Source organism: Brachypodium distachyon, chromosome 3 (genome assembly GCF_000005505.3).
Source record: "Brachypodium distachyon strain Bd21 chromosome 3, Brachypodium_distachyon_v3.0, whole genome shotgun sequence".
Taxonomy (NCBI): Eukaryota; Viridiplantae; Streptophyta; class Magnoliopsida; order Poales; family Poaceae; genus Brachypodium; species Brachypodium distachyon.
This window is the reverse complement of record NC_016133.3, coordinates 33,015,607-33,085,166: the sequence shown is the minus strand read 5'-3', so window position 1 is coordinate 33,085,166 and position 69,560 is coordinate 33,015,607. Positions and strand designations below refer to the sequence as shown.

Below are 69,560 nucleotides of genomic sequence, written 5' to 3'. Positions count from 1 at the left end.
TAGTTACATTGTTAGGATTATTATTGTATCTATGCTAGCTATGATCTGTCCTAGTAGTATAGGATACCTTTGCCATGACTTCACCACCAATTGCCATCATAGTAGTAAAATGCTATGTTATGAATAATATACGAGGGAGGTATTATCACAATGTGATACTATTGAATTACAATATGATTTTCCTAGTGTATGGCAAAACAAGTAATTCAATGAATCGTCCTGGGTGGGCTGCTTTGAGTATTCGGATGTCGTGACGTTAGGTCCATTTCTATGGGGCCCGCTGAGTCGTCTCTCCGTGTGATTCGGGAGCGTCCATGGTCGTCTCCCCGTGCGATTCAGGGAGCGCCTGCGTCACAATGTGGGATGCCACCCGGGGTAACCAGAGACTGGACTAGTTTCCTGTTTAGTAGCTTCCAGTACAACCACATGGTATTATGGGCTTCTGCCAGGATGGATGTAAGAAATATGAACCCGGATCCGAGGTGACATCGATATGTAGCAGTGTAGGTGGGGGCGCGTCCCTCAGGTGGTCCGGGGGATTATGTTCTAAAAATGCCTGTAGTCGATGCCGTTGCTACTCTACCCTGAGGACAGCAAGGGATTAACACGTCGATTTCTTGTGGGTAAAGTGTACCACCTCTCGAGAGTGTCAAACTAAGTACTTAGCCGTGTCCCCGGTTACGGACAATTATGAGCAACTAGATATTGGAGCTGTAAGGAAGGTCTCACTCATTCAAATTTCCTAATAAAACGAATGGATTGAACTGGGTAGGAGCATTGATGTTTCTACTCAATGTGCCTAGGTTAATAGGAGCATGGGTGTTTCTACCCCGTGTCCAATAGAACTCAAAACTATTTGTTTAAAAATGATAGGGTTAAACAATGAGGCTTGTATGCAAATAGCCAAACCCCACCTAGCCAAATACTACATATACTTGATAGGATCTGTTATAACTCTGGTGAACTTGCCAATACATTCAAATGTATTGACCACGTAGTGGCTGCAATTAACAATGCAGGTGGATCCGACGATGAGTGAGGTTCGTCGTTTTGTCGTGGGTCATGTGCTTACATTCCAACATGCTCTCACCTTGGAGTAGTGTGGCCCTTTTGTTCTACCCTTTTCCGCTGCAGTATTTTGAAACATGGTTTTACGATGTTGAAACAGTATTGGTTTTATGCTGGCTCGCAGAGGTCATGCGAGGTTGTAAGTACTATTTGAATTCTGGATGATACGATGTAATAAAGTACTTTTGACCTTTGTTTCTGTATACTTCATCATGAAATTGTGTGTGCTAGTGAGTCGATCCAGGGACTAGCATAGTAAGCACAGAGATCGGTCCCTAGTAAGGGGGAGGATCGCTTCACCTACTTGATCATATGACTAATTCCTTCCCTCCACCATAAATCTTGTAGATGAATGGTCCACCAAATTTTGGAGATGAGCCACCTTTCACACACGTCCATTACCCGACAGTTGACGACGACATCCCGTTTGGGAGACAGCTTGCTACTTTGTGCACGACACTGCACCTGGCAGCACCCTGTTTCTGAGGACGTGCTGAGCCGGTGGGATCCCAGGGAGGTGCACGCAGCTGGGAGATCGACACGGAGATCAAAGGACGGACTGTTGTTCCATTGACGCCCGACATCACCTACTCCGTGCGCTACCCCGACTTCATGCTGGGACTCCAGTTCGCCATGCAACATGCGATAGCTCATGTGTGCGAGGCGTACCACGATGAACTGCCTCCGGACTCTGTCTTCAGTAGCTTCGGAAGGCGAGTTGTTGGCGCGAATGCCGTGGGACCTGAGATCCTAGGCGAGGATCCGCACATGGAGGATGTTCAGTTTCAAGCTCTGGAGCAGAACATGGTGGACATAGGAAAGAGTCTCTACAACGAGATGACCCGAGCGAACATAGCTGAAGACCAGGTGGGGATACTCCAAGGTCAACTGGCGCTGAAGACAAACGAAGTGAACCGCAGGGGAGATGTTATCCTGAACATGCATGCGATCATGGAGCAGATTATGTACGAGAAGGATCTCCTGCAACTTCAGTATGATCAGCTCCAAGCCCAGGTCAACAACGCCAACCCTGCACCTGCACCAGCACAAGTACCACCACCCCCTCAGGACGAGGAGATGGAGCCACAGGAGGAGGAACCTCAGGAGGCGCAGGAGATGGACACACCTGCCACCCGCACCCGTTCCAGGGCGAAGAACTCCGGGAACACCAACTTCCTTTCACTCCTTAGTATCAGCTTAGAGCCGCCAGACTATTTATTATATTATATTCGTTATCGTGTTAGTCATTGACCATGCCGTCGTTGTGGTATGGCAATGTAGATCCGTGTTTTTACTTGTAGCTTTTCACTTGTGTTTTGGGCTGGTACGCCTTGTGAACTATTTGTCTTGGATGTTAAAAACCTAGTGAATGCTTTTGCTTGTTTTATAGATGACTTATTTTCATGATTGAATTGTCATGCTTGTGTTATGCTTGTTGTTTGAACTGTTGTATTGCCTGTGTTGTGGAGCTTAGTTTTCTCTTAGATCCTGTCTATCTATTTTCTCATCTATGCTGTCCCAAAACAGATGCCGCCGAGACGTGATACTCGCCGTGATGCCGACAACAATGAGGAGGGTCAGGACAGCAACACCGCCACTATGCAGCAACTGCTGGCCGCACAGACTCAAATCCTGCAAGCTTTGACTCAGCAGATGAACAACAACAACTACTACCACAACAACCAGAACCCCAACCCACCACCTCAAGTGGACATGTTAACTAGATTTTTGAGGCTGCGTCCACCAACATTCACCAGCTCCCCGGAACCGATTGTAGCTGATGATTGGCTCCGTTCCGTGAGCAAGTGTCTAGTGACAGTTGGCTGCACTAAAGCTGACAAGGTGAGGTTTGCTGCTCACCTACTTGAAGGACCTGCCGCAGCTTGGTGGGAGACTTATCAGATTATCACACCCATGGAAGAGGTAACATGGGAAATGTTCCAAGATGCCTTCCGCACCGCCCACATCTCTGCGGGCGTGCTGAGCTTGCAGAAGAGGGAATTTCACAAGTTAAGGCAAGGGAACAGGACCATATCAGAGTACATGGAAGCTTTCAACAAGTTGTCTCGCTATGCCCCGGATGACGTCAACACTGATGCAAAACGCCTGGAAAGGTTTTTGGATGGCTTGAACGACGAACTCGCCGTTCAACTGGCAGTCGTCTACATCCCTACATACCAGTCACTCATGGATAAAGCCATCATTCTGGAGAACAAGCAGAATCAGATGGAAAACAGGAGGAAGAGGCCTCACCATGGCAACAACCACGCTGGTTCACACCAGAAGCCGCGCACCTCTTACGAGGGTAGTGGCAGCTCTTCGATGGTTAAGTATGGTGGAAATCATCAAGAGTCACCATGGAGGGAGTGGACATCATCACTGCCATGGAAATCAAGGACACCACCACCACCACCACCAGAGAGGTAATGGCAGCCGGAACCACCAGCACCAGCACCAGCATCCAAGCATCAACAACAACAAAGGAAGTGGCCATAACAATGGTGGAAACCCAGGACAGAACCGCACCACTGGCAGGGATATGACCAAGTGCAATGCTTCAAGTGTCACAAGATGGAGCACTACTCCAATTATTGTCCAGAGAAGTTCAATGAGGCTAGAGAAAAGCCTAACCCATTTCATAAGGGCAATGTGAACCACGTCAACGTGGAAGAAATCACAGAGGAGCAAGGTATCGTAATCGGCACCTTCCGTCTAAATTCTTTTGAAGCACTAGTACTGTTTGATACCGGTGCATCGCATTCTTTTATCTCAAGGACTTTTGTGCATGAGAATGAATTAACCACTAATACCTTAGTGAACCCTATGAAGGTGAAGTCACCTGGGGGAGAGATGATAACGGCTCATGAATGCCGAATGCTGACATTAGAAGTTGGAAAACACATTTTCCCCACAGATCTGATAGTGTTAGGATCAAAAGGCTTGGATGTGATCCTAGGGATGGATTGGTTAGCCAAGTATGAAGGACTTATAGATTGTGTCAAGAGGACTATTACACTCACAACTCCAGAGAAGAAGCGAATCCGCTTCAAGTCAACCTATGAGCTTGAGTTACCCAAGGTAAATTCTCTTAAGGGGGTTAGCCTAGAGGATGTACCGATAGTGAAGGAATATCTGGATGTGTTTCCAAAGGAATTACCAGGCATGCCACCGGACCGTGATGTGGAATTTCTTATTGAGTTATTGCCCGGAAGTGGACCTATAGCCAAGAGACCGTATAAGATGGCTGTAGATGAATTGAAGGAACTGAAGAAGCAACTTGCAGAACAGTTGGCCAAAGGATTTATTCGTCCTAGCTCATCACCATGGGGAGCACCTGTTCTATTTGTGGAAAATAAAGACAAGAGCCAAAGGATGTGCATAGACTATCGCTCACTAAATGAGGTGACGATAAAGAACAAGTACCCACTACCCATAATCAATGATCTATTTGATCAATTGAAAGGAACCTGTGTTTTCTGAAAGATCGATCTTCGATCAGGTTATTTTCAGTTAAAGATCCGAGAAGTGGATATACCCAAGACAGCATTTACCACTAGGTATGGCCTGTATGAGTACACAGTGATGCCTGTATGGCCTGTAGGGGAAGCGTGATTCTCTCGTGGTTTAGGTAATTACCTCTGAAAATCTCGTAATCGATGCTGTTGCTACTCTACCCTGAGGACAGCAAGGGATTAACACGTCGGTTTCTTGTGGGGAATGTGTACAAACTCTCGAGAGCGTCAAAACTAAGTACTTAGCCGTGTCCCCGGCAACGGACAATTTGAGCGTCTAGATGTGGAGCTGTAAGGAAAGTCTCACTCATTCCAATTTCTTAATTAAAATGAATGGTTTGAACAGGGTAGGGGCACTTCATGAATCCACTTCAATGTGCTCTAGGTTAATAGGAGCATGGGTGTGTCTACCCCGTGTCCAATAGTTAACATTATTATAACATTCCTTTGTAGTAGGGTAATTTATGTTCTGCTTCCACGCAAACAGCCTGAACTCCACCTTGCCAAATACTGCATATACTTGGTAGGTTCTGTTATAACTCCCGGTGAATCTTGCCAATACATTCAATGTATTGACCCTAGTGGCTGCATCGTTTAATGATGCAGGAAGCTCCGACGACGAGTAAGTTGAACGTTCTGCTTATTTGGGTTACGGGCTTACATTCCAACACGCTCTCACCGTGGTGTTGATGTGCCCTTGTATCTTCCGCTTTTCGTTGCTACACAGTTGTTTTATTTCTAGCTAACCCGTGAGGTTAGGCGAGTTGTAAGTACCTTTTAATTTCTGGATGATTCGTTGTAATATTGAGACCTTTGTTCTATGATATTACATCTTGAAACTGTGTGTGCTACTGAGTCGATCCAGGGACTAGCACTAAAGCACAGAGATCGAACCCTTGTACGGGGGCGGTCGCTTCAAAGGTACGTTCATGAGGCTAGCTTTCCGCGGCGCCTTGATCTTCTCCACGATGGGGAGGAGGTCAGCGTCGCGGTGGTAACTGTCCTGCCAGCCGTTCTGGGGTACCGGCAACTCCCTCGGCGACTGGATGAACTCCTGGGGGTCATCCACCCGGACCCAGCACCAGTCGCCCCGCCACTCTTTTTCAATCTTCTTCCCCGACCGCACGATGAACTCGGACTTCATCTGGTCGCGGGCGCGGAAGACCACCCCTGATGACATAGCCTTCGCGTTGTCGATGCGCGGGGTAGAAGTAGTGGCGGACGAGCCCCACCGACGGCATCACCCCCACGAACGCCTCGCAGAGGAACTGGAAGTTGACGAGGAGGAACAATGAGGTGGGGTGGAGCTGCGCCACCCTTAACTGATAAGACTCCATCAGTGCGTGGAGGAACAGGGAGAAGGGCGGCACCATTCCGTAGAGGAGGAAGCGCGCGAACACAGAAATTATTGTCCTGGTGCTCGGCGCCCGCCGGGAAGATCTGCGTCTCCCCGTGATCGTTAAAGCTGGAGGCGACGGCATGCCGGAGCTTTCCCAGCGCCTTGCCGTTATAGCCAAGGCAGAAGAAGGCGATTGTGGCGCGCATCTCCCGCCTCTTCTGGTCCTTGGCGGCGGCCGCTTTGATTGCCGCCTCGGTCTTGCTTGTCGCGGTCTTCTTCGAGGTTTGGACCTCCTTCCCCTTCCTTGTGGTGGGGGGCGCCATGGAAAGCGAGGGCGGAAGCTGAGAGAGCGCAGGGATACGAGATGCGGAAGAGGATGGAGGCGAGGGGGCAAAGTGTTGTTCCCCTTTTGGCAACAGTAGAGGCTTTATGTCGCCCAGCCGTTTGGTAACAGCGGGTTCCGTACCCCACGGGTGCGCGGGGATAACTCCTAATCACTGGGAGTAATGCGCGAAGTGGCCTTAACTACCCTATTTAGGGGTGGGGAGTTAGGGCGGAGACCGCGCGTCCACTGCTCCGCTTGTAACGACGCCGTACACGGGGCAGCGAAGGGATGCGGGCCCACGACTGATCGGGGCCCACGCGTCGGTTAAGGGCGTAGCCTAGCAACCGGACAGGGGGAGACCCTTCCAGGAACAGGTGATGCCGGCCCACGCCCGGGGGCTACTGTCGCACCAGTGGCACCCGGGGTACCACCGCTGCGCGACGCACGGGCCCTGTTCCCGGGTTCCCGGGAAGGTCTCATCCCGGGGAGCGTCTATGAGCTCCTCGGCAAGCTACCAGCCCAAAAGGGGCTAGCGGGGCTTCGGGGAATATTCCCGCCTAGGCACCTCTCGGGAAGCTGCTTCCCGGGAGGGGGTTCCCGGGTGCGTTGGACCCGGGTGCTTCCCGGGGTCAACTTGCTGGGACTGGGGGTTCCCGGGCGTGTGCCCTCGCCTCGGGCGTGGGGCCCAGTGGACAGCGCCACGCGGGCGCGTGGCGGGCGCGGGACGCGCGGTGCCACCAAGGCAAGGAGTAAGGCGCATAGCTTAGTAAACGAGCCGACCGACGGGTAGTTACCCGTCCGATCCAAGGAACAGTGGTTGTCTAATCCTACCCTAGGGTATTAGGCCCCTAGCAGCGGAGGTGGCACCCATGCACGCCACCAGCTCACCGGGGGGAGTTGCATGCCTCCCCGTTGGACACTTGTAGCTCATGCACCGTGGCACATGTGGCATCCCCTCATGTATAAAAGGAGGACCCATGCCGACGGTCAAAGGGGTTAGTCAGTTAGTTGGTTCGGACGAAGCTCGCTCGACAGACGCTTAGTGGCTCCAGTAGGCAGCCAGCAGAGAGCGGTGAGGAGGGCCTAGCCACTGAGGGAAAGCCCGGGAGCTTGCCTGGCAACTTGTAAACATTTGATCCGTAATCAATATCAGCTCAGACAGGCAGGACGTAGGGTTTTACACCTCCAGGTGGCCCGAACCTGGATAAAAAACGTGCGTGCATCTGTTCTTGGACTAGCACGTACCCCTAGCACTTCGTCTCGCCGGCCCCGTAGGGCCTCATCGGCCGTGCCGGCAATCACCCGCAGGTCCCCCTCGGCCGTGCCGGCGATCACCGGGTCTCTGCCCCAGACGCCCTTACCGAACCTAAAAGGGGGACGTGGCCGCACGCCCCCGGTGTCGGAGCACCGAGCGACGACAGTTCGGATCATTCTAGCTATAGCTGCATATTTTGATTACGAGATATGGCAAATGGATGTCAAAGCGGCTTTCCTTAACGGAAATTTAACCGAGGACGTGTATATGATACAGCCCGAGGGTTTTGTCGATCCAAAGAATGCTGGAAAAATATGCAAACTTCAAAAATCCATCTATGGATTGAAGCAAGCATCTCGGAGCTGGAACATTCGTTTTGATGAAGTAGTCAAAGGGTTTGGCTTCATCAAAAATGAAGAAGAACCTTGTGTATACAAGAAGATTAGTGCAAACTCAGTCGTATTTCTAATCTTATATGTGGATGACATATTATTGATTCGAAATGACATTCCGATGCTAGTAGCCGCCAAGGACTCATTGAAGAACAGTTTTTCAATGAAGGACTTGGGAGAAGTGGCTTATATTTTGGGAATCAGGATCTATAGAGATAGATCAAGGAGGCTTATTGGTTTAAGCCAGAGTACATATGTTGACAAAGTGTTGAAGAGGTTCTGTAACATCCAAAAATTTCAAGCTTTTACATGTGCATTGCATCCATGAGCATCATGCCACAATTGCATATTTGAATTCAAATTTGAATCTCAAAAGGGCTTTAAAAGGCTTTGTTTACACCCATTTAAGCTTTGGATTTTCAAACCAATAGGGTTTATGTATAAAAGGGGTTTAATGCATATAGAAGCTATCCCATAATTTTTGGATAATTATTTGGAGTTGGAAAAGTATTTTATTTAAATAGATATATAGCCCTAGAGGCAATTCTAGAGAAAATGTATTTTTATATAATTTATTCTAAGGGGAAACTACCCCCAAAAGTTGTATCTTGGTAGAACATGATTTTGCAAATTTTTTGGAATTTATTTGGACCAATTTGGAGTTCAAACTCAAAAGATATCAAAGAAATGAGAAAAACAGAAGAAAAAAAAGGCCTAAAAGAAAAAAAAAAAAAGGGGTAAACCGGACCGGCCCGGCCACTTTGGGAAGAACTGGCCCAGTCCGACCGCGCCCGACCGGCCCAGCCCGCCCAGCCGGCCGTGCGCACGCGGAGACGCTAACAGGTGGGGCCCACCTGTCAGGCTCGTCGTCTCCGTTTGGAAGGCGCCTGCGCCGGACTCCCCGCGCCGCCGCAATCACCGGAATCCGGAGATTCCGGCCTTCCCGAAACCCACCGGCCGCGTCGCTTTAAAGCCCGAGCACCCCGCTTCTTTTCCCCCCCGTTTGCCCTCGCTCGCACGCCCCCAGGCCGCCGGAATCGCTTGGCGGAGAAGCTCCAAGCCCGCCGCCGTTTCGCGCCGCGCCGACGAGCTCGGTGAGCCCTCCTCCTCGCCACCTGCCTCTTCTTCTTCCTCACTCTCGTGCGCGCCTTTTGACGCGACTCGTTTGGTTTTTAGGGCACTGCAGCGCCGCCCGCACCACCGCCCGAAGCTTCGCCGGAGCCGCGACCGCGCCGCCACGTCTTCCTCGACCTAGGCGACGACCCCCGCCGCCCGAGCCCCCGCCGACCGCGCCCCCGTCTCCGCCGTGCCGCGCCGTGCTGTCCCCGGCCAACCCCGCGACGCCCGCGTCGCTGGAGCACCCCGCCCCGCCGTCCCCGTGCCCGGGCCGCCCTCCCCTCCGTCTCCGGTGACCGCCGCGCCGCCCGGTAAAACCCTAGAACTCCCCTCGTCGGTCCGATCCGGATCCGAGGGCTAAGATTAGATCCCGTTTTAATTTTTAACCAAACCAGTACGCACCAATTAGATGCTGACATGTGGCAGCCGGTTTTATAAAATAAAAATGTAATTTTAATCCCCCGGAATTAATAAAAGGCACTTTTGCATATAGGCCCCTGTAACTTCAAATGATCATAACTTTAAGTCTGTTTTGCCAAATTTAGTGATCCACACCTTTTTGGAATCCTTAGGAAATTTAGAATCTTTTGGCACTGTCCAATCTCAAATTTGAATACTTTAATTACATTCAAAACACAGATTAGGGTTTTATGCCATTTAAATCATAACTAATTATTTAGAAGTCCTTTTTGAATGAAACCGGTGCCCAAAATTTTGTTTGATTGTCCTCTGTCCAATGGGACAGATAAATAAATATTTGAATTAAATCGCTTTGCAGTTGCAAATAAGACCTCATTTTAGGGTTTAAACCCTAGCCATTGCAATTTGTTTAAAAACCGTAATTGCATGTGCTTAATTATCAATGCCTTGGATCAGTAGATCACCCAAATAAAATAAACCAAACTCATGTCACATATTTTGCATTGCATCATGACATGCATATTCTTTTGCTTTTATGGTGTGTTCATGGATGTGTATGTTTGCTTGATTGTATAGTTTTCTCGGAGAGCGAACAGTGTGATTGCGAAGAGTGTTTGAATACCAACTACTATCAAGACAAGTTCACTTTGATCATTTACCCATTATTCTATTATGCACTAGATTTTATCAGTTGCATTGTTAGGATTATTATTGTATCTATGCTAGCTATGATCTGTCCTAATAGTATCGGATACCTTTGTCATGACCGTCACCACCAATTGCCATCGTAGTAGTAAAATGCTATGATATGATAATATACGAGGGTGGTATTATTACAATGTGATACTATTGAATTACAAATATAGTTTTCCTAGTGTATGGCAAAACAAGTAATTCAATGAACCGTCCTGGGTGGGCTGCTTTGAGTATTCGGATGTCGTGACGTTAGGTCCATTTCTATGTGTCCCTCTGAGTCGAGTCTCCGTGGATTCGGAGATGGATCGTCCATGGACGTCTCTCCCGTGGATTCGGGGAGCGCCTTTGTCACAATGTGGGATGCCACCCGGGATAACCAGAGACTGGACTCGTTTCCTGTTTAGTAGCTTCCAGTACAACCACATGGTAATATGGGCTCTGCCTGGATGGAGTAAGAAATGTTTACCCAGATCCGAGGGATTGTACTGAGGTAGTTGTGTAGGTGGGAGCGCGGGTCCCTCAGCTGGTTTGGTGAACATGTTCTGAAAATTCTTGAAGTCGATGCCGTTGCTACTCCACCCGGAGGACAGCAAGGGATTAACACGTCGAATTCTTGTGGGGAATGTGTACAACCTCTCGAGAGTGTCAAACTAAGTACTTAGCCGTCTCCCCGGTTACGGACAATTATGAGCAACTAGATATTGGAGCTCTAAGGAAGGTCTCACTCATTCTAATTTCGTAATAAAATGAATGGTTTGAACTGGGTAGGAGCATTGATGTTTCTACTCAATGTGCCTAGGTTAATAGGAGCAGGGGTGTTTCTACCCCGTGCCCAATAGAATTCAAAACTAATTGTCTAAAAATGATAGTATTTGAATAATGATGCTTTTATGCAAAGTAGCCAAACCCCACTTAGCCAAACTATGCATGTACTTGGTAGGTCCTTTATAACTCTAGTGAGCTTGCCAATACATTCAAATGTATTGACCACGTAGTGGCTGCAATTAATAATGCAGGTGAAACTGACGAAGAGTGAGGTTCGTCGATATTTCTTTAGGTCATGTGCTTACATTCCAACATGCTCTCTCCTCCGGGAGTAGATGAGGCCCTTTTACTCTACCTTTCCGCTGCAGCTTCATTATACATTGTCATCATGGTTTTGAACATTATTTGTTTATGCTGGCCTAGGAGGTCATGCAAGTTTGTAAGTACAATTTAAGTTCTGGATGATACGATGTAATAAAGTACTTTTGACCTTTGTGTCTTGGTATTACATCTTGAACTGTGTCTGCTAGTGAGTCGATCCAGGGAGTAGCACAAGTAAGCACAGAGATCGAACCCTTTGTGAAGGGGGATCGCTTCAGGTTTAACATGAATGAGGCAAAGAAAGGGTTCTTGCCCATGTCGCATGGTATAAGTCTAAGCAAGACTCAAAGTCCTTCGACTTCTGATGAGCGAAGTCGGATGACTGCGATTCCGTATGCTTCGGCGGTCGGATCCATCATGTACGCCATGTTATGTACTCGACCGGATGTTTCCTTTGCTCTAAGTGTTACGAGTAGGTATCAGGCTGACCCCGGTGAGAGTCACTGGACAACGGTGAAGAATATCCTTAAGTACTTGAGAAGGACTAAGGATATTTTTTTGGTTTACGGTGGTGAGGATGAGCTCGTTGTAAAGGGTACACCGATGCTAGTTTCCAAACCGACAAGGACGATTATTGATCACAATCTGGATACGTGTTCGTCTTGAACGGAGGTGCGGTGACCTGGAAGAGCTCTAAGCAAGAAACGGTGGCCGACTCTACAACAGAAGCTGAGTATATCGTGGCTTCGGAAGCCGCGAAAGAAGGCATTTGGATCAGGGTGCGTCCAATCCCAAGGACCTCTACTGTGACAACAGTGGTGCTATTGCACAAGCCAAAGAACCACGACATCACCAAAAATCCAAACACATACTCAGGCGTTACCATCTCATACGGGAATTCGTGGAGAGAGGTGACGTTAAGATATGCAAGGTACACACGGATCTCAATATTGCCGATCCGTTGACAAAGTCTCTCCCACAGCCAAAGCATGAGGCGCACACACGAGCCATGGGTATGCGATACTTGGATGATTGACTCTAGTGCAAGTGGGAGACTGTTGGAGATATGCCCTAGAGGCAATCATGTGATGATCTTATTTCCTATGTATTCATGAGTTATTGTTATTGTCCTTGAACATCATCACTGATATGTATCAATAAATACGTGATTTGTTTGTGAGACTATGTATTCTATGATGTTGTTCTAATGGTCCCTGGTCATTGAGGTTATGCGGACACATAACCTAGACTAGCAATGTGAATCAGTATGATGACTATGTTTCACAAGTCATAGGGCAAGGTGTTGCCGACTGGTAGCATGGACTCGACAATGAGATTGTTGAGTCGGACAGACCCACACTGAGACACAACGAGATGATTGTCATTTGTTAGTCTCAAGTACGATGTATATGCCAGTCCTAGACCTGAGGTCATCGCATGAGCTTGGGATGTGAATCGGCCTACTTACGGGTTGCCAAACGCTACTCCGTAACTGGGTGGTTATAAAGGTAGCTTTCGGGTTCGCTGAGAAGCATGCTGCGAGTTATGGTTGATCAAGATGGGATTTGCCCCTCCTATTCGGAGAGATATCTCTGGGCCCTCTCGAGTGATCAGATTCGGAAAGCATGGCCATGCGACTTGGGTTAAGTGTTAACCCATTCGGGAATCTGTATCATAGGAACGAGAATAGAGTCGAGCTATCCACAAGGATGACAAGCACTCGCCTTGACCTCGACACACATATCGTGAGGCAAAAGGAATGTTGCATATGACACGTTGTATGGATCATCAATATACCTTGTGGTTACTCGGGAGTTGGCATGTGCTGCTAGGCGCCGCTACCAACTATCGACTTGAGTCGGTGCCAGTGGACGAGAAAGGTGTTACTCGGGCCCGCAGTCCGAGCTCGTAGTCGTGTCCGACTGACCGCGAACCGAAGGGTCACACGCTTAAGGGGTGGGAGTTGGATCGGATCCAACTCGTATCGGGCTTAGCCTCCTAACGGGCCTCAAGTGTTGAGCCCACTAGGGACGTCTATATAAGTGGAGGAGACCAACCCGTCTAGGGTTACACCAGTACAGGTGCGAGTTAGACTCGGGCGTCACACCTCCACGCCCAAAGCCTTGCGATCGGATCTAGTAGTCCGCCGCACGGAGTTCCTCCTTGTATGTGTGGATACCTCGGAGACGCTGCACCTGCGGCGATTGGACGAACTGTTCGTGAGATCGCCGAGGAGGAGCAAGCTGTTCGACTACTCGGCATCGACGCGCTACATCGACTCTACTTCCGCTACGGATCTGCACGTCTAGTGGTAATCTCGTGATCCATTATCTACAGTATTGATCCGGGTGGAAGCGGTAGAAATTTTTATTTTGGGCTAGCGTAGCATACGGCATTCCCCAACGCACGCGTCGTGCAGCGGTGGCACCTCGGGTGCCACTGGTGCGACAGTAGCCCCCGGGCGTGGGCCGGCAACACCTGTTCCCGGACGAACCCTTCCCTGGTCAGTTGCCGGGCTACGCCCCAACCGACGCGTGGGTCCCGACTCGCCTCGGGCCCGCGTCTCTTCGCCGTCCCAAGGACCCCGTCGTTTCGGACGGAGTAGTGGGTCCAAGATTTCCGCCGTAACCTCCCCCTTAAACAGGGAAGTTAAGGCAACTCTTCGCATTATCCCTCTGATTAGTAATTATCCCAGCACACCCGCTAGGTGCAGAAACAGCCATTACCGAACGGCGTAGTGTTATAAAGCTTTTACTGCTGTGCTGACGGGGAAACACTTAGCCCCCCCAGCCTTCTTCCTCCAACTTTTCGCATCTTGCACCCAAGAGCCTTGCTAGCTTCCGCCCTCGCTCCCCATGGAGCCCCCCACCACCAGGAAGGGAAAGGAAGGGAAGGCCCCAAAGAAACCGGCGGCCAGCAAGAGCGAGGACCCGGAAGCCGCACGGGGAGCGCACTCCCCCCGCAAGCGTCCTTCTAACACCCCGGCCACACACAGGTTTCGGGGCCACACTTAGCGAGGCAGCGTTCAGTTACGCTTAGTTCTCAGAGAGTCTATCCTTCAGGTTCAAGCACTTAGCTTTTCGTTTGGTCTCATGCTCGGTACGCTTGCCGGAGGTGTGTGCCTAGTACCTCGCCCTTGAGAGACCCTGTTTGAGGGATGCGGCAGGAACGCCGTGGCAGGATCGCCGCCGGCGACAAGGGCCGATGACGATGCTCCCCCCGCGTCTCCGTAGCAACCCTCACCTTTGGAAGAGCCCTTGCTTTCGGAGGAACCTGTTCTGAGGGGTGCAGTAGGGATGCCGTGACATCCTTGCCACCACCAGCAGACGTGGGTGGCGAAGACATCGCGGCGTCCCCGCAGCAGCCCTCGCTGCTTGGGGAAAGTGTACCTGAGGGACGCAGCAGGGACGCTGTGGTGGGTCGGAGCGAACGGCGAATGCCGGCACCGGCGCCATCACAGCGTCCTCGCGACGACCCTCGCCTCTAGGGGCGCCCTCTGGAGGGGTGCGGCAGGGACACTACGACAGTGCACCCGTCGGTGCTAAGCGCTGATGGCATGCACCACCATAGTGTCTCCGCGGCAACCCTCGCTCCTTGCGGAGATACCCTCTCGAGGGATGCGGTAGGGGCACTACGGCAACGCACCTGTCAGCGCTGAGCACTGATGGAATGCACTGCCACAGTATCTCCGCGGCAACCCTCGCCCCGGAGCCTCTTGCTAGAGGAGGTGTGGCAAGGACACAGCGGCAGTGCACCCGCCGGCGCCGAGCGCTCGTGGGATGCACCACCACCGTGTCTCTGCGGCACCCCTCGGAGTGGGCTCAGTGGAGGGATGCGGCAAGGGCGCGACGGCAGTGCACCCGTCGGCGCTGGGCGGGTCCTGCAGCCTGGGCGGGAGCGCGCGGCTTGCACAGCAGCCCGGCATCGAAGCTCTTCGATGAAGTTCAGATCTTCAACCCTTTGCTCGTGTTGGCTGGAGTTGTCGTACGCGCGTACTCGGGGAGATCTGTGCTTGAGCTCGAGGGGCAGCACCGCTTCTGCCCCGTAGACAAGGGCGAAAGGAGTTTCGCCCGTTGCCCGACTAGGTGTAGTCCTGATTGACCACAACACTGGCTGGAGTTCTTCGATCCAGTGTTTCCCGTGGCCTTGGAGCTTGTCAAAGGTTCGCGTCTTGAGCCCCCGCAGCACTTCCGCGTTGGCTCACTCCGCCTGCCCGTTACTCCTTGGGTGAGCAACACGCGCGAAGTGTATCTTGGTGCCCATGCCCTCACAGTAGGCCTGGAACACCACGCTCGTGAATTGCGTGCCATTGTCAGTAATGATGCCGTTAGGCACACCAAACTGGCACACAATGCTCTTGGAGAACTTGATGGCCGCCTGGGCGGTCACCTTCCGCACTGGTTCCACTTCCACCCACTTGGAGAACTTGTCGATGGCCACGAGCAAGTACTCGTAGCCGCCAACCGCTCTCGGCAGCTTGCCGACGATATCCAGTCCCCAGACCGCGAATGGCCACGAGGACGGGATGACCAGCAAGGCCTGCGCCGGCTGGTTGCTCTTCTTCGCGTGGAACTGGCATGCCTCACACGTCTTCACCAACTGCTCTGCGTCGGCCAGGGCCGTGGGCCATTAGTAACCGTGCCGAAATGCCTTGCCGGCCAGCACCCAGGAGGCCACATGGTGGGAGCATGTGCCTCGATGTATCTCCTCCAACAGTGCGCGCCCTTCATCTTGGGGCACGCAGAGGAGCTTGACTCAATTTGCACACCTGCGGTAGAGGTTCCCATCCACCACGGCATACATTTTGGCTTGCCGGACAACTCGTTCCGCGGCGACGTCGTCTTCCGGGAGAACCTCTCCCTTTAGGTAACGGGCAATTTCCACCGCCCAGGGAGGGGTCTCCCTGCCAACACAAGCCGCTACGTCAGCGGCATGGACCTCCGCTGTTGTGGGGTTTCCTTCAGTTGCCGGAGGGGCTTCCCCAGCAACCGGCTTGGGGGCGACTGAAGGCACCGCCTCCTTCTGGCAGAACACCCCCGCCGGAGGCTTTCGACGTTCTGTTGCCATCTTGGACAGCTCGTCAGCCGCGAAGTTGTCCTTCCGCTTGACGTGCTCGAATCGCAAACCCTTGACTTGCGTTCTAGCTTGCGGACTTCCTCCACGTACGGTGCCATCTGCGAGCAGTCGTGTTCCTTGTTGACCTGGTTGATCACGAGCTGGGAGTCCCCGCGAACGACAAGGCGCTTGATGTCCAGGGCGATTGCTGCCAGCAACCCGGCAAGCAAACCCTCGTACTCTGCCGTGTTGTTAGTGGAGTTCCGGAAATCGAGTTGGATAGCAAACCTCAACTGATCCCCCGTCGGTGACTCGATGACAACCCCAGCGCCAGCTCCCTGGAGGCTGAACGCACCGTCGAAGTACAGGATCCAGTGGCCTTCGTCCAGCCTGCCCGGCAGGCTGGTCTCCGGCTCCTCTTCTACACCCGTCGACGTCCACTCCGCGACAAAGTCCGCCAGGGCCGCACTCTTGATGCTCTTGGAGTTGGTGAAGTGCAGATCGAACTCTGACAGCTCCATCCTCCACTCGGCCACCCTCCCGGTGGCTTCACGGTTGGTGAGGGCTCGCTCAAGGAAGAACCCCGACACCACCGTGACGTGGTGCACCTGGAAGTAGTGGCGCAGCTTGCGGGACGTGAGCAGAATCCCCAGGAGGAGGTTCTGCACCTGCGGGTACCTCGTACGGGCATCGCGCAGCACCGTGCTGACGAAGTACACCGGGTGCTGCACGAGCCGCTTGCGCGGAGCCGATGCTGCCGGCTCAAGGGTGGCCCCTGGGTCTGAGGCGGTTGCCGGGGGCCGTTCAGCCCCCTGCCCCGCCGTCTCAGTCCCCGGAACGTCTTCCTCCCTCTCGGCAACCAGCACCGAGCTGACCACCTGGTCAGTCGCTGCTAGGTAGAGTAGCAATGGCTCGCCCGGCTTGGGGGCGACGAGGACGGGTGGCGACTTCAGGTATTGCTTGAGATCCTGGAATGCCGCCTCGGCCTCGGGGGTCCGCCCTATCGGGCCCTTCTTCATCACCTTGAAGAAAGGTAGGGCGCGTTCGCCCAACCTTGAGATGAAGCGGCCCAGTGCGGCAACGCAGCCGTTGAGGCGCTAGACATCCTTCACCTTGTGGGGAGCCTCCATTTTCTCGATAGCTTCTATCTTCCGTGGGTTGGCTTGTATCCCCCTGTGCAAAACCAAGAAACCCAGAAGCTGGCCCGAGTCTACACCGAAGGTGCACTTCTCAGGGTTCAGCTTGAATTTGATCCTGCAGAGGTTATCAAATGTCTCCCGCAGGTCATCAATCAGCGAGTCCCCGCGCTTCGACTTGATGACGATATCGTCCATGTAGGCCTTCATGTTGCGGCCTAGCTGGGGTCCCAAACACTCGCGCAACGCGTGCTGGAATGTTGAGCCCGCGTTCTTCAACCCGAAAGGCATGCACATGTAGGAGTAGCAGCCAACCGGGGTGATGAACGCTGTTTTCTCCTCATCTTCAACCGCCATCTTAATTTGATGGTAGCCGGAAAATGCATCCAAAAAGCTCAGCAAGTCACAACCAGCAGTGGAATCAACTATTTGATCGATACGGGGTACAGGGAAAGGATCCTTGGGACATGCACGGTTAAGATCAGTAAAATCTACACACATGCGAAGCTTATTCCCCACCTTGGGTACTACCACAGGGTTAGCTAACCAAGTGGGGTACAGAACTTCCCTGATAGCCCCGCAGCCTTGAGCTTGTCCACCTCTTGCTTGACGAAATCTTTGCGCTCCTGCGCTTGACAGCAAATCTTCTGCTTGACGGGGTGGGCATTCGGGCGCACCGCGAGTCGATGCTCAGTCACCTCCCTAGGAACTCCGGGAAGGTCCAATGGCACCCAAGCGAACACGTCGGCATTCTCCTGGAGGAAAGTGATGAGGGCGCTTTCCTATTCGGCAGTAAGGTTCGCAGCTTCTTCATCTTGGCGGCATTCCATTTAATTCACCCGAAATTCCATTTAAATCATTTAAAATATCAAATGGCTTCAGAAAAATTCCCAAAAATTCTGTAAAATAATATATTTCATTTAGAGTCCAGGAAAATTATTCCCACTCAAAAATAAATTTGTAAAAAATAGTTTTAATGTTTCTAAACTTTAAATAAACCCAAATGAAATCATAAAATGCGTTTTTAGACTCTAGAAAATTCTCAATTCAATTTCTATCAACCTATCACATTCCAAAACAACATTTCAAACACTTTCAATAATGCATCATAATGAACACCAATATTTTAAGATATGATCAAGGTGATATGCATAAGAAATGTAAAGGTTCGAACATCCGAATTTGAAAAATTTGGGATGTTACATCGAGTCCTCAAGTTTGAAGGATAAGTTCAATGAATTGATCAAGTCAAAAGAGATCGCTTCGACCACCAAATTGGAGCTCAAAAAGATCAATGCCGAGAATAAGCATGAACAAAAAAATGCAAAAGTGAAGAACAAGTTGATGGTCATGGATCCGAGTGACCTTGATCCACTTGCAAGGGAGTGGTGGGAGATGAAAAGACAGGAGATATGTGCAGCATCAACGTAAAGCTCTTGCGGAGAAGAAGGCAGCCGCCGCAGAAGCAGCGACAGCAGCAGCCGCAAAAGCAAATTGAGACACAGTGGTGAATAGTGATGGCTAAGAAGACAAATTTCATGTTTGATTGATCATGCCTTTATATTTTGTTGCGCAAATTGGATGACCATAGAACTGTCGATTTGTATCTATAGAACTGCCATTTTTCGTTTGGTACAGTTTTGCGCGGACTCGGGCAGAACAAAAACCGATACTACATATTTGGGCCAGTTTTCGGATTTTGTTCTGGCCTGGTCAAAATGGATCCGAAAAACACGAGTTCGGTCGACCGAAGACGTGTGTTTTCGTTTCGAAAAATTGGGTAACTGCTAGAGTTGATGCTGCTTGTACGTATCGGTGCTACTTGATTCTAAAGGGAAGATCCAAGCACACACGTTTGCTTGTTAAGTTGTACGTTTGATTGTTCTCATACCATCCCATGTACGGTTGTACTACTATCACATATACTTTCCTATCCAAACAAGTGAAAAAAATACCCCGTATCCTTTGGGACATGTAAAACACCCCTGCAACCAAGCTCCCAAGCGGGGGCCTTAAGGCCATTTGGTGGGCAAGGGGTGTTCAATACATGAGATTAAATTTCAGAGCCTTTTTTCAACAAAAATTTTTAGGCCCCTTTATCAACATTTGGCTCCACACAAAGTAACATTGCTCAACTGGATTGACAAAACTTTAAGGTGGATGAAACCTCGACTAGATCAGAACTTCATGAGAAACCCTTTCCCCTCCCCTCTCTAATGTTCCACAGGGAAAACCTAAAAAGCGCCTGGAGCCCGGCCCGAGCCCGGATCCTTGCCGCCGGCGACGCCGGATGGGAAGGAGATGGGGGAGGCGTTCGGAGCTCCATAGTAGCTAGTAGTTCCTTAGAGGTGTTCGGCTTAATGCCGCGGCGTGGCGCTATGCCGTTAGTGAGTTGGGCGTGGTCATGGTCGAGCAATGACCGGAGGCGTTTGGCGGCGGAGATCTTCATGGTGGCCGGAGGTCGGTTGCTGCAGAGATGGTCGCCGGCGACTCCTCGAATAAGTTTCTGATCTGCAGGGGATCCTGTGGCTCTCTCCTTGCTGTCGGATCCACCATGGTGGTGGACCTTCAGCAAGGAGATGGCGGTGGGATGGAGCACTCAATTCGTGGTCGAGCACATCCACAGTGGTCAACGTGGCGGAGTTACGGCGCTGGAGGACAGCTGCCGACTCCCACCTTGCCGCTGTATCTTCAGGCCGAAGGGTGGCCAACCCTCTTCCTCCTGGGCGTGTCGCCGAATAGGAGGCAATTCGACATCCAACTCGTGGCCATGGCGTTCTGTGGCATCCTCGTCTTCCCAAGTGGTGACGTCCCCGGCGACGGCGAGGTGATCTCCGGCAGGATGTTGAGGACCCCATTGCACTTCTTCTTCCTTATTTTGGGTTCTTTCTGCAAAGTTCAGGGACTTGTGTGTATTTCTAGATCTTTATGGTGTCTGGCTGTAAGTTGTGCTAAGTTACTAGTACTAATGAATAAACCTAAATCTTAACGAACTGACGTTCTTTATTTCGTATCCTAGCGCGACCGTTTCTTTTTCGTCCGATTTCATCGTTCCTGTCCCTCCGATCGGCCAACGTGGTAACGTTCATTGACATGTGGGCCCTCCGAAATCAGGAGCCATGCCTGTTTCATTTCTCTCGCCCGAAATCGCTACCGTTCCGTCTCTTTCGTCTCGACGCGCTCTAGAACCTTCTCCATCAGAAGCTCTTCCTAGCTCCTTTCCCACTCCGGCGACCGGCGAAACCGAGCCCGGGCATCCCCATGCTCCTCCCTACCGACCGGAGTTGCCAGGTACCTCTCTTCCCCCCTGATTTCTGTGCTGTGGTTGGGGGCGATTTGACAATTCGAATTTGGGGGATTATCAGGGGGAAGGGGGCGGGGGTGGTGAAGCGACTACGAGATGAGGAATATAGGCCAGTTGAGTCTCGTTGATTCCTTCGGAGAGCAGTAGGGAGTGGGGTGGTCATGCCTTCCTCCATTCGTCGCCGGAGAAGGATGCTGCTTGTGTCGTGGTGTCAGTTTGTTCGAAGTGGATGTGTGTGATGGGTTTCCTTTTGCGTCGATTCGCTGAGTGCATGTGTTGCTGCTGTGTGGTGGTGCTCTGGAAGCACACGTGAGTCTCGTGACCCGCTCGAGATGGTTCCCTTTGCTGCAAATCTCCAGGCAGCGTTGCAGTTCAGCGGCGCGCGCCCGCGCCTGCTCCGACACCGGCAGTACGCACGCCACGACCATACTCGCGAGCGCGTCCGCTGCAGCTCGGCCCACACTGGTTAGGTCGCCTCGGTCAAGTCCGCCATAGCTCCTGAGTCCTGAATTCTCGTCGGGCAGCCTGTCAGGCTCCACGACTAAGACCATTCCATGTTTCCAGTGGCTCTAGTTGCATGGCCGGCTGTAGGTCGCGACCTGCAGAAGCTAGTGGCTTAGCAATACTTGCATACGTGAGTCTCAGATGCAAATCAGCTTAGCATGATTGGTTGATTTTTTTCCCTTCACTATTTCGTTCGTTGATTGTTGATTGGGTGAGAAAATTAGTAGATGCAGGCTCTAGGTTGGATGCTGGATGCGTTAATTTTTCTCTGCAGTATGAAAGTAGAATCTATTTGTTTTGGGCCGTTAGTTGTTGTGAATGATGTTGATAGGATCCATGTAGCGATTCAGTCCGAAGACCTATGAATCGCCCGTGACCGGTTCGGTATTTTGCCGTCTATCCATGCTGTCACATGTTTGATACTTTCTCTTTTTTTTTGTCGATTTCGGAATCCTTTGTGTATCCATGCAAGCGTGATTGGGTAAATCAAGAGGTTTGATTCATGCGATTCGCGTTGTGCTGAGTTCGGTGGTGATTCCTATTGGTTTCGTGTGCAACTGCTATTGAATTTGGGTGGCATATTGTTCGCTGTTCGGGTTAGGTGATTTTTCTATGGTGGATTGGTATACTTTTTTTTTGGGCAAACCCACCGGAGGGCTTCGAAAAGAAGGGCTCCTGGAAGCGCGGCGGGAATCAGGTACTCGCCGCGGAGCCGGGGGCTCCCCAAAGGCCCACCAAGAAGGCGGCGTCGGCATGAGCATCGGGCAGCAAGCCAGCAGCAGCCGCACGCTGCCCCATCCACACCAACGCCACCCACGACGCGCAAAACTGCCGCACTCACCAGACCATCAAGGAGAAGCGCGAGTAGCGTCACGAGGAGCGTCGCGCTGCCGGGGCCTGCTTCAACTGCAGGGATATCGGGCACCTCTCCCAAGACTGCCCAAACAACCCTCGCGGCGGAGCAGGCCTGGGTGCAGCCAGCGGCGACAAGGGAGAACCCGCGGGGGGCCGTAGCCAGGCCTGCGGCGGCAAGGACCGGCCACCCCGGGGACGCGACAAGACTCGTGCTAAACGGCACGGGGATATCTACAGCGACGACGACGCCGACGAGCCTGGCTTCCAGGAACCTCGCGATGTCGCATGCATCCACGGGGGAGCCTCTGCTCTCACGTCTCACGCTGCCGTAAAACGGCTTACGCATGAGGTCTGCGCCCTCCTCCCCAGCGTGGAGGCGCGCAGCCGTTGAGGTGGTCGCACGTGCCGATCACCTTCAACTCGGACGATCACCCGATCCGTCCCTTGGGTTCAGGGGTTCTCCCCCTAGTAGTGTCGTCGATCATAAACAACGTGACGGTGACCAAGGTACTGGTGGACAGCGGGGCAAGCCTCAACCTGTTGTCCGCCAAGCTGGTGGAAAAGCTTCAGCTGCCCTTGGAGCAGATGAAGTTCACCGACCCGTTCCGGGGGATTAACCCCGGAGTGGTGCAGCTCATGGGGCGAATCACGCTCCCGGTGACCTTCGGCTCCCGGGAAGCGTTCCGGACTGAGCACATCATTTTCGATGTGGCTCACACCGTTGCCGTACAACGGGATATTTGGTCGGCCAGCGCTGATCAAGTTCATGGCGGCAACATATTGCGCCTATGGCGTGATGAAGATGCCGTCAACATACGACGTTCTTTCCATCAAGTGCGACCTGAAGGACGCGGCTTGGTGCGTGGGCGAGGTCGTGAAGACCTCCGCAGTGGCGGATCCCGTCGACTACGACATTGCTGGGAGCGAGGATCCACTTGTGGGTGAACAACCCGCACTGAAGAAGGCGCGAGCCACTCCCGGATAGGACGCCGGGGGCAGCTCCGGCCCACGCATCAGCAAGGGCACAAAGCTGAAGGAGGAGGGCACCAAGACCAAAAAGGTGCCCCTGCTTGCCGGCAACGAGGCACGCACCGTCTCCATCGGTGTGAGCCTCAGCGAGAAATAGGAAAGCGCACTCGTCGCCTTCCTCCGGGAGAACTCTGATGTGTTCGCTTGGGAGCTGTCAGACCTTCCTGGAGTTCGTAGGGAGGTGATCGAGCATCGACTGGCGGTGCGCCCAGACGCGCGGCCCGTCAAGCAGAAGGTTCGTTCGTCGGCAAGCGCAAGAACGCAAAGACTTCATCCAGCAGGAAGTAGAGAAGCTCAAGAATGGGAAGCGTTGTACCCTACTTGGTTGGCAAACCCTATTGTAATCCCAAAAGCTTGAAATAAATTGCGCATGTGTGTTGATTTTACCGATCTTAACCGTGCATGTCCTAAGGACCCCTTCCCTGCACCCCGTATAGATCAAATAGTAGATTCTACAGCGGGTTGCGAGTCTTTGTGCTTCCTGGATGCCTTCTCCGGCTACCATCAGATCAAGATGGCAGTCGAGGATGAGAAGAAAACAGCGTTTATCACCCCGGTTGGCTGCTACTGTTATACGTGCATGCCTTTCGGGTTGAAGAACGCGGGTTCGACATTTCAGTGTGCCCTGCGCGAATGTCTGGGACCCCAGCTAGGCCGAAACATCGAGGCCTATATGGACGATATCGTCGTCAAGTCGCGGCGTAGGGACTTGCTCATTGGCAACCTGCAGGAGACATTTGACAACCTCCGCGGGATCAAGCTCAAGCTTAACCCCGAGAAGTGCACGTTTGGCGTGGACTCGGGGCACTCGCTGGGCTTCTTGGTCTCCCACCGGGGAATTGAAGACAACCCACAGAAGATCGAAGAGATCGAGAAAATGGAGGCGCCCCGCAAGATTAGGGACGTCCAACGCCTCAACGGTTGCGTGGCGGCGCTTGGCCGTTTCATCTCAAGGCTGGGTGAGCGAGCCCTACCTTTCTTCAAAGTAATGAAGAAGAAGGGTCCAATCAAATGGACCCCCGAGGCGGAAGCGGCGTTCCGGGACCTGAAAAGATACCTGAAGTCACCGCCGGTCCTCGTCGCCCCTTAACCGGGCGAGCCGTTGCTGCTGTACCTCACGGCAACGGATCAGGTGGTGAGCTCTGTGCTCGTCGCCGAGAGGGAAGACCAAATCCCGGGGGCTGAGACAGAAGGCTTGGGGGCGCCCGAACCCCCGGCTACCTCCTCTGCCCCTGGATCTGGGGGACAGCCCATGCAGGCTGCTTCCCGCAAGCGGCTAGTGCAGCATCCAGTGTACTTCGTTAGCACGGTGGTGTGCGACGCCCGGGTACCGTACCCACGGGTCCAGAAGATTCTGCTTGGGATCCTGCTCGCTTCGAGGAAGCTGCGCCATTACTTCCAGGCACACAGCATCACGGTGGTGTCGGGGTTCTGTTTGGAAAGGGCCCTCGCCAACCGTGAAGCCACCGGAAGGGTGGCCGAGTGGAGAATGGAGCTGGCAGAGTTCGAGCTGCGTTTCGCGAACACCAAGAGTATCAAGAGCACCGCTCTCGCTGAGTTTGTCGCGGAGTGGACATCGACGGGCGTAGACGAAGAAGAGCCGGGAGCGAGCCTCCCTGGTGCATTAGACGAAGGGTGCTGGGTCATGTACTTCGACGGCGCTTTCTGCTTGCAGGGTACCGGTGCCGGAGTAGTGATCGAGTCGCCCACCGGAGATCAACTCAAGTTTGTAATCCAGCTTGACTTCGCCAACTCCACCAACAATACAACAGAGTACGAGGGATTGCTTGCCGGCCTGCGTGCGGCGATCGCCCTCGACATCAAGCGCCTGTTGTTCGCGGGGACTCCCAACTCGTGATCAACCAGGTGAACAAGGACTACGACTGCCCCAGATGGCAGCGTACGTGGAAGAGGTGCGGAAATTGGAGTCCAAGTTCAAATGACTTCGATTTGAGCACGTAAAGCACAAGGACAACTTTGTTGCGGATGAACTGTCCAAGTGGGCAGCGGAACGCAGCAAAGTGCCTCCTGGGGTGTTCGTGCAGAGGTAGTCGAAGCCCTCTGTCGACCCCAAGACAGTTGACGGGGAAGCCCCTCCGACGACTCAAGGTGACCCTGCAACCATGGGGGACCATGCCACCAGATTGGTGGCATACACTAGCCGGGAGCCACCACCTTGGAGGACAGATATTATTCGCTACCTCAGTGACGGGACCCTCCCGGAGGAAGACCTTGCCGCAGAGCGAGTAGCCCGGCAAGCAGCCATCAAGTTCTTCAAAAGCATTGTGTGCCGGTTTGGTGTGCCCAACGGCATCATCACCGACAACGGCACGCAATTCACTAGTGCGGGGTTCCAAGCTTACTGCAAGGACATGGGCACTAAGATTCACTTTGCCTCCGTTGCCTATCCAAGGAGCAATGGGCAAGTTGAACGAGCCAACGCAGAGGTGCTGCGGGGGATCAAAACGAGAACCTTTGACAAGCTCAAAGGCCACGGGAAGCACTGGGTTGAAGAACTCCAGCCCGTGATGTGGTCGTTGCGGACCACACCGAGTCGGGCGACGGGTCAAACTCCGTTTGCCCTCGTCTACGGGGCAGAAGGTGTGCTGCCCCTCGAGTTCAAGTATAGGTCACCTCGGGTACGCACGTACGGCGACAAGAGCCAACACGAGCAGAGGATTGATGACCTTACCTTCATCGAGGAGATTCGATGTCGGGCTGCTGTACGAGCTGCATGCTACCGGTAGGGACTCCGTCGTTATCACGACAGAAGAGTCCATCCCGGGAGCTCGAGGTTGGAGACCTCGTCCTGCACCGGATACAAGGAACGAAGGCCGGGAACAAGTTGTCTCCAATCTAGGAAGGGCCTTTCCGGTTAGTGCAGGGGCCAGACCGGGGGCTGTCCGGCTGGAAACCGAAGAAGGCTTGCCGGTGCCCAATAGTTGGAACATTTCGCACCTGCACAAGTTCTACCCGTGAAACGGTGGCGCCTTACCCATGGGTGACGCTGCGGCAGCGTACCTTTTTAAGCTAGTGTAGCCGGGCAAGGCCCGATTGTAAACCGCTAGCACAAGGTTGAATAAAGATAAGAGTTACATTGATAAATATTGTGTTTTGCTGCTTATAAATGTTTCTGTCTCCTGCTCTAGGTGCACAGAATTGTCTCATCATCCTTGGCTGTGAGCAGGGGGCTGTCGGAACCCCGAAAACAAAATCTCGTTGCCAGGACGCCCCGGAACGAGGCCCAGCAGTTGCCGGACCCGTCCGCAACGTGCTACGTGCCCGCGAGGCACCGTGGAAATGTAAAGATGCTCAAAGCCAGGATTGAGGTCGACTCTTTTGTGCCCGGGGGCTGGGAGGCAGGAGGTTATCCAGTTTATACTGTTTTTCGTAAATTTCGAAAAAAAATTGTTATGTACCTTGGGCAATGCAGGAATCTGACATGCAGGATGAGGATAGGGATCAGACACACTGTGATACTCGTGGAGTACTCACGGGCTCTGTCGTCTAGCGGGTAGCCACCGGTGCATGGCGACCGCTTCAAGGCTCTTGCCACAGGAGGGTGTTGCTACGTGTGCCACGGTAGCTCGGCGCGCGCGGCGGCAAGATTCTTCACCCTGCCTATAAAAGGGCATGGTGGCCACGGAGCAACTCAAAGCAAAGCTAAGAAGATGGCGAGTGATGCCATAGAGAAGTGGTGGTGGTGCATTTCTCCGCGCACTAGCGCCGAGGGTGTCGTAGCCCGGGGCGTAGACACCGGGAGTGGGCGGCACCCCCTTTAGGTTCGGCAGAGGGCGTCGGGGATCGCTCCGGCGATCGCTGGCGAGGCCAATGTCAAGCGTAACGGAACACAAGATCGCTTTTACCCAGGTTCGGGCCACCCTGAGGTGTAAAACCCTACGTCCTGCTTCTGTGCTTTTATTAACCGATGAACAAGGGTTTACAGGTTGTCAGGGGAGTCCCCAGGTGCTCTCTCCTTTCTTGCTAAGGGCTACTTGCTATTTTCGGCTAAAACTAGTAAGGAACCGAACCCTTCGACCGTTGGCAACGATCCTCCTTTTATACTCAAGGGGATACCACAGGTGCCTTGGTGCATGGGTGACAAATGGCGAGCAAAGAACTCGAGCAGCTTGACAAATGGCGAGCAAAGAACTCGAGCCGCTTCTGGTGCCCATTTATGCGTTACTCCAGGGACTCCGCCGTTACGGGCAGAGTAGTGGGGGCGAGATTTCTGCCTTAACCTCCCCTTAATCACGGGTGGTTAAGGCCACGCCCCGCATTCCCCCACTTTAAGCGTACTTATCCCCAGCACACCCGTAGGGTGCGGATGCGACCGTTACCCAGCGCTGGGGTACTATAAGACCCCACCGCTGCGCTGAGGAGCTAACACTTAGCCCCCCAGCCCTTCTACCTCATCCCCATTCTTCCTTGCGATCCTGATTTTTGCCAATCTCCATCTGCATTCCCCATGGCGCCCACAGCCCCCAAGAGAGGGAAAGGCTCCAAGAGTTCCGCGGCCGACAAAGCCGAGAAGGCTCCCAAGAAGCCTCTCTCGGAGAAGGACCAGAAGAAGCGGGAGTTGACGGCCACGCAGGCCTTCTTCAGGCCCGGCTACAACGGCGAGGGGCTTGACAAGATCCGGCATGCCGTCGCCTCTCGGTTCAACGAGTACGGCGAGACGCTCATCTTCCCCGCCGGCGCTGATCACCAGGACAACAACTTCCGGGTGTTCGCCCGCTTCATCCTCGCCGGGCTGGTACCTCCGTTCTCCCTCTTCCTCCACGCGCTCATGGCGGCGTACCAGCTCCGGGTCGCGCAGGTCCACCCCACCTCCCTCTTCCTTCTCGCCGTCTTCCAACTCCTGCGAGGGGTTCGTTGGGGTGATGCCGTCAGTGGCGTTGTTCTGCCACTACTTTTACCCGCGCGTCGAGCAACCGGAGGCGATGTCGTCAGGGGTGGTGTTCCGTGCCCGCGACAAGATGAAGTCGGAGTTCATCGTGCGGACAGAGAAGAAGATCGAGAAGGAGTGGCGCGCGGATTGGTGTTGGGTTCGCGTGAGGATCCCAATGAGCTCATCTACGCACCCACCAAGCTGCCCGCAAGCAACAACGGTTGGCGGGACCGCTACAGTTGCGACGCGGAGCTCCTCCCCATCGTCGAGAGGATCAAGGCCCTACGGCTAGCGGGCCTCACTGATCTCGACGTGGCGCGCACCTACATCAGCCGGCGCATCGCGCCGCTGCAGCTGCGGTCTCGCCCCGCGTGGCTGTACACGAGGCCCGGGGACAACACGCGCCTACAGAACAAGGGCGTGACCCTGGACGCGATCCGGGCGTGGGTGAAGGGGATCACCGGCGAGGATGCCCCCTTTACGGATTTGCCCCCGGAGGCTCCTTCCTTCCATGCCGGCATCGCGGGGCTGCACGACATCGTCAGCAGCTACCCGCCTGCAACGAGTGGGGGCTGATGTCCGATTCCCCCGCTCGAGCCCCACAACCTCCGCCCGCCGCAGCGCGCGGGAAGCGAGTGGCCGAGGAGAGCGGGGGGGGGGGAATCGGAGCTCAGCTGGCCCGACGTCGAGTCCCTCCGGCGACGAGGCTGGCCACGTTGCCAGGGCCCAGACAGCCCTTCCTGTGGCAGACGAGACGGACGAGGACGACGCACCTCTGGTGCGGAGGACGAGGGCGCCCGCGGAAGCGGCCGCCTCTGCCGCGGCCACAATCGCCGTGACGGCTTCCACGGCGACCGGGGCTGTGGCTATCCCACGAGGGCCTGTGGCTCTGCCCAAGCGGGGAATCTTCGGGGGCTACACGTTCAAGCTCAACCCCCCAAGGTAAGCCGGCGTTTCTCCCCTTCTTCCTACAAGGTTTGCGCCATCTCTAGTTTCCTTACTCCTTGGTTGACGCCTTGCAGGGACAGCACCCCGGCAGGGGCCGGCAAGAGGGGGAGGATTGACACTGCGCCCGCTGCTCCGAGCAAGAAGCCGCGCACCCGGGCCAGTGTCAGTGCCAGCCAACCCGGCACGGGGGCCAGCGGCACAACCACCACACTTGCCGCCGGCTCGATCCTGGTGGAGGAGGAGCCCGCAGCGGACCGCCCGACTACAGGAGCCGGGACAGAGGGGGACAAGGCTCCTCCTGCTAGCACGGCGGCCCCACAAGGTACTCGTCCAGAGCCTCCTTGCGTTCGTCGCCGGGTACCCCAGCTTAACCCGGAGCACTAATTTTGTTCTTTGTCTTTGGCACTGTTTGCGCCCTCAACGAGGGCAGGCGACGCGGTGTCGACCTCACCTCCGACGTCGAGGACGTTGGGGCGGGGGACAAGCCAGAGGCGGCCTCCGCGCCAAGCCCCGCCACCCCAGACACAACGGTGGCGGCCCCCACAGTCTCTACCCGAGCGGGGACCGGCAGCGCGGCCCTGGCCTCGCAAACCGGAGGCACGGATCCCGCGGCAGCCCAGCAGGAGGCGACTCCTGCCGGGGGCGCGGTTCCTCCACCAGCCCCGCCACCTTCGGACGCGGGGGTGGAGGAGGAAGTGGTGGGGGAGCAGCAGGCGGCTCCCCTGCAAGGAGACGATGCTCCTCCCGGGCAGACCGTCGTGGCGGGGGTCTCGTCGTCGTCCGCCACTACCTCCAGCCCAGACCCCGGCATCCTTGCCGGGGCGACTTGGGACTCAATCACGTGGGCCCCGAGCATCTATGATCAGGGGCATTAGTTCCTTGATGCCATCAAGGCGCGGCAGCTGGCGTTCGTCACCTCCTTCAACAAGGTGAGGGAGTACCACGAGCTCGCGAAGGGCCAGCTCGGCGAGGTGCGGCGAGACGTCGAGAGGGAGCGACAGGATCTCTCCCGGCTACGGGAGGAGACGCGTCTGGCTCGGCTGGCCAGGGACGAGGCCGCAATGCCGGTCGTCCCCGAGGCTGAGCTCCATCGGCAACTGGAGGCCCAACGCGCCGAGCACCAGCAAGCACTGGACTCGCTGGCCGCGGCGCGGGAGAAGGCCAACAAGGAGCACGGGGAGGTGCTCGCGACAACCCAGCCTCGCCTCAACGAGAAGAGCGAGCTGGTCAGCAGCTACTCCTCCCAGCTCCAGGCGCTACGCACGAAGCTGGAGGAGCAGGCCAAGGTTGCGGAGGACGCGGCCGTGGCATCGGCGCGGCAGGAGAAGGAGCTCAACTCCGCCAAGGAGAGGAGTGCCCACCTCGAGTCGGAATTGTCCACCGCCCGGGGCGAGCTCGTCAAGCTGGGCGAGGACAATGTGGCCAAGGCCAAGGAGATCGCGCGACTCGCGGAACTCCTCCGCAAGGCCAAGCACGCGGTGGCGCTGGCGCGCGGTAACCACGAAAAGCTGGCGGGCAGCGGCGGGAGGAGAACGAGAAGCTCCGCGAGATCGCCTAGGCCGTGCACGAGCTGCTGCCGAGGTTTGAGCTGCAGGCCGCGAAGGTGGACGGTACAGACGTCAGCACCCTGATCCCCTTCTTCTCCGACATGGTGGGGAAGCTCGGGGCGCTGGATGTATGGATCTCCAAGTTCTGCGACGGGGAGACAGCGTCGTGCGCCAGGGAGATCGCCGACACGATCCTCTCCCGGGTGCACAACCACCACCCCGACTTCCCCTTCGAGACGCTGCTGGACGCGTGGTCGGACAGCGAGGACGGCCCCTCCCACACCAGGGCGGTAAGCCATTTTGTCGATGAAGTGGTGGACTGGATGCAGAGGAAGCCGGAGCCCCCAGCGGAAGCCCCCGGCAACCAGCCGTCTTAGTTCCCTGCTAGTTTTTGTCTTTCCTTTTGTTTCCTGCAAGTGTCGCGCACGGCGCCGTTGAACAATTATGGTTTTTATTAGTCCATGTAAACGTTCGCTACTTTTATGAATTTCGTTTTCTGGTTCTACTTGGTACTTGGTTCTTGTTCCCGGAATTGACTCGCGGGGTGGATCTTCTGGCCTCCGCGTGCTATGCCTTGTGTTGCCGGGGACTCGCGCGCTACCCACTTAACCAGACCAGGGACCCGGGACGGACCCGCAGTGCCAACCTGCGGTCAAGTTGCAGCGGCAAGCCACTCCGCTTGCGGGATAGCTACTCCCAAGCATGTGCCCATGGGACGGACCCGCAAGCCGCATGGGGAGCGCACTCCCCCCGCAAGTGTCCTTCTAACAACCCAGCCACACGCAACCACACCAACGAGCCAATCGTTAAGTATCAGAAAGCTAGGTGGCTAGGATCATGTACTTAGCTGTCCGTTCTCTTGTCGAACGCATCGGTTCTGCACTTGGAAAGCCTACTGGAGGGGTGCGGCAAGGGCGCGATGGCAATGCACCCATCGGCGTTGAGCACTGATGGCATGCACCGCCATCGCGTCTCTGCGGCAACCCTCGCCTTCGTAGCCATCTCCTCAGCTTTGCTCTGAGTTGCTCCGTGGCCACAATGCCCTTTTATAGACGCGGTGGAGAACGCTACCGCCGCGCGCGCCGATCTATCGCAGCACACGTGGCAATACCCTCATGTGGTAAGAATCTTGAAGTGGTCGACACGCTACAGTGGCTACCCACTAGATGATACGGTCCGTGAGCACTGCACGAGCATCATAGTATGTCCGACCCCCATCTTTATCCTGCATGCGAGATTCTTACCGATTCCGAGATGCTACAAAAAAATTTGAAACGCACGAAAAAGGACGCAGCACAGATAGAAACAGACAGAGCACAGGTTGCTCTCCTGCCTCCCAGCCTCCGGGCACAGAAGAGTCGATACCAAACTTGAGTGTGAGCACTCTTCCAATCCCAAGACACATACATTGCGTGGTGCACGTTGAGGGGAACCCAGCAATGGCACGACCCCGTGCCGGAGTGACCCGGCAACGGGATTTTTGTTTTCGAGGCTCCGGCAGCCCCCTGCTCACAGCCAAGGATGGAAAGAGACTTCTGTGCACTCAGAGCAGGAGACAGAAGGAAGAACATGCAAATAACGAGACAATTTGAAATTCAGGAGAAACCACTTATCTTTATTCATAGGAACTAGCGGATTACAATCAGGGGTTGCCCGGCTACACTAGTCCGAGAGGCATGCTGCCGGAGCACCACCTGTGGATCGGGCTCCGCCGCTTCACGGGTAGAACTTGCGCAAGTCCTCAATATTCCAACTGTTTTGCACCGGCAAGCCTTCTTCGGTTTCCAGCCAGACAGCCCTCGGCCTGGTCACCTGCACTACCCGGAAGGGGCCCTCCCATTTCGGAGCCAGCTTGTTCCCGGCCTTCGTTCCTTGTATCCGGCGCAGGACAAGATCCCCGATCTCGAGCACCCGGGGACTGACCCGCCTGTCATGATAACGGCGGAGCTCCTGCTGATAGCGCGCAGCTCTGACAGCAGCCCGGCACCGAAGCTCTTCGATGAAGTTAAGATCGTCAACCCTCTGCTCGTGTTGGCTATGCTTGTCGTATGAGCGTACCTGAGGGGATCCATGCTTGAGCTCGAGGGGCAGCACCGCTTCTGCCCCGTAGACAGGTGCGAAAGGAGTTTCGCATGTTGCCCGGCTAGGTGTGGTCCTGATTGACCACAGCATGGGCTGGAGTTCTTCGACCCAGTGCTTCCCGTGGCCTTTGAGCTTGTCAAAGGTTCTTATCTTGAGCCCCCGCAGCACCTCTGCGTTGGCTCGCTCCGCCTGTCTGTTGCTCCTCGGGTGAGCGACAGAGGCGAAGTGGATCTTGGTGCCCATGCCCTCGCAGTAGTCTTGGAACACAGCGCTCGTGAATTGCGTGCCGTTGTCGGTGATGATGCCATTGGGCACGCCGAACCGGCACACGATGCCCTTGAAGAATTTGATGGCCGCCTGAGCGGTCACCTTCCGCACTGGTTCCACTTCCACCCACTTGGAGAACTTGTCGATGGCCACAAGCAAATACTCGTAGCCACCAACCGCTCTCGGCAATTTGCTGACGATGTCCAGCCCCCAGACCACGAACGGCCAGGAGGATAGAATGACTTGCAGGGCCTACGCCGGCTGGTTACTCTTCTTCACGTGGAACTAGCACGCCTCGCATGTCTTGACTAGCTGCTCAGCATCGGCTAGCGCTGTAGGCCAGTAGAAGCTGTGTCTGAAGGCCTTGCCGGCTCAAGCCCAGGAGGCCACATGGTGTGAGCACGTGCCTCGGTGTATGTCTTCCAGAAATCCGCGCCCTTCGTCTTGGGGCACGTAGAGGAGCTTCACTCTGTTTGCACCAGCACCTTGGTCACCTTCATGTTGTTGATGATGGGTGAGACCACGAACGGCAGAACCCCTGAACCCAGCTGGCGGGCTGGGTGATCGTCGGTGCTGAAGGTGATCGGCACGTGCGACCACTTCAGCGGTTGCTGCGCCTCCATGTCCGGCAACAGTGCACACACCTCCCGGGTGAGGCGCTTCACCGCGCTATGGGATGAGAGAGCGTAAGCTCCCCCATGGATGCAGGCGACGCCACGGGGCTCTTCGAAGCCGGGCTCGTCGCCCTCGCTATAGTCGGACTCACGCTGCTCCTCAGCACGAGCCTTGTCTCGTCCCCGGGGAGGCCGCTCCCTGCCGGCACGAGCTTGGCCGCGTCCCCCTGGGCTTCTTCTCTGCCGGCGCCCCCGCCGGGAGGCTTCGGCCCCGCTCTGCGGTCGTTCGGGTAATCCCGGAAAAGATGCCTGATATCCCCGCAGTTGAAGCAGGCACCGGCCGCTCGGCGCTCCTCGTAGCGCTGCTCGCGCCTCTGCTTGATACCCTGCAGGATGCGGCAATCCTGCGCGTCGTGGGTGGTGTTGGCATGGATGGGGCAGCGAGGCGCGTCACCCGGCTTGCCGCCAGACCCGACAGCGGGCGAGGCCTTTTTCGCAGGCCTCAAGGTAGCCCCCGACTCCGCGGTGAGGACTTGCTTCCCGTTGCGCTTCCGGGAACCCTTATTCTGCGAGCCCTCAGCAGGTCTTGCGGCAGCCTTAGCTGCAAGTTCAGGCGCCAGGCGCCCTTCCTCGGCCATGGCACACTTCTGCGCCAAGGCGTAGAGCTCCTGCGTCGTCCGGATCCGGTGCGTGCTCAGCTTCTCCCACATCTTGGGGTCACGGACGTTGATGGTGAAGGTGTTGATGATGGCGGCAGCCTCCGCCTCTGGAATGGAGTAGGAGAGACTGGAGAAGCGGTTGACGAAACTCCGAACCGTCTCTCCCGGCTTCTGCACCATGGTGTGCAGCTCCGCCACGGTTCCCGGGCGCTTGTAGCCGCCCTGGAACGCGCTCCTTAACTGCTCGCGCAGGTCAGCCCATGAGGCTATGGATCCCGGCAGGCAGGTTGAACAACCACGTTCTCGCCGATCCTTTGAGGACCATCGGGAAACCAGTTGGCCCTGACCTTGTCGCCAGCGCAGATGGCGTTCATCCCCAACGTGTAGGTCAGAAGGAAATTCTTTGGGTTCACGGTCCCGTCATACGTCCCAAGCAATGGCGCTTGGAACTTGCGGGGCCATGTTACCCGGCGAAGCTCGCGGGTGAACGCGGTGCAGCCGTCCTCGGCGCCCATAGGAGCATCCTCCTGCTCCGCTGGACACTGGCGCTCTGCCTCACGCCGGCGCCGGCGCTCCAGGCGCTGGCTGAGGTCTTCCTGCTAGCGGGCGTTCAGGACGCCCTGCGCATCACCCCGCGTGATCATAGGTGACGAATCCGAGGACCCCAAGGGATTTTCTCCCTGCCCGGAGACGCGTGGCGCGTCTTCGCGTCCCGGGTTCTGCCCCCGGCCCGAACCGGCCGGGGCGCCCTCGCCTTGCGGCTGTTGGGCGGCGAGCGCGAGGAGCGCGTCCAGCTCTGCACCCCACGCCTCGTGCGCCGCGTGCCTTGCTACGGCTCATGGCGCACCATGACCCGCACGGCGATGATGGCTTCTGCCGGTGTTTGGGATGGAGGCAGCCGATTCACCGACCGGCTGCCCTCCGCCCTGTCCCCCGGCGCTCCCGGGTAGGTAGGCTGCGATCCCGACAGTGTCGCTCGCGACGCGGTGTGTTCGTTGCGCAGCTGCCGCTGCGCATCTTTGGCTCGCGAGTGAACTCGCTGGCCGGCACGGGCGGCGTCGTGGCCGCTCGTGCGACTGGCTCCGGCGCTGGGAGCCGGCAGCCTCCTCAGCCGGTTGTCCGCCGACGGCCGAGGAGGCAGGGGTGGCAGCTGCGACTGCTGCACCCGAGAGGGCTCAGGGTTCTCCTGACCCTGCGACGTGGGTTGTGCGTCGTGTGACCGCGTGTGCGCCATTGGGGCACCACGCGAATCGATTCGAGAGTCACCAGCCCGCTTAGGAGGCATGATGGTTGGTCCTGTCGGCGAAGAAGACGATGCCGATGTAGCTGCAGACGACAGCGTCGGCGGTCTCTGGCGAGCTATCCACACGCGCCCCCTACCTGGCGCGCCAGATGTCGTAGCCCGGGAAGTAGATACCGGGGGTGGGCGGCACCCCCTTTAGGTTCGGCAGAGGGCGTCGGGGATCGCTCCGGGATCGCTGGCGAGGCCAATGTCAAGCGTAACGGAACACAAGATCGCTTTTACCCAGGTTCGGGCCACCCTGAGGTGTAAAACCCTACGTCCTGCTTCTGTGTTTTTATTAACTGAGGAACAAGGGTTTACAGGTTGCCGGGGGAGTCCCCGGGTGCTCTCTCCTTTCTTGCTAAGGGCTACTTGCTATTTTCGGCTAAAACTAGTAAGGAACCGAACCCTTCGACCGTTGGCAACGGTCCTCTTTTTATACTCAAGGGGATACCACAGGTGCCTAGGTGCATGGGTGACAAATGGCGAGCAAAGAACTCGGGCAGCTTGACATCGCTGCGCTGGCTTGCATGCATGATGGGTAGCCCTGCAGCTAGGGCGCTACGTGCCTAGATTTATAGCGGGCCAGTCACTATGGGCTGACTAGATGGGGAATCCCCTTTCTGTCGGAGCATTAAATGCTTGCTTGCGCTTCACTCCTTGCCCTGACGAGCCCTGCGCACAGGGAACCCGCCGGGCGGCCACGTGGCGTCGATGCTCTGTTCGTTTGGTACCGTCCTTGTAGCAAGCCCCCGCGCCCAGGGACACCCTCCCCGGCAAGTGACCTTCCCGGGGAGCACCCAGACGGGAATTCTCTTGTTGCTTTCCAGGGCAACCCCCGCAGCCTGGCTAGCCCTGCCGGGCTGGTGGCTTGCCGGGCAGCTTGTGCGGTGCTGCCCGGGGCGCTATCCTTCCGGGGAGCGGGTCAGGCGATCCACGCGTCATGCGACGGTGGTACCCTGGGTGCCACTGGTGCGACAGAGGGTGTTCCCGCCATCGCCTCCCTGCCACATCACTCCACCAGGCGTCTCCAAGGCGGGGGTTGTCGCAGAGACGCGATGGTGGTGCATGCCATCAGTGCTCAGCGTCGATGGGTGCACTGCCATCGCGGCCATGCCGCATCCCTCCAACAGGCGTTTCCAAGGCAAGGGTTGCCGCGGAGACGCTGTGGTGGTGCATGCCATCAGTGCTCAGCGCCGATGGGTGCACTACCACAGCGCCCTTGCCGCATCCCTCCAGCAGGCGTGCCAAGTGCAAAATCGTAACGTTCGACAAGAGAACGGGAAGCTAAGTATCTCACTTTGGGTCCTTAGTTTTTCCCTTCAATAACGCTGGCTTGCTGGGGTAGGTTCGGTCCCCCGTGTTGCCGGAGCGTAGAAAGGACGCTTGCGGGGTGTCGTAGCCCGGGGCTTAGACACCGGGGATGCTACGCACCCCCTTTTAGGTTCGGCAGTGGGCGTTGGGGATCGCTCCGGCGATCGCCGGCGAGGCCAATGTCAAGCGCAAAGAGGCACAAGTCCGTTTACCCAGGTTCGGGCCACCCTGAGGTGTAAAACTCTACGTCCTACTTCTGAGTTTGTATTAGCCAATGAACAAGTGCTTTACAGATTGTCGAGGGAGTTCCCGGGCGCTCTCTCCTTTTCTGCTAAGTGGCTACTTGCTATTTCTGGGCTAAAACTAGTAAGAACCGAACCGAATCCCTTGACCGTTAGCGTTGGTCCTCCTTTTATACTCAAGGGGATACCACAGGTGCCTCGGTGCATGGGGGACAAGTGTCGAGCAAAGACCCTAGGCAGCTTCCCCTCGCTGCGCTGGCATGCATGCATGGCAGAAAAGCACTGTACCTGGGGCGGTACGTGCCTTGGATTCACTGAGAGACACTCACTGTGGGCTGACTTGACAGGGAACCACCCTCCTGTCGGAGCATTTAATGCTTGCTTGTGCCATGCTCCACGCCCTGACCAGCCTTGCTCGAGGGGAGCCTGCCGGGCGGCCACGTGGGGTCAATGCCCTGTCTGCTGGGTACCGACCCTGTGGTAAGTGCCTGCGCCAGGGAGCACTCTCCCGGCAAGTGACCTTCCCGGGGGGCGCCCTGACGGAGATTCCCTTGTTGCCTTACAGGGTGACCCCCGCAGCCCGGCTATCCTGCCGGGCCGATTACTTCCCGGGCAGCTCGGGCAGTGCTGCCCAGGGTGCTGCCCTTGCCGGGGGCAAGTGAGGCAACCCACGCGTTAAGCAACTGTGGTACCCCGGGTGCCACTGGTGCGACATGGTGTGAGGACGCCCCCCACACGTGGCTCGCGGGTCCGTCCCGGAGGCATGCGCGCTGGGGTAGATAACCCATGGGCGGAGTGACTGGCCGCTACTGTTTGGCCCTAGGTCGGCACTGCGGGTCCGTCCCGGGTCCCTAGTCTGGTCAGGCATGTGGTTGGCGAGTCCCCGGGTACGCAAGGCTAAAAACACGAGAAGGACAGAGCCCTTCCCCGGCAAACTAGTCTTAGGCAGAAAAGCAAGTAAAAATAACATTGGATATATTTATATTGAAGCTTAGTCAAAACAAGTTGATAGATAACACTGGCGATAACAAGGGAAGCTAACATAAAAAGTACTAAGGCGCCTCGCGCCGTTTGCAGGAAAACACAAAGAAAAAGAAAAGGAAAAGGAAAAGGAAAAGGAACTACGCGGGAGGAGCTCCCGGGGCGGCTGCATTGGTGTCAGGGGCGTCCTTGGCATCGGGGGCTTCTCCGGCAACCTCCTCAGCAGCGGCTTCGTCGCCGTCGACCTTGCCCTGCATTCGAGCCACCATCTCATCCACGACGCTCTGCACCGCCTCCCGATGAGTCTTGGCCTCTTCCTCGTCCGACCAGGCGTCGAAGACCGACTCGAACGGGAAGTCAGGGTGGGCGGAGTGGACCTGGGCAAGGATCTGCCCGGCAACCTGCTCGGCCGCAAGGCCGACTTGCCGGTCGCCGAAGGCTGTGACGCAAGTTTGGAGGCCGCCCAGCCGGCCGACGAAATCCGCGAAGAACGAAGTGTAGCTCCCCAGATCCGCCCCACCAAAGGTAGCCACAGGGATGTCGAATCCCCGCAGCGCTTCCACCGCTGAGTCGGCCAGCTTCTTCAGCTTGGCCACCTCCCCCGCCCTGCGGGCCCGCAGCTTGGTTCACGTGCCACGAGCCTCTTGGGCCTGCAGCTTATGCTCGCGGCACTCGGACTTCAGCCAACCGATCTCTGACGCTTTCTTTTTGTTGTCGTCGTCGATCAGTCGGAGCTCCTGTCGCACCGCGTCGAGTTTGCCCTCAAGGGACGAGCTGGCGTCTTGGGCGGCCTTGAGCTGCCCTGCAAGATCGCGCTCCCGGGAGCGGGCCTGCTCCTACAGCTCCTTCTCCAGGCACGCTGAAGCCTCGGCTGCTGCTGCTGCCGTCGCCTCCAGCTCTCTGACCTCGTGGCGGAGGCGCTGGATCTCCAGGGAGTAGCCGGACAACAGGTCCGTCTTCTCCCAGAGGCGCCCCGGAACGAGTCCAGAGCCGCCTGGTGCTCCTCCTCCCTCTTGGCATGTGAGGCCTTCACCTGCTCGAGCTCCCGCTGGTGCTCTTGCTGGAGGTCCCACAGCTGCTGGAGGACCTGCGCCTCCGGCACACCTTGCACGGCAGGCGCTGACCTGGCTTGCCATGCCTGCTGGACCTCCTCCTGGAGCCGCCATAGCTCGGTTCGCTGCTCCTCCACCTCCCGTCGCGCCACGCCCAGCTCCGCCACCATGCGGGCATGGTGCCGTTGCGCGTCATTCAGGAAATCGACAAACATCCGATGTTGCAGCTGGATGTTGTCGATCTCCTGGTGCCCCTGCTGGAACACGCTGGGGTCGAAGGTGATCCGACCCCAGGTCCGCCCGAGGCTCCCCTGCCCCCAGGCTGAAGGTTGGTCCAGCGGAGGAGGACCCCGCCGCGACCGTTTGCAATCCCGAGGGCGCATCGGGATTTAGAGGCGCGCCCCCGGCATGGCCGAGCCCCGCTACTCCCTGCTCATCCGAAGGGGCGAGCTGGCGGCTCGAGGGCTTCTCCAAAGTGTCGCCACCCGCCCCGGCTGGCGGGGGCTGCTCTGCACCGCCTGCCTCAGATGGCGCCCCCTGCGAGGCGTCACCTGCGGCAGCGGCCACGTCCTCGGTTGACGCCGTGGCCAGTTGCTGAAGGGCTCCGGCGGGAGCAGTCTCCGTCGGAGCATCTTCATCGACCTCGCCCATGAGGTCGATGACCCGCACCTCGATAGGTGCGGGCGCAGCGGGCACCCCTCCGGCAGCTGCACAAGTGAAGCTTGCATCAAACATAAAGATTGACACAAATTGCAAGGGAAAAACTCGAACCTGCGCGTATGTGCCGCCGGGTCGGTGCCCTGCGAGCTCGAGTCGGGGACCCTTGGGTCCCCTGCAGCAGCTGCCGCCGCCACAACCGCCGCGTCAGAGGCGTCTTGGTCGTCGCCGCCCGAAGCCAGGCGAGGCTTCTTGGTTGGGGTAGCCGGCGACACGCTGGTCTGCCCCCTCTTCCTTGACGAACTGGAAAACGAAGAAACAAGTTAGCAAGGCACAGAATAGTTAAGCGGAGTTGAAGATGTTCGGGGTGGGATCAAACTTACCCCGACGGCCTGAGCTTGAGCACCCTGTCCGCCAGGATGCTCCTTGCCGGAGGGCCGCTCCGCACAGAGGGAGCTGCCGGAGTTGTCGGGGTGGTCGGGGCGGCTACCGCAGCTGCACCACTGCCGCCGGAGACCCCAGCCCTAGCGTCGCCGCGAGGCTCCTTGTGCTGCGGGCTGGCTCCCGCCTGCTCGCCCGCTCCACCACGGACAACCTCGCTAGGGGGACATCGTCTTCTTCGTCCTCCTCCTCCTCCGGCACGACCCCGCCGGCTGCCGGGGGAGCGTCGTCGTCGCCGTCGTCGCTCAGGTCTCCTCCGACCCGCAGTGAAGAGTCGTCGGAGTCCGAGCCCTCCGCCTCGGCGGGCGCCTGGCCTTGGCCCCCTTTCCCTGAGCCGGCGGCCGGCCCCTTGCCCTTATGGGGCCTGGGCTGCGGGGGGGAAGGTTGCGCCGAGGGATCCTCCATGATCCCCCACTCATCGCAGAGTGGGAGATCCTGGGCTCCCAGGTTCGGGATCCCGGCGTGAAGTGCGTGCGCTCTGGGCCGGAGCAACCGGCAAGGTTCGTCCTCGCCGGTGATGCCCTTCACCTAGAACTGCACCTCCTCCGGGAGCATATCTGTGCGCTGCAGTCGGGTCCGGTCGCCGGGCCCAATGTACAGCCAAGCTGGATGCGAGCGCCGCTGCAGGGGAGCCATGCGCCTCCCGATGAAGTGGCGCGCCACATCTGTGTCCGTGAGCCCGGCATCACGGAGCGCCCTGATCTTGGCGCAGATCGGGGCCAACTCCGCGTCCTTCCGGTCGCGGTGTGTCCAGTCGTTAGAGCCCTTCGGAGGCCCGAGGGGCTCCTCGTGGAACTCCTGGAGCTCGTCGGCGCGCACCCAGCACCAGTCGCTGCACCATTCGAACTCGATCTTCTTCTTCCCCAGCTCGATGAATTCTGACTTGAGCCGGTCGCGGAAGCGGAACACCACGCCCGAGGACAGAGATGTCTTCTTCTCCACCCTCGGGTAGAAGTAGTGGCGGAACAGCGCCACCGACGGCATCACCCCCACGAACGCTTCACAAAGGTGTTGAAAAACAGCCAATGTGAAGAACGAGGTGGGGTGGAGCTGCGCCATGAGGAGCCCGTAGGACTCCATGATGGCGGAGAGAAAGTATGAGTGCGGCGGCACGAACCCGGCGAGCACGAACCTCCCGAAGATCCGGAAGTAGTGCCCGTTGCGCTCCGCGCTGACGGGGAGAACCCGCGTTGGCCCATGCTCGTTGTGCTTGGTGGCCAACGCCAGGACCAGCTTTTCGACTCCCTCGTCGTTGTAGCCGGGGGAGAAGAAGGCGAACATGGCTCACATCTCATCATCTTTCCGGGCTCTGTCCGAGAGCTCCTTCTTCCCGGCCTTGTCGTGCTTGTCCCCTTTGCTGGTGCTCCACTTGGGACAGTTCTGCCCCTTGGAAGACATCAGCGGAGGAGGAGAAGGGAGTTTAGTCGGAGTGGGAGTGCGGGGAGCTTGGAGAGAGGCAATGGCAAAAGCGGAAGGCAATGGGGAGTACCCGCCGCCAGCCTTGGGTATTTATCGGGGCTGGTGGATTGCAACGGACACCCCCACAATGGGCAGCGAAGAGCCCTAAAGAACCGGAGCTTAAGAGGGGAGTGCGCGACGTGGCCTTAACTCTCTGGTGATTAAGGGAGATAAGGCACGAGATCGTGCGCCCGACCGTTTCGCTCGAAGGAGTGGGACGATAAAAGTGGCCCACGGGGCCGGGTGCCCAGGGGCTTTCCCCTTGGGGACCCACGCGTCGGATAGGGCGTAGCCCGGCAACCGACCGGGGATAGCACTTGAAGAGGCGTCAAGGTTGCCGGCCCACACCCGGGGGCTATTGTTGTACCAGCGGCCCACGGGGTCCCACTAATACTGGACGCGTGGGTCGCCTTTGACGGGGTCACACTAGGAAGGATTCCCGGGAAATAACGAGCCCGGGAAGCCTGCCTCAAGGGGACGGCCCCCAGTGAAGACAAAACTAGAGCCAAGTACGGAGCGCTCCCGGGGACCCCGACCCCGGGAATTCATAGGAACGCCACCCGGCAACTAGCAGATGCGCTATCCGGGAGGGTGCACCCCGGCAACCCGCGCTCGGGCATGCAGGCGGGACCCGCAGAACAGTGAAGACAGGACAAGACTGCGGGCGCGGTGCATTTAATGCACCGACAGGAGTCTTATCAGCAGGCCTAGTCTTGTTTAGTAAGGCTAGAACGGTCGCCCTAAGAGCTACTTTTTCTACCGTATACAGTAGGACGGGCGCTGCATGGCGTCCAGCGCGGATGAACAAATTTGTATTTCATGTGGGCATGACACGCGTCTAGCTAACGTGTCACGCTGCACACCGTGGCACCTGTGGTATCCCCTTGCATATAAAAGGAGGACCAATGCCACCAAAAAAAGGGTTCCGACTCAAGTAATTAGAGCACATCGTAGTATTCACCCAAGTAGCCAACCCAGGAACCCCTCGGGCGATCTGTACACTCTTAAACTTGTGAATATAACAAAAAGCAGCACGTAGGGTGTTACACCTCTGGGTGGCCCGAACCTGGGCAAAACTCTCGCGTTTACTCTTCGTGTCTATCGCCACGCCGGCGATCGCCGAAGCGATCACCTCGCCCTCCACCGGTGCCGGAGACCGTGCTCCGACACACTGGTAGTTTTAGAATAGTAAGCCCGGTAATTCTAATATATTTAGCAAGGCAACTTCAATCTTGCAGGGATAAATGTCTCACTGGTAGTCTTAAAACAGTAGGTCTGGTAATTCCAGTCAATTTAGCATGGTGACTTCAAGTTTCAGAATAATAGGCCTGGTAATTTAACTCTATGTTTTAGCATGTCAACTTCAACCTACAAGATGAGTTCCACACTGCGTAGTTCATGTCTACAAGGATTGTAATTTCAGAATTTTTAGCCTGACAACTTTCATCTAAAAGGATCAGTTTCATATAGGGTAGTTTCATTGCTATAGGTATGGTATTTTCAGAAGCTTTATCACGGCAACTTCAACCTGGGAAAAGTAGTTCCATACCGTTTTCTCTTGCAGCACCATTTTTTGAACCTCTCAGTCAGATCTGAAGTTTACCAGAGGTGCTTGTGTGCTTTTTTTTTCTAACTTGCAAATGTTTGCTTATGTGTGGATTTGTGTTTGATTTTACGGGGATTTGTGATGGGATTTTTTGTTTGGTCGTCATGGATGCTGCCCTTTTTTGGAGGTAAATTTTTTAAACTGGTTTCTGTAAGGGGGAGGTAACTTGGAGAAGAAGAGTGTGAGGGGATGCAGCCGATCTGGACGATCGAGGTGGAGATAATTTGGAGAAGGTGGCTTGGATCTAACGTGAAGGTCGAGCCTTCGTCTACTTTCTTTTCTCTAGATCGTTTGGGCTAGATTTTAGATCGTTTGGGCCAGCCTTTCCTGTGCCCGGCCCAACGTTTTGCTCGTGTGCTTCTGCAGGTCTAACACACGGTCGCGCGCTGGCCTTTTCAGCGCGTACGGTCGAGCTGGCACCGATCGCGCGCACGGTCGCACCGTAGTCGCGTCCATGAATAAATTCGGGATCTTCTGGATCCTACTTTTTAAAAAAAAAAAAGATCAGAACTTCAGAAGAGATCGGTGCCGTTGGTTCGGAAAATATCACGAAGTCCCCACTCCGCCACTCGAGTGTTCCAGATACGATGACAGAAAACATCAGCAAATATCAGACACTGGAGGGACCTCCTCGCAAATGGCGTCTACTAAAGCGGCAAAGCTAGCTCATTTCCTCCCATTTCCTCTGCTCCGCGCGTCTCGCCGCCGACCACACGGCAAACCCTAGCCCTACCGCCGCCGCCATGGCTGACCCGCGTATGTTCCCATCGGGATCAAACGGCCCGGACGACAGCGCCCCCGGTCGCCGGAAGTACAACCCCTACCAGGACCTCAACGTCCCCTACAGCTACAAGAGCCTCTACGACCTCCCGACGTCGCCGGAGTTCCTCTTCCAGGAGGAGTCCGCCGTGCAGCGCCGCTCCTGGGGTGAGAACCTCACCTACTACACGGGCATCGGGTACCTCTCGGGCTCCGTGGGCGGTGCCGCGCTCGGCCTCCGCGACGCCGCCGCCGGCGCGGAGCCAGGCGAGACCGCCAAGATCCGCACCAATCGCGTGCTCAACTCCTGCGGCAGCTCCGGCCGCCGCTACGGCAACAGGCTCGGGGTCATCGGCCTGATGTACGCCGGGATGGAGAGCGGCTTGGTCGCGGTGCGCGACTCCGACGACTGGATCAACAGCGTCGCCGCCGGGCTCGGCACGGGAGCGCTCTTCCGCGCCGCCAACGGGCCGCGGTCCGCCGCCGTGGCAGGCGCCGTCGGCGGGGTCCTTGCCGCCGCCGCCATGGCAGGCAAGCAGGTCGCCAAGCGATATGTGCCCGCGATATGACCACCCCGCCCGCTTAGCATCTGTCGCTCAGATCAGTGATTGAATCAATCCTTTGCCATGAATGTATTTCTGTTCGTTTGTCATTCTCCGGGTTAGCTGCTTTGTTTGAGAAGGGTTTCGCCTTCTCTGCATAATATCTGTGATGTGTTCGTCATATGTATACGATCCGAATCGGGATTTTTGACCTGTGTTGCAATATAACATCATGTTGGATGCAAGAATAACATTACATTTTTAAGGTGTTGCTGAGCAATAAGAATTAGATCCAAGTGTTCGACACTGATCTGTGATGCATCATAACATCTGATCCTTTTTTTATGCACACAAAGCTGCAAATTTTGATTAGGGTTTCAAGCCTGTTCAATGTGTTCTTCTGCTTGTACTCTGGCATGGTTGTGTGAGTCAAGAATTTTACGAAGTTGTTCAAATTTTGATTCTGTGATTGCGCGAGCATGTCCTAGGGTTGGTCCTGCCGGTAAAGTTGGAAACGTTGTGCTGTTAATTCGGCTTCTGGCCCATTGAGCGGTTCTGCGGTCAAGCTCGGCCTGCTGTTACGTTGACAGTTTCTATTCAGGATCTAAGGCACTCCAGTGAGATGGTTATGTCATTGTGAAATCACTTCGTTTTCCGAGACAAGAAAATGCAGACATTCACCATACTCTTGCTAGAAGAATATCCTTACTGCACTGGCATCCAAAACGGGGATACAGGGCTACAGGCTATAGTGGGATTTCAATACAGATATGATCAGCAAACATAGGGAGGGGTGAATACAGATACGATGCTATGCCAAGCTCTAACGTGCCGCGTGTAGCTCAAAACTTGCTGAACCATTTCTTCTCTCTCCTGACAAAAATTGAATACTATGAACTCCAGCCTTCTGGTTTACATCTTATTCAGCAGCCAGGGGGGTGGTAGATGAAGTTGGAGGCTGTTTGATGGCCCGTTCTCGTCTATGCTTTTGGTGTATTCTAAGGGTTTAGTGGCACATCTTCTGCTGTCATCTCAGCAGCTTCTGCAGGAATGTCACCCGTGGTTAGCAATTGAGAAATTCAAAGAAAATGGCATTTGTATGTATCAAAAATGAAATACAATGAAGAGAGCATACTTGTTGTTCTGTGGAGATCAGACACAACCATCAGCCGCCTCTGCAAAATTGCTGCGATGAAAAGGAAAATAGAGCACATGCCAAACATGACTGTGATTGGGAATGCATTCACCTGCACAAAAACATTGGTAGAAAAGCATTATTGGGATGGGTGATGATAGCTCAGTTTGTTCTAATGGAATCCTTCTTTCTTGACATACTCGGTTCGAAATGGAGTTTACATGGCCTTTTTTGTTGGTGCACCAAATTTTAGAAAAAGGAACATAATACTTGATTACTAGCACGTTTCTTTAGTTTCTGTTTGGGTTTCATATCTTTTTTTTGAAAGGAAGGTTTCATATCTAGCCTACCCCAACTTGCTTGGGGCAAAAGGCTTAGTTGTTGTTGTTGTTGTTGTTGTAGGAACATAATACTTGGAATTAAGAAGGTATCGCCACTTACATTGTAAAGCACCACACATACAAACAGGTTGAGTGGTATGCGGAAGAAATTCATGATTGTGCTTCTCGCCTCCTCTGGAATATACTGGGATCTCATCTTCATGATTGATGGCCAGAATATACCAACACATGACTCGAATATGCAGAAACCAAGGAGCTGTAGAGAGCCTCCAAATGAGATGCTGCTACCTTTCTCCGAGGAAGGTACTAAGAACTGTTGAACATAAATAGATGATGTTAAAATCTAAACTATAAGATGAAAAAGGAAAAAGGAAAGAATCTAAGATGTTACAAGTACTAGACTTACATTGGTGACAACGGGAAGGAAAAGAGTGAAAGCTGATATCGAGAACACGATCTGCATATATCCTTCAACCTTCAACTTCCGAGCTAGTAGACGAGACGCGATTGAGCTACCCAACATTGAGGAGAGCATGAATGTAGCAAATATGAAGCCATGAGGAATGTCTTCATGATTTGGGCTCAAAGCAGGAGTCCACAAGAAAACAAAAGTGTACATTGAACCCTCAAACAGTGACTGTATGGCTCCAAGCAGCGCAATCTTTTCATCTGAAATTTCATGAGAAGTCCCATCCTCAATGTTAAGTTCAAAATATTACTCTGCTATTTTCTAGGAGAAGGCAGGCTAAACCTACCAGAAGCAATGGCTTTAGCTGCAACCTTGAATTGGGCTATCAAGTCCTTGCCGTCAGATGCATCTCCATAGTTCTCACCCCATGATGATAAGATGATTGCCATGCCTATTGCCAGGAAGCAAGCAGCGGCATCAAATGGAGCAACAGGCCCCAAACCCAAGTTATCAGCCAGTAGATTTGCAAATAGCCCAGCAACAATGGCAACTAGGCCATTCCCAAGAAATATAGCCTTGGAGAATGTTATCGACAACCATTGGGGATCAAAACCTCTCTGCACAATCACAAGGTAGATATGCAGTGTCAGACAATACTAAAGCATATCTTACAAGAGGAAAATCCCCAAAGACATTAAGAAAATGGTGGAGTAGTTGATTAATCACAAAGGTACAATACTGCCATAAGCAAAATAGAACAGCGGATTGTACTGAACAGGACACGACAGAGTTCGCATGATACTTGTACGCATCAATTAATTTCTGCAGCAAATGGCTAGTTCTCAGAAGGGACATTGCCATGGCTCTTTAATTGCAGATCAGTTCTGATTTCTGACCATTTGATGGAAACAGTAGAACACCAGATCTGCCCACAGGATTAGAATCCAAATAAAATATAAATAAAAAAACATGGACAGCTGATAAGATGAGCGTAAGAGTTAATCAGTGGTAAGAGTTCAACAAGCAAATCCCAGATCCTAATGTTACTTCACTCTACCATTATAAGTGTGTTCTTATACAGACAGATCTCTTCTGTTTTTATATACCTCAGTGTCATTTTATATGCAAGTTGTCACGTACAGCAGTCAGACCACCCTAATCTATTGCTATCTATTAAATTGGAGTGGTTGGGCTCCGTAAGTCAACTTCGTTAAAATTACAATAAATATGCCATTGCCCGTTATTTTCTCTCCCTCCGTCTTGTTCACGATTACTTCGTCAAACGAGCAAGCCCAAGCCCCCCAAGCCCGATGCATGGGGCGTGCCCGCCTCTCCAAGCCCCCCAAGCCCGATGCATGGGGCGTGGCCGCCTCTGAGCAAAGCCGCCAGGCCGCCGCCTGCTTACCCTGCTCTCCCACCACCATCGCTGCCGCCAGCCGTCGGACCCCTTCCCGGCCTCCGCCAACCACCTGCGCACCCTCTTGCAGCCAATTCCAGCCACCGGAGGAAGGCACTCCCTCTACCACGGGTGTAGAGGAAGGTTGCGCTGGCGCCAAGGCTGAGCAGCAGATTTGACAGCCGCCCGTCGGCCTCCTCCGTCTGGCCGCCGCCCGTCGGCCTTCTCAAAATAAAATACGACATAATACTTGTATCGCTAGATCCGTTATCAAAAGTACTTCATAATACTTGTGATTTCATGTCATACAGACCACATCTTAACATAGTACTTTGTGGTCAAAGCCTTCTCTTAACGAAAGCTAATATGACATATTTCAAAGAACGGAGGGAGTCTATCCACAACCTACACATGAATAACGGGACGACCATCGGGTATATTCATAGGCATAAACGTTGACACATAACCTAACCATACAGGTCGGGTATACATGGGCACGCTTACTACAAAAACAAAATAGCTTGTGGTTTTGTTGACCGGTAGCAATGTACAGGTTCCATAGCAACGTACGGACACACCTGCTAGTCCATTGAAATATGTTAGCTTCTGCACACTCAACTTGCAAACTGATCTCTCTTTAAAAAGGGTAGATACTCACGCAATTACACATAATCAAAAGCAAAAAAAAGGAAGATGCCAACATAATTAATACTGAGTAGCTATGTCTTAAGGGGCAATGGAAGGGTTCATTTTAGAACGAAACCAAGCACCATGATGAACTGACGGATGGGACAGGCACGCAGATCTGGGCTACTAGTCTAGTACCTTGTTGTGCTCTGCGACGAGCCACGACTCGAACGCGGAGAAGAGCAGTGACGTTGCAATGCCTCCGAGCACGCGCCCAACCATCAGAATCCTGTACTGAGGGGAGTGCTTCGTGATGCAGCTCAGGATGTAGGTAATGCAGTAGGTGACGCACGCCCTCTTCCGCCCCCTGCGAGTGACCATCCAAAACCGTCGTCAGGGAAGGGTCTCCAACGAAATCAACGCAATTCCGCAACAGGAAAGCGGGGACGAGCAGGAGCACGCACTGCTTGTCCGCGAGGGAGCCGACGATGGTGCCGAAGAGCATGGAGGAGCCGAAGCCAGCGATGAAGAGGCGGCCGATGTCACCCTTATCGAACCCGTACTGGCTGTAGAGGTAGTACACGTACGGCCCCTGCAGCCAATCCCCAGCTGCACCGCCCCGCCCGCGCGCGCGCGATTCAGACATCAGAAAAACGCCACAAAACAAACCAGCATTGCGGTCCAGATCTGGGCGAATTAGGAAGGTGGAGGGGAGGGGTTAAGTGCGTACACATCATGAGGGAGTAGACGAGGACGTAGTTGTTCTTGAAGGAGTTGAAGGCGGTGGGGGTGGCGACGCGGTCCTTGCCGGACTTGCCGAGCTCGAGCGCCGCCACGACGGCGGAGAGGCCGCCGAAGACGAGGTAGTAGAACAACTCCATGGCCTAGGCGGGGTGGGGGGGATCGCGATTCGGGGGAGGTGGCGAATGCGATTGGGTGGGTTGTTATACGAGGCTGGACTGGACTGGATGGATTTATGCGCGAAGCGGCGGCCGTGTCATGATGTCATCTCGCTCTCGTCTCAACTCGACTGGAGCCTCGAGGTCGAGGTGCAGGTCTGGGTTTTTTTTTTAGGGGAAGGTGCAGGTCTGGTCGATCGGTGCTGTGCGCGTGCCGGACGTTTGTTTGGTTGGGACTTGGGCCACACTCAACAACGATGCTGCAACCGGTCGGCCTTTTTCTGTTTTTCGGGCTCTTGCTGTAGCCTGTGGGTCGGCCCTTTAGTACGTTCATCTAACAACTAAGGGCTTGTTGCGTGTTTGGATGGAAATCAGATAGAAGGAGAGTTACAAGGATGTGGATTATAAATCGATCTATAGTTCAAAGGTACCGCGTGATTGCTTGTGAACCGGAGAAGAAAACCCTAGCAGCCGCCGTTGCCGATTGTCGGTTCCCCTCACCTCCGGTCGCCACCTTGGCGCTGCGAGTTAGGGGGAACCTCGCTTACCTCCTAAAAATATCCAGAAGTGTCTGTTTTTTTCAGTTGTTTGGTTCTCGTCGTCAACGTGATGGCGGAGGTTGCGATTCCGTCTCAAATAAAGGTACTCTGGTTCTTTCTTTATTGTGGGGTGTCTCAACGTGCGTTGCGGTGGAGCTAGAAAGTTTTAGTCACCATAGGTTCATTTTACCTGATCTTAAAGATTCTGTGTTTGTGTACACGCAAATCCGTTTATACGTATATTTTGAGTTTTTGTCATTGTGTCATAGTGCTTTTGTTGGTTTTATCTTTTGTAATTCTGGAATGCTTCTCCGACGTTCTGGTGAAGATCTTGCGATTCGACGACCTGTATCTTTAGCGGATCATTCCTGGCACAAGTACGTTCAAAGCTCACGGCTTCTCATCATTTTGCATGAGAGACTCAATGGGTTTTTTGAAACCTTTGAAGTAGTCAAGTTCGTGCAGGGATACGAGTGGCTACGTTGCTGCTTCAGTCTAATTGCAGTCTTTATGTTGAAGGTATGACGGTGTTACATGTTGCAGAAAATGATACCACAAAGAAAATGTCTTTAGGAGGTTTAATTGTAATTCTTAATCATAAGAATTACGTTGTAATTTCTAGGATCTATGGCCATTGTACGTACCTATAATGGTTCTTGAGTTTGAATAAAGTTACGGGTTATTCTAAAAAGTATCAATAAATCTATGAAATAGAAGTTTAATAGAGATTGAACATGAAAGTTTAATTTTTTGCGGGATTGGACATAAGTTGAGATATACCAACTTTCACCATCTAAACTTACACCCCATGAATCCCACCGACCAAAAAAAAGATTTTCTTCATCAATTTTCATGCGTATTACTATCCCATACCAAACAAGGGGTTATGAGCAAAAATTAATTTTTCATGTCTAATCAACCGCAAGCATCCTTCTCTCAACTCTCATTTTCTTTTTCTAATGTTGCCAAACACTGTGCCGACCATCTCGAGAAAAAATATTTAAGAAAATCTTAACAATGTAAATATTTATTTATACTAAGATGGAGATATGTTACATGGAAGATCATAGCAAATAACACAGATAGCTCATGAAAAACACCCATACATGGTGCTATAAAGAATCAACGCTCCAAATGTTCATATATAGAAAAAAGACATGAATTATTTGCATACCCCATGAAAGAACCGTAAATCAAGAAATTTAGAAAGATGTAGGCAATGTGTAAACAATGCATGCATTCTTTTCAACCAGGGATCTCTCCCCTTTCCACTAATTTTCATAACGGAAATACATGTCACGGCACCAGCGATTAAGAACAGCAAACAGGGAGGGAAAAGAGGGGGAAGGAGACCACCAGGTTACACTACAGGTGGGCAGGAAACCCAATAAACAATGCATGCATGATTTCGATGGTTCTTATGTGCAGTCTCTAGATGAATAAATCATCGGTACATTTATTATCAACGGGCAAACTTCATTCAATCAAGTGAACGTACGGAAGCTTCTTGTAACAACACCACTCCAGATAGCTTCTTTCTAACAAAACCAAAAATAAAAGTCACGGGATACTTAGCTTCTAAAAAATGCCACGGATCAATTCTAGCGTAAACCTTCGTGGATGCTGTCACTGCGTGACGTTAAGTAAGACCAAAACGACGTTCTCGACAGTACGCCAACACTCATACAGATTTATTAGGTGTGTGTCTCATTCAGTTGAACATATGGATATCCATCTACAATTACTCCAATATAAAACGTTTTCTGTGTCGATAGATCCAAAATAGCACATGCGACTACGCATTCCCTTCGTCTGAACTTTTTTTTTTTTTGCGGGGGACTTCGTCTGAACTTTTGGCCGGCTTAACTTTCTAACCTTGTCACGCCGTAGTTATCCTGACAATTAGCTAGCGGGAAGGCTTGTGCTTGCCCTGTTAAGTGGGTGCTTTTGCCACTTTTCATTCCTGCCAATGAAACCGTGAATCTTCCCGTGCTAGACTGCTTGTTGATCGCTATCCTTTGCTTTCTGCGTGGAGCCGTTCTTGTGGGAGAAACCGTGAATCTATCTTCTCTTCCTGTCAAAGGCTTCAATAAATAAATAAAAATACACGTGCTACGATTTTAAGCTGAACAAGAAGAAAAATCAAGTGCAAACACGTGACTTCATTGCTGTCACTCTATTATATATACACTTCATTGTTTTCTGACCAGTAATATATACACTTTATTAACCGGGAAGGAGTTTGTGCTCAGCTTCTCTGTTGGTGGCCATGGCGAGCATTTCTTAGGGAGGCCTGATAATTTCCTGCCTCTCTCGAGAATTTCAGATTTGTAATTACTTCTAAGATTGGAACTTTGCATTTCAGCGAAACTTCAGTGAACTACCAATCAAGCAGTCATTCTTCCTCCGTCCGAAAATAAGTAGTATAAAATATGACCCATCGTAACCACGAATATATCATACATCTGGATAAGCGCCTGCTGGCACGGAGTTAGCCAATAAACGAACAACATCTTTATGTTCTCGTTCAGTTAGACGCCGTTCTCTTTTTTAACCTGTCGATCGAATGCCTTCAACTGCTACTGTTTAATTTTTTCATGGCAGCCCACGCGTCTATCTATGAGCAAATCTCTTGCACGAAAAGCTTCCATGCCATTCAACGCTTTCCGGTGTGTCCAAATGCAATTCCAGCTCCAAAAGTTCTCTTTGTTCTGCTGGAAAATTTAGCCCGCATGCAGAAAGCCAGAAAGGTAAGCTAGCTAGAAGACGTGTGCGGACCTGCGTTAGCATTAGCGCGGACGGAATATGATGCCGGAAATAAACTTTTTCCAGAACTGCGGTACCGAAAACACAACCAGCGTCGCTTTCAGATAACAAACGAGAGAATCCAAATGCCCCCATTTATCTTCAGAAAAGAAATGCACGTCGCATGCGTGTTTGGTTAAAGTGTAAGCATATATTCCTTGATAAACTCATGCTTTCGGCGGATCATTAATCAGTGCAAGCGCAACATTTCATCAGCACCCGCCTTTCAAAACCAGTGAACAGAAATGTGGATGCCAACATCGCCAGTACTGAATGTTTTTTCAGAGCAAAACCAGTACTGAATGTTTACCTGCATTAGTCGATGCAGAGGGTAGAGGAGGTCCTTTCCTTTGTAACAAAAAACCGACAGCGAATCAGAACTAAAACCTAGGGATATTCTTGCCCTTGCCGGTTCGATGGACGCTTGGACAACAACCTTTGAGGCGACCCGTCTGCGCTCGAAACTCCTCTTCGGTGCCAGGTTGCAGGTGCGAGCTGCAGGTCATCGTTTTCGTCCTGAAAGCCGCGATGTGGATGTTCAATTTCCGGATGCAGATTTGTATATTCCAAGCAGCGGTGCGGGTGAGATTAGAGTAGACTATTCTCTTCACATCTTCGCGCCATCCGATAGCGACACGAGCTTATAATAACTGTGAATGGTGAGAAGAATGTGAACCACTACGACTACGAGTCTAGATACCCTCTCTCCACAAAAAAAAAAAGGTTTGAACTACGTCTCCACAAAAGTTATATTAGCTAGATTTTTATTTGCTTGCGATTTAGACATGGCGTAAGTAACCAGAGGCTTGGAGGCTATCCTAAGCGATCGTAATTCGTAACTTGTAAGGCGTAAGCATTTGCGTGTGGTATTCCTGATTCAATACATTTTCAGCGTCTTCCCCTGATTGGTACTCCAGTAAATTCACAGTTTATGTAGAGTACTTGACCGATAAATTTGCAAATCTTGTCGTGCACACTTAATTCTGATCGTTTTAATTAAAACGGTCCATTTGTCTCTTCTCTGACACCCAGTAGCGGCGGTAAGCTCAGCACCGGCCACCGGCCGGGTCGCTAGCGCGGGCCAAAGTCCAAACACGCGGCAGGGAGTTTTATTTACTCGTGTCCGTAGCATCGAGCCAAGTGTCGATCGCTAACCTTAATCCCCAAGGAAAACGGTAAACGAGCACCAACGGGTCCGTCACGCTGGCGAACAGAACTCGTAGAAGCATACCCGGGGAGTAAAACCGACGGAATCACGTGCCGTCCCGTGACGCTAACACGGACAGCCGCCGTACGTGTCACACAACGTGGCCCCATGAGAGAGCTTCTAGTGAGCTGCGCGATTCGGGGGCGAGATCGAAAGCGACCGCCGGAAATTTACTCGTGCTGCCGTGCCGCGGTTCGGCCACCGGCGCGCCGTCTGAATCCCACATCCCCCGTACGTCTCGTGTCGCCGTACCTCACGGTTTGATCGGGTTAATTTCGCCGGTTGCCGCGCGCCCAGCTGGGATTGGCATGACGGCGATGCGTCGTCCGGGGCTTGCGTTGCGTCCGGAGCCGGCCCGCAGCTTCTTTCGCGTGCGAGCCCCTCCCTATCTACTCCTCCTCTGTTCGCCCAGGATCTCCCTCGAATCTGTTCACCACAAAGGAATCATTCTAACTCTTCTTTAATCTCGACGAAACGTGCTGTAAACTTCTTGCCCCCTTCTGACAAACACGTAAGAGTACATTGTTAGTATAGCATTGAGCAATTGGATAATACGTACGGCAAACACACTCCACGCAATCGTGCGAGTAACGTGCCTAGCCTAGACCTGAGACCTAATACTAGCTCATAAACACACCTAACACCAAATCGACGCTTGACCACTTCAATGCATCTATGTGTCTTGCCATGTCTCGATTGTGTTGTCAGTCGCTTGGCACTGTTCGGTTTACAGGCACATTGATTTCGGCGCGCCAGTGTTCGCGGCCGGTATATACGGAGCATCGCTGCGGCTGGGCGCAATCAATGTTCAACTACCGTCTCGATCACTTGGCCGGTTGGCCCGTGTCCGGTGTCCGGAACTCATCAACAGATCGGCATAGAAAAGTACTCATCCGAAAGCTGGTCTTCGTTTGACTGGTGATCGGCGGAGTAAAGCCACGTGCGGTCCATTTCCTTTTGTACGTCCATTTTATTTCGTGCCGAGATTATAGCACGCCGAGAACATCCCAAAGCGTGCAGTTTCGCGTAAAAAGAAAAGAAAACGCTGAAGGGCCTGTACCCTTTTTTTTCCGTCAGAAAGCGTAGGCATGTACTCTCGTTCACTGCTTTGCTGTGTCCCAACTCCCAACTGCTCGCTGAGTGTTGACACAGCCCGATTATACCTTTGCCCACAATAGGCGTGTGTTTGGATGCTGCCGTTCTAGTGTTCGACGCGAGCACGAGGGGTGATTACGATGACGCTCTGTTGATGACGCCCATGTGTAGCGCCCCCAGGCCAAGTGGCGTGTGTTCGGTTCAGGTTATCTGGCGTTGTCACCTGTTGTGGACTTGTGTATTTCCCCGCATTTTCCTGAATAATTGGACAAAAAAAATTGTGCATAACTGCATCACCAAAACTCTTGTTTCACTTCTGCGAGAAAAATAGTTTGTGCAGGATACTCTACTTTACCAAATCACCTAGCTACTCGAGTATTTCTCTTTGTGCCTCCAATTTAAAAACAGGAGTGGGTGAGACCGTAAAATTGATAATAAATAATGTGCCGATCGGATGTTTAATCTGCCAATTGGATACCCACAGGGACGTGCATACGTGATCTCGCAAAGAACAACAGGCAGGTGAATGAACTGGCCCAGCGCCCCCAGCCAATTAAGTTGCTTTCGAGCTTCTTGTGATGTTCGTAGCATATCTAGCACTACCGCAAAGCATCTGGGAGAAGAATATTTCCTTTGCTACGCAAATATACATTTGACTTTGGTTCTCTCCCGTCATTTTTTTTTGAACGGTTTTTTTTTTACGGAGTTCTCTCCCGTCATTTGGCTTTAAGATCGGATTCCAAGACCCAGAAAAGGCAAGCTTGAGAGCGAGGGACCGTAGTGAAAACTATTTCCATGGTCACAACTTGGGCTACATGGAGGGGGACGTGGATCGCATGTTGACATTAGCGGGCACTGCACTTGCACAGATACAGTTGGAGTAACACGTACCGATCGAGTCAGATTAGTACTCCTACTACGGAGGAGTATACCTATGCTTTGGAAGTTAATTATAGTCAAACCAATATACTGGTATACCAGTATTTACCTGATCTGTTATACCCACGCACGCGGCTTAAAAAAGCTAATCATGTTAGGTGAGACTGATCCACAACCTAACGATCGATGAAACAAGCTGTTTACGGAAGCTCATGGTATATACGCGTTGCAAACGCGTCCTCTCGTCCTAATCAGTAGCATCCACGGACGCCCTTCCAAAAGAGTTCCACGGCCAGCTGCGGGACATTCCGATCGTCGGCCACTCGAATCATATCATATCGAATCGACTGACAGTAGACGTCATTGAGTTGATACGGGCATATCTTGGCTCTTAATTCCGGGGAACATCAATAATTTTGGGTTTTATTCACCACCAGATGTGTTAACACTCCATCAAACTGAAATTCCCGAGATACAGTATATAACATCGGCGCACACGGTGGAACAGATAAATTCAGCCAGACGTGTGAACTAGACAGCACGAAATTGTCAACCACGTACCCGTTCCGATCACGTCCACCACACCGGCCGATACACATGAACATAAAGGAACCCAGAGGAGCGAAAGGATAAACCAGCAAAAACGAGTCCAAACAATTTCAAACCACCAGAAAAACGAGACCACATCAAACGAAAAGAAAGTCCTTTCACGTTACTCCGTGGAGGAGCCGACCCGGGCGTGTACCCTCTCTGATTCCCCCGCCTTCTTTGACCTGCACGCGCGCGCCGGCGCCACACCGATCCCGACCAAATCCCCCACCTCCCGACCCACGCCGTGTCTCACCTTAAAACCCCAACGCCAGCCTACCTTCCAATCTCTCTCTCTCTCTCTCGGATCGCCTCGCCGAAACAAACCGACGAACCGACCCGACGCGACCGAATCAACCCCCGCAACCAACCGTGCGCGCGACTCCTCCTCGCGGGGAGGGGGAGGCAGGGGGCGCGATGCTTCTGGACGGCGGCGGGGTGGCGGCGGCAGCGCTGTACGCGGTGCTGGCGGTGGTGGCGCTGCGGGCGGTGCTGTCTTACAAGTCGGCGGCGCACGCGGCGCGCCGCCTGTGGCGGTGGGCCGACGAGTGGGCCCAGGCGTACCAGTACTACGAGGTGCCGCGCTTCCTCGGCGGCGGCGGGGACGAGAACCCGCTGTTCCGGAAGGCGGCAGCGTACGTGTCGTCGCTGCCGTCGCTGGAGGACGCGGATGCCGCCTGCGTGCTCTCCTCCGCCAGCAAGAGCAACGACTTCGCGCTGCAGCTCGGCCCCGGCCACACCGCCCGCGACGCCTTCCTCGGGGCCCGCCTCGCGTGGACCAACGCCGGAGGAGGAGCGGCGGCGGGGGCTCGCGAGCGCCTGGTCCTGCGCGTGCGCCGCCACGACCGGACCCGCGTGCTGCGGCCGTACCTGCAGCACGTGGAGTCCGTCGCCGACGAGATGGAGCTGCGGCGGCGCGAGTTGCGGCTGCACGCCAACACCGGCGCCGCCGCGCCGCGGTGGGCGTCGGCGCCCTTCACCCACCCGGCCACGCTCGACACGGTGGCCATGGACCCGGAGCTCAAGACCCGCATCCGCGCCGACCTGGAGACCTTCCTAAAGGGCCGGGCCTACTACCACCGGCTGGGGCGCGTCTGGCGCCGGAGCTACCTGCTCTACGGCCCGCCCGGCACGGGCAAGTCCACGTTCGCCGCGGCGATGGCGAGGTTCCTCGGGTACGACGTGTACGACGTCGACCTCTCCCGTGGCGGCTGCGACGACGACCTCCGCGCGCTGCTCCTGGACACCGCCCCACGGTCGCTCATCCTCGTAGAGGACCTCGACCGGTACCTCCGCGGCGGCGACGGGGAGACGTCCGCGGCGAGGGCCGCCAGGGTGCTGGGCTTCATGGACGGGCTCTCGTCGTGCTGCGGGGAAGAGCGCGTGATGGTGTTCACCATGAGCGGCGGGAAGGAGGGCGTGGACCCGGCCGTGCTGCGCCCCGGGAGGCTGGACGTGCACATCCACTTCACCATGTGCGACTTCGAAGGGTTCAAGGCTCTGGCCAGCAACTACCTGGGCCTCAAGGACCACAAGCTGTACCCGCAGGTGGAGGAGCGCTTCCACGCCGCCGGTGGCGCTCGCCTCAGCCCCGCCGAGCTCGGCGAGATCATGCTTGCCAACCGTGCCTCTCCGAGCCGCGCGCTCCGTACGGTCATCAACGCGCTGCAGCACGTGTCGCCTCCGGCGCAGGCGCGGACGAGCTCATCATCATCCGCGGCGCCGCGGCCGCCAAGGCTGAGCTCGAGGTCGTCCGGGAACCTCGGCGCGTCCAGCCCGGCGGCGGAGTCCAACGCGGCGAGCCAGTCGCCGGGCAGCGGGGGGTTCGGGAAGGACGCGCCGATGAGGGAGTTCAAGAAGCTGTACGGGCTGATCAAGATCAGGAGCCGCAAGGACGGCAGCGGCGTCGTGCCGGTGGACGACACGGCGTCGGCCAACGGGCGGGGCAGCGACGCCAGCAGCACCGAGAAGGACCGGTGATTAATTACTCAATGAGCAAATTTTTTTCTGGGTTTTGCTTTCGTGCGTCTTCAAACTTGATAGTGATCTCTCAACTTTTAAGCACCTTTTTTTCTCTTCTCAATTGTAATTTGGGGGTTGTACATTGTAGTCTAGCTAGCAAGCCAAATTGCGAAGGATGGCACAAGTTGTGCGCTCCGATGGAATATATATCCAAAAAATTCGAAAGAAGAAGCGCATGGAAAATCTTTTCCACAAAAAATTAGTCCTGGTTATATCAGTATACAAACCACAAATGTACAGTGTTGCTAGCACTCCTATGATTGATCTCACTATATAGATGTATAGTGTTACTAGCATTCAGTGCTGATGCGGTGATGCCTGTTTGGAGATAAACACTGTAAAAATTCAAATGTGTTTTTGTTGTCGATCCAAACATGACTTCAAAACTGCATATGGCCCTAGCACTAGTAGTTAGCAGATTCCACGGCAACACGTGGCAATTGTAACTGCAACATTTGGCATTTGAATTACAGGCGAGATTCCATAGCAATTCGCCACCAGGGCACCTAGACCTGAGGAGTTGCCCATTCAGCAGCATCTCAAACAATTCAACCAAATTAGTACGTGCTCAGCAATCAGCTCCACTGTTTTGTACTCCCTGTGATTCTAAATTCTTAACTCAAATTTGTTCAAATATGGATGTATCTATTTTTAAAAAGCGTCTAAATACATGTAATATTTCGACAACAATTTAAGATCGGAGGGAGTACTTAATAGCAATGGTCAATCTCATGTTTTAAAAAAGGGTCTCTAAACAATGCTCAATTGCACTCCCGAGGCCTCCATGGAGGAGTTGACAAATTAAAAAAAAATGAAACCGGATCACCTATTTGCTCCTGGTGCCAAATTCCTCCAAACAATATAAATGCATGCATCTCTTTCCTTGTTGGCTGAAAATAGATGAGAAAGGAGAGAGAGTACATTTTATATATGAGTAACAATGGTGGATCCCATACATGAAGAAATTTGACTTTGACTACACTGTGTTGAAATGATACATTTAGCACCGCTGCCAAATAATATGAGGTGTCAAGTTTAGCGAGACATTGTCGAGACCCTCAGTTGCTAAATGGTCCCAATCCCCCATACCTACTCAACACACCTAGCAGGCTAGCACTGGAAAATTTTACCCCTACTGGTCTTAAGTCTTAACTTCGAAATCCGCCATGCCCAAGCCCGTTTTGCGCTCCGTTTTTGCACCGGTACGCAGCACCAACCCTCACCTCTTGTGAGGACAGCACCTACCTTCGTCATCAATCCCGCCTTTACCGCTGAATCAGGAGGGGTTGGGCCAACGTCGGTGGTCCCTCCCGCCCGAGCCCTCGCCGGCAGTCCGGCCGGCTGGCGGCACCCCCGAGGCATGATCGCCGGTTATACGTTTTGTTTTATGTTAAGCAGTACTAGTAGTACTGCCACTACTACATCTCTCCCATGATTGATCGCAGAAACGAAAAGGGCAGCGCAGGCAGGCTCCAACCAATCGTCCATTGTGCTTTGATTAGTCTTATTTGGATTGTGGTTGCCACTTTGCTATCTGGCTTTCAGGTGTTGAGCTGGTGCCTGTCTCGAGCTTAATGTAAAGCGATGTGTTATCTCGTTAATACGAAACATGGCGACATGCATGGGTCAGTTTCGAAATATGGGGACTTCGTATTTTCGTAATGGTTTTCTGCGAGAAATGCATGGACAGTTCCCTCAAAAAATGATGTGTGCTCAGCGCAAAAAAATAAAATAAAGAAAATGATGTGTGCTGCTGACGGGGGTATCGGGTGCTGCCTGCTGAATAAATGTTTCATGCCAGACTGCCATTGCATAGCAGCGTGGGGGGCGCCTGCACCTTTAAACAACGCGTCGAAATAAACAAATGATTGTTCCTTGGCATTTTTTGGCTGCAGTAACCAGTAAGGCGGACGCACGAGGCTGAAATTCAATAATCATGCGTTTGATCTTTTTTTTGTAAGAGAGGCCTGAATGTTAGGACCTCTGAAATCACCTTAAAGAAAAAGGTGGGTTAGCGTCCGGTGATGATTGGGACGTAGCACTGCCGCCCCGCAAAACCGCCGAATTTCGATGACGGCCGTGCCCGTCTTTTTGTTTTTATATCGTGCCGCAGCAACCTGTATGTTATTGTGAGGAGATTTATATTGATTTCGTTCACAAGATTGTGAACAGCGCCGGCACAGCTAGCATTATACTCCAGTTGTGTTGTGTGGAGTTGGGGACTTGGGGCCAGCTACTCGCTGCACAGGTGTCCTCCTATTGTTCCAGCTTTTTGCTGGCACGAGTAGTATTTCTGTCTGGCATTTTCCAAAAGAACAGAGTATTTTTTCTGTCCGATGAACTGTGTGGAGGTTGGCAAACGGCTGACAGCCTCACAGGATGCATGCACAATTGGCCAATTGCACAGCAGCCATCATCGATGCGTCGTAGTATGACAGGAACCTCCTAAGTTATGTGACAATTTTAAAAAAAAATCTTGGCAACGATATTTTTTAGAAAAAGCCTGGTTGAAGAATAATAAAATAGGGATATTCTATACAACATTTTTTTCTCTTTGTATTTTATTTGAACGTCATCCTAATATCTTTACTACTACTTAATTTGCAGTTTGGTACCTACGTACGTTGGTCCGTCATCCCCCTCCCTCGCACGAACGAGTCCCGCACGAGCGATAGCCTTCGTAGGCTTACCCAGTAAAAAACGATCGCGGGCTTCCCTCCTATCGATTCCCTTCGTGGGCTCCTTAAATTGAAACGTCAATTACATGCCGCCATAATCTCCTGATCCCCGAATTACCTCCACCTTCCAAACCTGACTTCCAAACCTCCGCCGCCATTCGTTCCACCCGCGCGCCTCTCCTTCCTCACCGTCACCTCGCAAGCATCCTCGACCCCTCACCCTTTCCCCCCTCGTCCCGATCTGCAACGAGCGCAGGGGAATCGCCGCCCGCCGCCGGGGCACGACCCGCCTCGCCCTCTCCCCTCGCCCCGATCTGGATCGAGCCAACGAGCTTCTCCCCCTCTTCCCGGCCGCGACCTCCTGCTGGCGCTGGTCGTGGAGGCGTTCCTCCTTGTCCAGGCCCCACGTCAGCAGCCCGACACTGGTTACGTGTTGCGCCTTGCCTTCTCTGATCGGGGGCTCGAGTTCTCAAATATGTGCTTTCACAATTTTAGTAGAACTGCAGAGTGATTGTGTACAACTTTATCAGGTTTGTGCCTTATGCTTTTTGTTAGGATTTCACTCATCTTTTTGTTCACCTAAATTCAATGCAAAAGAACCAGAGCATCATTGTTTCGAGGAGAGAATGATTGCTGTGTCGGCTTTTTCAGTACAACACTGATTAGTACTTTTATCTTCTCAATTAGTTCTTTCTCTGGTTGCAGGCTTTGATATCAAAGTGCTTCTCAAAGAAGGAGCAGGCGGTTAGGTTTTGATGTCAACATGCTTCTCAAAGAAGAAGGAGCAGGTGGTTAAAGTCTTTGGAAGTCTACTACTCTATCTTGCTGATTCATGATTTGGTTGGAGTATAGGATTAATTAATTTCACTACAAAATGCTTATCTCCTGGATCACGTGCTGTTGAGACAAATATTTTGTTTGGTCAATAATCAGCAGATTTTTTTTACTGCAACTCTCTATATTTCATTTGTTTACTGCGGTGGCAATTTTTAGTAGGTATGTAATGATTTGGCTTTTTTAACTGAGTTCATTAGGTGCTTCACTACGAAGGAGTTTTAATATATATCTGTTTCTAGCTATGTCAATTGCAATGGGAAAAATATTGATAAGATCAAGGAGTTCAAAATTGGGCATATATGCTTCATAGTCCTCTTTTTAATATTAAGTTTTCTTACATCATAGTACATGGTTTACTATTGATGAACAGAAAGCTTTAGAAGAAGAGAGGAAGCTTTATGGGAAGAAAGTTTACTTATTTGGAAGCACTGAACGTAAGTATGCCTACTTGTACGTTTAAGCCATCCTAATTCCAGCCATACTTCTCTGGGTCCTGCTGGAGGTCTGTATTTTTTTTTATTCAGAATCAAGAAGAGGTAAGCTCAACTTCTTCTTCAAATATCCTGATTGTGTTCTCAGTTTCTAACTATTTTGGTCTGACAGATTGTGTTGTTTTATCAAGTAATTTCTGTTCACGTCCTACTGTTGCACAAAAGAATTCCCCTATTCTTACATTTCTGTGCAAACAATTAGTGTGATGATGAACTTGTCACGTACCTGCTGTGTGTATAAATTAGGGGAAAAATATCAGATCAGACATACACATTTGTGATATTTTTGTCCAAATCTATATGAATATCATTCAATAGTATATAGTGTTTAAAAGAAAACATATCACTCGGTTTTGAATCTCCAATTTACAGTATCTGGAAAAGAAACAGGCTTGTACTTCAATTCCTTTTTTACCTTGGAATTTAAGGGTTGGAGACAAATGCCAGGTGGCTGCATCCGATATAGATGCCAGCTTTGCCGATTTCAGTCTCTCTCTCTCTCTCCTGAAATCTAGGTAAACTCAGAAGCAAGCATTCTGGAGTATCTGTACTGGCAAGATCTCTTTTCACCCCACTCAGTCCAAAATCGAAAGCAAGAAGTTTTGTCTCGGTACTTTCAGAAGCAAAAGGTCAAGGTGTATGTACTTTCTTAGTTTGCTCCTTTGCCTCCACGATATTTGGAAACCATCTGATGTAATGTTCTTGCTTCCTGGTAATGTTCACTTTGTTGTTATTTAGAGATGATGCGTCTGTAGTTCATCATTTGTTCTCTGAATATCTAGAAACCATCTGTGGTAATGTTCCTGCTTCCTGGTACTTTTGTTTCATTGGAACACTGTAGATGGAGTTTGACATTTTAATTTAGATGATTTGATGTATGTGCATATCTAAGTTTAGTTGCAGTGTTCTCTATCTGCGACGGGTAGGTTTTGTTTTCCGTATCAACGTACGGTCAACTTACTATTTTTGGTAATCTAATAGTCCATCTTACTTGATATTCCGTTAACACTTTTCTTTCCTACCACAATAGCCATTAAACAGTGTGTTTCTTTTGATTTAACTACATTAAGACCCTTTTTGATTCACATCACAGAATTCCTAAAACACATGTTTTAGAAGAAAGTCTTCCGACAGTACATTTTTTTATCGGGTGTATCCTACAGTACTACTGTAGTGATGAAAGAAGAGCCAGCTAAGAGTATAATTATCAATTGTTGTGAACAGAAATAATTTGTGAAGACCGTTGCAACGCACGGACCATTTAGCTAGTCAATAATATATGTCTCAGAAGTCAAATGAAATATAGAAATTAACTAACTGGACCTGTACTTTTTAAACTAAGGGTACTCTCGTTTCTTGACGTGTGCCTCCATTTAGGATTGACGAAAGAGCATAATACCCCCACAGTTGGACTCCTTAACTAGGTCGGCAGCATAAATTGACGCACAACCGCGAGGTCGTCGTGTCAAAGTTGGCATGCCCGTGCCGTAAAACGCAAAGATTACCCACAGGGCTTATTATCTTAAACGAAGAACAGAAGACTTCCTGTGCTGGCCATTCGGGGAACCTTTGACATGATGAGGAGACAACGCCTCCTGTCGAGACTCCAATCCCGTGTTCGGTTCATGCATGTTTCTGCCTGCGAAAGCAGACGGACATCGTGATTGGTTTTCGCTTGACGTTTTTTATTAGGCTTTTGGACTGTTGGATTAGCGGGTTCATCATTCTGCTGCTTCCATGTTCCCTAGTCAAAAGGGAAGAGGAAATATATGATTCTGGACAGGCATTTCTGTGAATGAATTGAATGGACACAAGAATACGCATGTTGACACTCCGTAGATCAGAGAAACGAACTGGAACTTGGTAAAGTCCCAAGATCTATACAAGTGATAAAAGTCCCAAGAATTATACAACCCGAACAGGGCTGAAACTGAGAGGGTATGTTTGCAGAATCTCTGAAGGTACGGTGCTAGAGTTGCATTTTTTGGCCGATAGGGATCTGCATTCAGCGCTACCGTACCGCTGCACTTTTCCTGCTGCTCCGGTCGCAGCTTTTCATCGTCAGGCCGGACCGTGCCCTGCGGCCACGATGATCCTCATGCAGAGGCGCAGCGCTCGGCCATGTCACATCGTTCCATTCCTTGGGATTTGGAGGTGAATGTACGCAGGCGCGCCGTGTGGCCACGCGCGTCACGGACCCCTGCGCCGAACTGTACCGATCCAACTCAGGCCATGAGCGCTACGCTGCGGGGTAAATAAGCGCATTTCAGGGATCAATCCCTGTGATGTGAGTGATCTTGACGATTCCGGCGGGTTTGCTACTTCGCTCTCGGCTTCGCCGGTAGCGATCGATCCGTGTCGCTCGCGCGCTGGTCGGTCGGTGTGGAAGGATGTGTTAGAATGTTCGATCGGCGGTGTGCCCCGGCCGTGCTGTTGAGATGTCACGTATCGAATCAAGTGCTCCCGGTCTCCCGGGTGGTATTTTATTCCCATGCTGTCGGAAGATGTATTACAAATAACTATATTTAAGTTGTCTGATTTTCAGATAAAATGTTTAAATCTCATTTTACATTTTTTTTCACATCCATTATGAATCTTAAAAACACAAATCATGTCCAGCGGCAGGGGAATCAATCAACTTATCTTTAACTGAAATAAGAGAACTTACATATAGCAAAACCGTTATAAATTAGACCGTATATAGTTGAATCAGAAATAAGATGCTACTCAAGTATATTGAAATGTTACTCAAATAAAGCATGGAAATAGCTCACACCCTCACAGACATCCGTTGAGTGAGAATCGAACCAACCCTGTATATATACGCTTTTTTTTAACCCCCCGGCACAAACAGTTTGCGTACGCCCCCTTAAAAAACAAGTTTATATACGGACTTTCCAAACCGCAGATCGAGTTAATTGGTAAAGGACGAGTTCCCAACGAGAATAGCACGTAGAAAATGTTAAGCGGTTTTGCTATTGAGAAGTCATGTTTTTAGTTAAAGATCAATCGACGTGTTTAGCCTTCGGATTTTAATCAAAAGATAGAAAATGGAAGATGAGAAAATGGAGATGACCTTCAAATCTTATTCCAACAGTTCTGAAACGTCGACTGAGATTTAAGAAATTTCTTAAAAATCAGGCGATAGAAATAGCCACACCCCATGTTAAAAGGATGAATCGTTGGATGCTTGCTTCATCAGCGTTGCTAACAACAAGAAGACGATACGATTATTGGGGGCCGTTGATCGTTACTGGTCGAAATTCAAAGATGATGTCTTGCTTAGGTGAAAAAGTGGATCTAATCCTTACCCGCAAAAAAGAAAGAAAATGGATCTAATCCTGAAGTTGGAGGGGCCAAATTGTCTATTTTCCTACTCTAAACCCAAAGTAATACATGCTAGCTAGATCACTAAAATGTTTTTGGATGGGGGCGGTGCCCCCTGCTGACCTCCACATAGCTCTGCCCCTGGTGTCGATGCTACAATTTTTTTTTGTTTCGAAGCAAAATAAGAGTCGATGCTACCTATAGTATATCAGTATATGTACACTTTATTGCGACTGACGTATATGCATGCGTGCGTAGCTGCGTACGTATCTGAGTTGTTGGACCGTCCATTGCCCCCACCGCCTAACTCCTGTCAGATCGAGGTATTCGAGTGTTCGCGTATAGCTAGTTGCAACCAACTTCTTTTTTTTAATCTACTGATACTGACTCCAGTAGCTGGAAAGACAACGTAATACGATTTGACGGAGTAAATCGTGCAAGTTTATTCGTTGATCTTGTATGCATGGATCCTGCTCTCTTGTCTCACCTTGGGACGTTTTCAGACATTCCTATCAGCCAGTGTTTTTTTTTTGAGCGGATCCTATCAGCCAGTAAACCCAATGGTGTTTTCTTTTCCGCCCATGGGCTTTTGTATAAAAGGGCCCAACATTTGGTTACGGACAGCCTGACAGGCCCGTAGCCGTAGGATTGAACGGGTCAAGACTCGAGACTCTGAGATCCCGGGTTGAAAAGACTCGAGACTCGAGAGTCGAGACCCGACGCTGCATTCGCTAAAAAAAAAAAGCAGCCCGACCCTGCAGCGAGGCGAGGCGAGGCGTTGGTCGCTGCCGGACCTAAGGGTCGTCGCCTGCCGGAACGGCCCCCGCGCGCCATGGACGGAGAGCAAGGGCATCAGCGACCGGTGTCCAGCAAGAACCTCATAAAGATCCCGTCCTACCAGGAGGTCTTCGGCAATGGAGTCTCCTCCTCCTCCTCCTCCTCCTCGAAGCCTCCCTCCTACAATCCTACTCTCCCCAGCGCCGCCGTCGGCTCTTCGTCTGCGTCGTCGTCGTTCTCCGAGGCCTTCTCCTTCCTCAAGTCATCCGAGTTTTACTCCCCTCCCCCGCCGCCTCCCCATCCATCTACCGCCCCAAGGTATTCTTTTTGTTACCCTCTTCTGGGTTGTTCAGTACTGCCTTGCCTCTAAGTTCGGCTCCCTTTGTGCAGGCCGCCTCTGGCTGGCCCCTCCAGGCCGGCGGTACAGAGCAAGAACACCATTCTCGTGAGCAATAGACAGGTAATGGAGTGTGGTTGTTGGCACGACGCCTTCAATCTTTTATAGTACTAGAATTTCAAGTCTTGGTTCGTTCTTGCTTGGCAGAAAGGGAACCCCTTGCTGAAGCACATCAGGAATGCGAGGTGGTCGTTTGCGGACATTGTGCCGGACTACGTGATTGGGCAATCGTCATGTGCACTGTACATAAGGTTCTAGCTCTATCCTTTTATTTGGTGTTACTGATTGTATTCTTATCAGTTATCAATTTATTATCAGGGCACTGGTTAGAGTTAGAGTTATGTGATATTAGAGTGCATCTAACTAGTGGGTACATTTCGTCTAGTACGTGGCATTACCAATCTAGTAGACAACCAGTCGCATCAGAACTGTGATCTTAGTGATTTTCCTTGTCTGTTGTTAGTATTGTAACATAGTTCCCGAGTTTGTGCCATGACATAGAGGCATTTTTGTGAGTCTTACTATGTAATTCTGGTGGATACAGTCTTCGGTATCATCTTCTACACCCAGACTACTTGTATTATCGGATAAGAGAGCTGCAGAAGGATTTTAAACTCCGTGTCATCTTGTGCCATATTGATATTGTGAGTTTGAATAATTTGGGCACTCAGATTTTGCTTTACTCAGGAAAGGAGTTAGAGACGTCTCGAGAAATAGTTTATTAACATTCATGCCCATATACTTACTGATTAGGAAGATGTGGTAAAGCCTTTACATGAAGTTACAAGGACATCACTGCTACATGATTGCACCCTTCTGTGTGGCTGGAGGTAAAATTCTGAACATTCTAATATGCTGGCGTTATGTGATACCATGTTTAGTTGTGCTATGTTTGTTCAATATGTTTCTGTTATGCATTGTTACATCAGTATTCTATAAATATAAATGCAATTTGATCTTTTCGGGTTCCTTTGCCCCTGAAACAGAACTAGGATTATGTACTCCTGAATGGGGGACCTGTAATCCCTTTAGCTAATATCCTAATACGTGTTGAGCATTTTGGATACAAAAAATAGATTCAGGAATGGGTGCATGTATGTGTTTAACAAAATGCCAATGGCTCATCCATCAGGCAGACTGGATTTTTTTTATTGACATAATATACTGATTTGGTTGCAAAGTTTACAAATATGTTCTGATGAAACTGTTCTCTTGTAGTCTGGAGGAATGTGGCCGGTACTTGGAGACTATTAAAGTGTTTGAAAACAAGCCAGCTGACAGCATTCGTGAGCACACGGATAATGACTACCTATCTCGGGTATGCATCCTTCCTATCTATGCACCCTGTAGAATTACAACATGGTGATCTATCTGATTTTCTGGTGTAGAACAAATAGATAAGTACATCAAGTAATTATGGTTTGTGTGAAATTTGCCCGCAACTTGACCACCGGTTTCAGCATAGAAGTTCTATCACTAGAGTCTTTTGGGCTGACTGTAAATGATTCGTTTTAACTATTAGAAGTTCAGTCATTATGCATCAGTTTATGGCCGATTTCCCTTATTAACTAGCCAGTTTTCTCTACTTAATGAAGAGGCAGAGCTCCTATCAGTTGCTCGAAATAAAGAAGTTCAGTCATTACTTCCTGTTCCTAGTATCCATTGTGTTAATAACAACCTTTCTTTGGTGTATTACTCATTTATGCTTTGATTATGATCTTGCAGTTGACACATGCTCTTACATCTATTCGGCGTGTTAACAAAACAGATGTTGTCACACTTGGTTCAACTTTTGGGGTAAGATGAACAAAGAACTGGAAATATTACATTGTCATTCTCAACGTGTAGGATAATTGTTTGATACAGTATTTTCTGCTATGTTGCTGTAAAAAGTGGCCCATTTCACATGACAATGTATTTGGTCTTGTTCGCAGTCACTTTCTCGAATTATGGATTCTTCAATGGAAGAACTGGCTCGTTGTCCAGGAATTGGTGAGCGGAAGGTATTAATTTGAACATCCAATTTTGTTTTGTCATGGCATGCATATGCATGAACTAGAACTGCACATCATGAAAATCAAGCTCTGCTTGGGTGGTCAGCCCAGCGAGGTATGTTGGCTGCCCACCAGCGAGATATATGTATCTATGTACTGTCGAAATGCAATCGTGCATCTTTTACAGTTTAAATTCAAAAAGAACTACACGTAGTGTTTGTACTTTTTGCTTCCATGTTTAATAACAGGAAGGGGCATGTTTTGCTCAAGTTAAAGTTATCAAATTATTGTAGGTGAAGAGAATTTATGATACTTTTCACGAGCCATTCAAACGAGTTACACCCCGCCCGAACCTTCTAGTACCTCTCACTCCTGACGAAAAAAAAGTGTCCGGTCAGCCTTCATCAACCAATGTGGGCATGCCAGATCCAGGAGCGGAAAATCTAGGCGCATCCAATAACAAGACAGGCCCCGACGTGAAATCAGCCCTTACTGCTGCCTTCGCAAAGTACTCGGAAAAGATCCGCAGGCAGGGCCGTGATGCAGCACATGGAGCGGGGGAAGGCAGTAGCAGCTCAACCATGGAAGGTGGCAAGACGAAACAAATAGATTAGTAGTAGGATGTAGCTATGCGGTAGTGGAAATGGCTAGCTCAGATGTACAACTGTTGTTGTAGTTGCAAA

The 69,560-nt window shown here is 52.7% G+C and overlaps 5 protein-coding genes across 6 annotated transcripts in view; 4 read left to right on the top strand and 1 right to left on the bottom strand.

Annotated features, from left to right (window-relative positions):
• Positions 1 to 20,522: 20,522 nt before the first annotated feature.
• Positions 20,523 to 30,983, top strand: LOC112271735. Of its 2 annotated transcripts, XM_024461625.1 has the most exons (3): positions 20,523 to 20,691; positions 26,526 to 28,925; positions 29,006 to 30,983. In XM_024461625.1, exon 2 carries the CDS (start codon positions 27,561 to 27,563, stop codon positions 28,557 to 28,559), a length of 999 nt encoding a protein of 332 aa, XP_024317393.1. In that variant the 5' UTR covers positions 20,523 to 20,691; positions 26,526 to 27,560; the 3' UTR covers positions 28,560 to 28,925; positions 29,006 to 30,983. The 2 variants fall into 2 exon arrangements, 1 of the variants encoding a protein (XP_024317393.1); XR_002965050.1 differs by lacking the exons at positions 26,526 to 28,925; positions 29,006 to 30,983 and adding an exon at positions 20,766 to 22,370.
• A 9,708-nt stretch (positions 30,984 to 40,691) lies between these two features.
• On the top strand, positions 40,692 to 44,744 carry LOC100834727 (mitochondrial import inner membrane translocase subunit TIM23-1). The gene has a single exon (XM_003574160.4). It carries the CDS (start codon positions 43,877 to 43,879, stop codon positions 44,459 to 44,461), a length of 585 nt encoding a protein of 194 aa, XP_003574208.1. The 5' UTR covers positions 40,692 to 43,876; the 3' UTR covers positions 44,462 to 44,744.
• A 321-nt stretch (positions 44,745 to 45,065) lies between these two features.
• Positions 45,066 to 49,312, bottom strand: LOC100834420 (molybdate-anion transporter). Its single transcript, XM_003574159.4, has 8 exons — positions 49,073 to 49,312; positions 48,807 to 48,951; positions 48,541 to 48,709; positions 46,666 to 46,936; positions 46,317 to 46,579; positions 46,011 to 46,223; positions 45,570 to 45,681; positions 45,066 to 45,476 (listed from the first exon to the last, which is right to left on the bottom strand). Exons 1-8 carry the CDS (start codon positions 49,221 to 49,223, stop codon positions 45,433 to 45,435), a joined length of 1,368 nt encoding a protein of 455 aa, XP_003574207.1. The 5' UTR covers positions 49,224 to 49,312; the 3' UTR covers positions 45,066 to 45,432.
• Positions 49,313 to 56,632: 7,320 nt separating this feature from the next.
• On the top strand, positions 56,633 to 58,763 carry LOC100834121 (AAA-ATPase At2g46620). The gene has a single exon (XM_003574158.4). It carries the CDS (start codon positions 56,772 to 56,774, stop codon positions 58,332 to 58,334), a length of 1,563 nt encoding a protein of 520 aa, XP_003574206.1. The 5' UTR covers positions 56,633 to 56,771; the 3' UTR covers positions 58,335 to 58,763.
• Positions 58,764 to 66,419: 7,656 nt separating this feature from the next.
• Positions 66,420 to 69,560, top strand: part of LOC100833808 (DNA excision repair protein ERCC-1) — a 3,323-nt gene continuing 182 nt past the window's right edge. Inside the window, exons 1-9 of the mRNA XM_003574157.4 lie at positions 66,420 to 66,804; positions 66,877 to 66,946; positions 67,031 to 67,134; positions 67,428 to 67,527; positions 67,637 to 67,713; positions 68,102 to 68,201; positions 68,609 to 68,680; positions 68,818 to 68,886; positions 69,171 to 69,560. The exon at positions 69,171 to 69,560 is cut by the window's right edge and continues 182 nt beyond it. Coding sequence (XP_003574205.1) covers positions 66,542 to 66,804; positions 66,877 to 66,946; positions 67,031 to 67,134; positions 67,428 to 67,527; positions 67,637 to 67,713; positions 68,102 to 68,201; positions 68,609 to 68,680; positions 68,818 to 68,886; positions 69,171 to 69,491 — 1,176 coding nt within the window. The 5' untranslated portion in view covers positions 66,420 to 66,541 and the 3' untranslated portion in view covers positions 69,492 to 69,560. The remainder of the gene's footprint in view (positions 66,805 to 66,876; positions 66,947 to 67,030; positions 67,135 to 67,427; positions 67,528 to 67,636; positions 67,714 to 68,101; positions 68,202 to 68,608; positions 68,681 to 68,817; positions 68,887 to 69,170) is intronic.

What these genes read in the sequence shown, in the direction of transcription:
- LOC100834121 (XM_003574158.4), top strand. Translation starts at nt 56,772, where the DNA reads ATGCTTCTGGACGGCGGCGGGGTGGCGGCGGCAGCGCTGTACGCGGTG.
- LOC112271735 (XM_024461625.1), top strand. Translation starts at nt 27,561, where the DNA reads ATGGCGCCCACAGCCCCCAAGAGAGGGAAAGGCTCCAAGAGTTCCGCG.
- LOC100834727 (XM_003574160.4), top strand. Translation starts at nt 43,877, where the DNA reads ATGGCTGACCCGCGTATGTTCCCATCGGGATCAAACGGCCCGGACGAC.
- LOC100834420 (XM_003574159.4), bottom strand. Translation starts at nt 49,223, where the DNA reads ATGGAGTTGTTCTACTACCTCGTCTTCGGCGGCCTCTCCGCCGTCGTG. An exon ending in GGCTCCCTCGCGGACAAGCA is followed by an intron (nt 48,710 to 48,806) that starts GTGCGTGCTCCT and finishes GGTCACTCGCAG; the next exon opens with GGGGCGGAAGAGGGCGTGCG. An exon ending in TGATCTCCACAGAACAACAA is followed by an intron (nt 45,477 to 45,569) that starts GTATGCTCTCTT and finishes ACATTCCTGCAG; the next exon opens with AAGCTGCTGAGATGACAGCA.